Source organism: Phaseolus vulgaris, chromosome 4 (assembly GCF_051622355.1).
Source record: "Phaseolus vulgaris cultivar YP4 chromosome 4, ASM5162235v1, whole genome shotgun sequence".
NCBI lineage: Eukaryota > Viridiplantae > Streptophyta > Magnoliopsida > Fabales > Fabaceae > Phaseolus > Phaseolus vulgaris.
The window spans coordinates 39,633,498-39,698,267 of NC_143501.1; the positions used below are offsets into that span (position 1 = coordinate 39,633,498).

Genomic DNA, 64,770 nt, shown 5'->3' on the forward strand with positions numbered 1-64,770 from the left:
GAGAAGGACCATATTTGTGAAGCTTTCCAAAAGGGGAAACAAGTGAAAAACTCTTTTAAAATAAAAAATGTTTCTTCTTTAAAACCTCTTGAGCTACTTCACATGGATCTTTTTGGACCTTCAAGAACCATGAGCCTTGGTGGAAACTATTATGCTCTTGTTATTGTGGATGATTTTTCTAGGTTCATTTGGACTCTCTTCTTGGAATCAAAAAGTGATGCCTTCTCTGCATTCAAGAAGCGTGCTAAAAGATTGCAAAATACAAAGAACAACAACATAGGCTCAATAAGAAGTGATCATGGAGGTGAATTCCAAAATGAAAAGTTCAGCAAGTTTTGTGAAAAGATGGGAATTCTGCACAATTTTTCAGCTCCAAGAACTCCACAACAGAATGGTGTAGTGGAAAGGAATAACAGATCTCTTGAAGAATTAGCTAGAACAATGCTAAGTGAATCTTCTCTTCCCAAGTATTTTTGGGTTGATGTTGTTAGCACTTCATGCTATGTGATGAATAGAGTGCTAATAAGGCAAATTCTGAAGAAGACTCCCTATGAGCTCTTCAATGGAAGGAAACCAAACATCAATCATCTCATAGTTTTTGGTTGCAGCTGCCTTGTTCTAAACAATGGAAAGGAAAACCTAGGGAAATTTGATGAAAAAGTTGATCATGGTATCTTCATAGGCTATTCTCTAAATAGTCATGCATACAGAATCTACAACAAGAGGCTAATGACTATAAAAGAGTTTGTTCATGTTGTCTTTGATGAAGTGGATCGCAAAAGCATTCAAATCTCGAAGAACAGTGCTGAAGAGGATGAGCAGAACATCTGTTTGGAGAAGCTGAACATATGTGCAGAAAAACAACCGGTTGATTGCTCGAAACAACCGATTGAAATTCTGTAGCAGAGTGAGTTGCCCAAAGAATGGAGGATTCCTAGAGATCTGTCAGTGGAGAACATCATTGGGCAGATAAAGGAGGGTGTTTCTACATGTAGCTCTATCTCAAACTTCTGTAGGCACACTGCTTTTGTCTCTCAAATTGAACCAAAGTCAATTGATGAAGCTCTCAAGGATGAAAAATGGGTTGAAGCTATGCATGGAGAGCTGAATCAGTTTGCAAGGAATGAGGTATGGTTTCTTGTCCCTAAAACAGCTGAGATGAACATCATTGGTTCGAAGTGGATCTTCAGAAACAAACTGGATGAGGATGGAGTGATCACAAGAAACAAAGCAAGGCTAGTTGCCAAAGGCTAGAATCAAGAGGAGGGAATTGATTATGTTGAAACCTTTGCTCCTGTTGCAAGATTGGAGGTTGTGAGGTTGCTGCTAGCTTTTGCATGTATGAGTGGTTTTAAACTCTTTCAAATGGATGTCAAGAGTGCTTTTTTGAATGGCTACATCAATGAGGAAGTGTATGTGGATCAACCACAGGGCTTTGAAGATCATCAATATCCCATTTATGTCTTCAAGCTGAAAAAGGCTTTGTATGGGGTTCAAGCCAGCTCCAAGGCAGTGGTATGAAAGGCTTAGCAACTTCCTTTTGTTACATGGCTATGAAAGGGGAATGATTGACAAGACTCTCATTATCAAAAAGTCAAATTCTGAAATTATCCTTGTGCAAATCTATGTTGATGACATCATCTTTGGTGCTACACAAGATAGTTTGTGTGAAGAATTTGTGGCTGCTATGAAAGGTGAGTTTGAAATGTCTGTGATGGGAGGACTGTCTTTCTTTCTTGGATTGCAAAGTATTGTAAAGAGATTCTCAAGAAATTTGAAATGGAGAGTTGCAAGGAAGCAAACACACCTATGCCCTCAAGCTGCTATATGGATGCATATGCTGCTGGAAAAGGGGTAGATCAAACAAAATACAGAGGTTTGATTGGCTCTTTGCTATATCTAACAGCAAGTAGACCAGACATTTTGTTTGCGGTATGTCTTTGTGCAAGATATCAAGCAAATCCAAAAGAATCCCACTTCAAAGCTGCAAAGAGAATTATGAAATATCTCGAAGGAACATGAACTGTTGGGTTATGTTATCCGTCTCACTCTCCCATTCATTTAATTGGCTATTCAGATTCTGATTTTGCAGGATGCAAGCTAGATAGGAAAAGCACAAGTGGCACTTGCCACCTTCTTGGTTCAAGCCTCATCTCATGGCATAACAAGAAGCAAGCTTGTGTGGCTCTCTCACCTACTGAGGCTGAGTACATAGTTGTTGGAAGCTGTTGTGCAAAAATCCTATGGCTCAAACAACAACTTGCAGACTTTGGATTGCATATCAACAAGGTCCTTTTGATGTGTGACAATACAAATGCTATCAATCTTACCAAAAATCAGATTCAGCACTCAAGAACTAAGCATATTGAGATACGCCATCATTTCATCAGGGATCTTGTTAGCAATGGGGACTGTGAAGTGAAGTTTATTGAGACAAAGTTGTAGCTAGCTGATATCTTCCCAAAACCACTACAAAAAGAGAGGTTCTTCTTTTGGCGAAATGAGTTAGGTATCCTTGACCTTCAAAATCTTTCCTAAATCTGTTTTATACCTGTTATAGTCTATTTGTAAAGACAAATAGGGGGAGAATTGATTGGTTCTTGTGTATCTTTGTTTGGAATTTTTTACAACTGCTGAAATCCTAATATCATAATTGTTTCTGCTTCTGTTGATAGAAACAACCGATTGTTTCATGTAAACAACTGATTGTTTGTCTGGAATATTGTTTTCAACATGTGAAAATCTAACATGCTGTTGTAGGAAACATTGGATTGTATATATGTTGTTTTTACAGGAACTGCTTCATATTCAATCAAATCCAACACAAGCAACCAAGGATTTCTCTTCATCAAATAGGGGGAGATTGTTGAATCAAGTGTGTTCAAGCTTTGAAGAATCCAAATCCTTTGAGTTTAATGGAAGGTTGGATGTACTTGTTGTAGCTGAGTTGTTTTAGAATAGGATCTAGGGTAGATTATCTGTATAAATCCACTATTGATTGAATCCAAAGCTTAAGTATTCTCAAACCTTTTTAATTGAAATTGTTTTTCAAACTAAGTGAAAAACAACCTGTTGTTTTGTCGAAACAACCGATTGTTTTATACTTAGGTGTTTTGAGAAAGGTTGAAAACTGTTTTTAGTGGTTGACTTGCTGTCAAACTAAAACAACCGATTGATTCGAGCATTCAACCGATTGTTTGTTTTGGGACCATAACAGAAAACTGTTTTGTGCTTTGACTGAGCTTTAAATGATCTTATAACTGAATGCGCTCCAATTTTAAATGCTTTGACCAGTCTTTGAAAGTAATAAAGAGTTTGTTTAGATTATGTACCAAACAAGAAACTGAGATTTAATCATAGAAAAACATATTTGAGTTTTTCACTGTTTTTGCTTTTCAAAGAGTTGAAGATTGCTTTGAGATTGCTTTGATCAAGAGATTGTGGAATAGGATTTTCATTTGTATTGATTTCAGATCATTCTATAACAAGTGTAATCCTTTTGTACTTTGTGTAAACTCTGTGTGTGAAGCTGAGAAGTGTTGTGTGCTCTTGAGGTTGTCAAGATCAACATTCTTGGTGGTGTTTGTGCTGAGCCAAAGGAAGTGTGTGTCTAGAGGGGATCAAGGTCACTTCTTTGGTGGTGTTGTAAGTAATTTAAGTTTGGTTACTTAGTGGATTCCCCAGTGGTTTCTGGGAAGACTGGATGTAGCTCTTGGTTTAAGAGTGAACCAGTATAAACCTGTGTGTGCAATCTCTCTATCCCTTAAACTCTTTAATTTCAGTTTATATTTGTTAACTGGTATAAACAACTAATTGTTTCTGCGAAACAATCGATTGTTTTTCTGGTGATGTGCTAAATTGCTTTGTGTTTTGGCAAACTGAATTCTGAATCAATTTTTTCTCGAAGGAATTTCATTCTAGACTAAAGAGTTTGCGAAAACCCTCTTTAAACCATTCACCCCCCCCCCTCTAGTTTAAAGCCATACATTCTAACACAACAGGTTGAAGGGAAGGAATGAACAACTGGCTTGAAAACAAAGTCAAATCACTGGAAGAAGAATTGGAAAATTCAAAAACAGATTTTGAAAACCTTGAAATTTTTTACAAAAACTCTTCTTGCAAGTGTGACTCTCTTATTTGCGAAAATTGTGAAAACTTTGAAAAGAAAGTTCATTATCTAGTAAGAACTGTGGATAAGCTTTCAAATGGTAAAACTAACTTTGAAAATGTTTTGGCATACCAAAATTGTGTTTTCGGAAAAGCTGGATTGGGTTTTAATCCACAGAACAAGCAAGACAAGTTTTCAAAATCATTTTCAAAACTGCCAGAAAAACAACCGATTGTTTTATCGAAACAACTGGTTGTTACATGCTTTTATTGAAAAGAGACCATTCTGTCAGATTCTATAAAATTAGGAAATATTTTGTTTCTAAAGGCATTATGAGATGGATTCCTACAGATTCTGGAATTCCCAATGATGAATGTAAATCAAAAGGACCCACATTTAAAAGGGGACCAAATCTTTGTACTTGAAATTTTACTTTGTAGGGAAATTTGATGGAAAGCATGCAACAGTTGTATTTGGACAGTGGTTGCTCAAAACACATGACAGGAGATAGATCAAAGTTTGTGAGCATCACCTTCAAACAAGAAGGCCACGTAACATATGGAGATAACAACAAAGGAAGAATTCTTGGAAAAGGCTCTATAGGAGAAAAGAGTATCCTTCTCATTCATGATGTCTTGTATATAGAGGGACTAAAACCCAACTTGCTTAGCATTAGCCACCTGTGTGACAAAGGCTATCAAGTAATCTTCAAGACAAACTCTTGTGAAATCTACCCTCCCAACTCAAAAGAGGTAATGTTGATTGGTAAGAGAATCAACAATGTCTATCTCTTGGATATTTCTTCTCCTTGTTCTATTGTTTGTCTTCTTTCTAAGCATGATGAATCTTGGTTATGGCATAGAAGAATTGCTCACATTCACATGAATCACTTAAACAAATTAATCTCAAAAAATCTTGTGATTGAGTTGCCCAAGCTTAAGTTTGAGAAGGACCACATATGTGAAGCATGTCAAAAGGGGAAACAAGTTAAAAACTCCTTCAAAATAAAAAATGTTGTTTCATCTTTAAAACCCCTTGAGCTGCTCCATATGGATTTGTTTGGACCTTCAACAACCATGAGTCTTGATTGCAACTATTGTGCTCTTGCTATTTTGGATGATTTCTCTAGGTACACATGGACTCTCTTCTTGGAATCAAAGAGTGATTCCTTCTCTGCCTTCAAAAAGCTTGCTAGAAGGTTACAAAACACAAAAGACAACAACATTGGTTCCATAAGAAGTGATCATGAAGGGGAATTTCAAAATGAGAAATTCAGCAAATTCTGTGAGAAGATGGGGATCTTACACAACTTCTTTGTACCAAGAACTCCTCAACAAAATGGTGTAGTGGAAAGAAAGAACAGATCTTGATGTGATTCCAATAGCACAATATGAATGATTCTTGACATTCTTAGGAATCAACTTGAGTTGGATATGAGATAGGCACTTTTTGATAGAATTGGATCAAGGTTCTATGTTCAAGAACTCACCAAGACTAGTACCAAAACCCAAACTCACATGGAAGATCCATGTATTGTCAATTGAATCAAAACAACAACTAGAAATGAAGGAGAAGCAAAAGATGAACAGCAAAAAGTAAATGATCGAAGCAAAAAGAAATAGAAGCTAGAAAACCGAACTGAAAAAGCAAAGGAAACAAACTAAGACATGAACATAAAAAGAGAAGGAAGGAAGGAGAAGAGAAAGCTCATGAAGATGGAGGATTGGTTGGATGAACACGCCACTTAGAGGATGGAGACTCCAAGATGAGTGTGTTATGCCGCCACTTGAGGTAACCAAGAACTCTTAAGATAAGACTAAGTGAGGAAGGCACAAAGCTCTCCAATTCTCTCTCAAATTGAGTAGAGTTTCTCTAATTCAAAATTCAAATATGAATTTTACAAGAGCCCACACCTCTATTTATAGTGTGAGGTTGCTGAAAAATAGGTGGGAAATTTCAAATAAAACTCATTTGAAATTCCCACCAAAAACAAGTCACATGGGAGGTGTGACCTTTTTCTACTATGACACCTCCTAAAAACTACACCTACACCACTCTCCTAAGTCACATGGAGAATGTGACTTTATTACATATTCACACTCCTTTATTTAATAACCACACCTCCTACAACTATACAAGAGTAATTCAAAGTTTGGCCTTGCCCCTCATGGGATGGACTTGGGCTTTTTGGGCTTTGGCCTTCTTGGGCTTTGGGCTTTGGGCTTGGGCCTCTCTTTATTTTATGTCTTCTTTTAATTTTGAGAAGACTAGAAGGAAGAACTTCAAATGTGAAGGCGAATGTCCTCTTCCTTCATTAATAAAAGCCTCCTTTATTTGATTCTCATCAGATCTCTTGAAGAGTTAGCCAGAACCATGCTAAGTGAATCCTTCTTACCCAAATACTTTTGGGTTGATGCTGTTAACACCTCTTCCTATGTGATGAATAAAGTGATAATAAGGCCAATCTTGAAGAAAACTCCCTATGAACTCTTCAATGGAAGGAAGCCAAACATTTGTCACCTAAGAGTGTTTGGATGCAGTTGTTTTGTTCTGAATAATGGGAAAGAAAATATAGGAAAATTTGATGAAAAAGCTTATCGTGGAATCTTTATTGGTTATTCCTTAAATAGTCATGCCTATAGGATCTACAACTAGAGGCTCATGACTGTAGAAGAATTTGTTCATGTAGTGTTTGATGAAGTTGATCATAAAAGCATTCAAGTCTCAAAGAACAGCAGAGAAGAGGATGAGCAGAATATCAACTTGGAGAAGTTGGATTGTTGTGCAGAAAAATAACTGGTTGGTTCCTCGAAACAACCAATTGAAATTTTGCAACAGAGTGAGTTGCCTAAAGAATAGAGAATACCAAGAGATCTGTCAGTGGAGAACATCATTGGGCAGATAAATAAGGGTGTTTCTACACGTAGTTCTATCTCAAACTTCTGCAGGCACACTGCTTTTGTCTCTCAAGTTGAACCTAAGTCTATTGAAGAAGCTCTTAAAGATGAAAAATGGGTGGAAGCTATGCATGAAGAGTTGAATCAGTTTGCTAGGAATGATGTGTGGTTTTTGGTTCCCAAGATAGATGAAATGAACATCATTGGATCTAAGTGGGTTTTCAGAAACAAGTTTGATGAGGCTGGAGTAATTACAAGAAACAAGGCAAGGTTAGTTGCCAAAGTCTACAATCAAGAAATCTTTGCCTCTGTTGCAAGATTGGAAGCTGTGAGGTTGCTGTTGGCTTTTGCTTGTATGAGTGAATTCAAACTCTTTTAAATGGATGTGAAGAGTGTTTTTCTCAATGGCTTTATCAATGAAGAAATGTATGATGAGCAACCACCGGGTTTAGAGGATCATCAACATCCTAATCATGTTTTTAAGTTGAAAAAGGCATTGTATGGGCTGAAGCAAGCTCCAAGGCAGTGGTATGAGATGCATAGCAATTTCCTTTTGTCACATGGTTATGAAAGAGGAATGATTGACAAAACTCTTTTCATCAAGAAGTCAAATTCTGAAATTATCCTAGTGCAAATCTATGTTGATGACATCATCTTTGGTGCTACCCAAGATAGTTTGTGTGAAGAATTTATGGCAGCTATGCAAGGTGAGTTTGAAATGTCTATGATGGGGGAGCTTTCTTTGTTTCTTTGATTGCAGGTCAAGCAAACAAATGATGGAATTTTTCTATGTCAATAAAAATATTGCAAAGAAATTCTCAAGAAATTTGAAATGGAAAATTGCAAGGAAGCTAGCACACCTATGCCTTCAAGCTGTTATATGGATGCAGATGCTGCTGGAAAAGGGATAGATTAAACCAAAGATAGAGGTTTAGTTGGTTCCTTACTCTATCTCACAGTAAGTAGACCGGATATCATGTTTGTCGTATGTCTTTGTGCAAGATATCAAACAAATCCAAAGGAATCTCTCTTCAAAGCTACAAAAAGGATTCTTAAATATCTCAAAGGAACAACTAATGTTGGTGTATGGTATCCTTCTCACTCTCCTATACACTTAATTGGATATTAAAATTTTGATTTTGCAGGGTGTAAGCTGGACAAAAAAAAGCACAAGTGGTACTTGTCATCTTCTTGGATCAAGCCTCATCTCTTGGCATAGTAAGAAGCAAGCTTGTGTAGCTCTTTCTACTGCAGAGGCTGAATACATTGTTGTTGGAAGCTGTTGTGCACAAATACTTTGGCTTAAACAACAACTTGCAGATTTTGGATTGAAGATCCACAAGGTTCCTTTGCTTTGTGACAACACAAGTGCTATAAATCTCAACCAAAAATCATATTCAACACTCAAGAACTAAGCACATTGAGATTCGTCATCACTTCATACGGGATCATGTGAACAATGAAGATTGTGAAGTGAAATTTATTGAAACAAAATTGCAACTGCTGATATATTCACAAAACCTCTACCAAAAGAAAGGTTTTTCTTCTTAAGAAACGAATTAGGCATTCTTGACTCTCAAAATCTCTCTTAAATTGTTTTTAATTCTTAAAGTCTATTTGGGAAGACAAATAGGGGGAGAATTGGTTGGTTTTTGTGTTCTCTGCTTTCTATAATATGTTTCAAACTGTTAAATCTCTCCAATTTCTGAAATTGAAACTGTTTTCTGCTTCTGCTCACATAAACAACCGATTGAATCGAGGAAACAACTGGTTGTTTGTCTGATACATTGTTTAGTAAATGTGCTATTATAATTTGCTGCTATAGATGTTGTGTGTTGCATAAGTTTTGTTTTGCAGAAATTGCTTCAGATTCAAACAAAGTCCAACACAAGAAACCAGGGATTTGTCTTCATCAAATAGGGGGAGATTGTTGATCAAAAGTGATCAAAGGCTTTGAAGAATCCAAATCCAAGTGTTTGATGAAAGGCTAAAGTTGTTGTTGTGTTTAGGACAAGATTTGGGTAGTTTAAATGTGTAATCAACTCTTTGTTGAATCTAAAGCTCATGTGTTTTAAAACCTTTTTAAGTTTAAAATGTTTTTCAAACTAAGTGAAAAACAACCTGTTGTTTTGTTGAAACAACCGATTGTTTTACTCTTAGGTGTTTTTGAAAAGGTTGAAAACTATTTTGGTTGGTTGACTTGCTGTCACACCAAAATAATCGATTGTTACGTGGTTTCAATAGATTGTTTCTTTGAAAATCCTAACAAAATTTTGTTTTGTTAGTTGAGTGTGCTTTAAAAGGTTTCCAATCGAATATGCTCCTCTATTAAATGCTTTGACCAATCTTTGAAAGATATAAATAATTTGTTTATGTTTTATAAAAAAAGAAAAGAAAAACATATTTGATTTTTTCAGTTGTGAAAGATTGCTTTCCAGTTTTGAACATTCACATCAAGCTTTGGGTTTTCTCAAGAGATAATGGAATATGATTACATTTGTATTGATTTCAGATTGTTTTGTAAACAAGTGTAATTCATTCTGAATATTCTGTAAATACTGGTGTTGTTGCCAAGTATGTGTGCTCTTGAGGTGGTCATGATCAACATTCTTGGTGTGTGTTGTGCCAAAGAGAGTGTGTTTCTTGAAGGGTTCAAGGTCACTTCTTTGGTGGTTTGTGTGTAATCTGTTTTGATTGCTTAGTGGATTGCCTAGTGGCTTCTGGGGACTAGATGTAGCTCTTGGTTTAAGAATTAACCAGTATAAACTGTTTGTGTATCTCTTTCTTCCCTTAAACTCATTTAAATTCAGTTGTTATTACTTTGTTGATATAACAACCGATTGTTTCGATGAAACAACTCATTGTTTTTCTGGTGCTTTGCTGTTTTTGTGCTTAATATATTGCCTAACTGAATTTATGATTGAGTTTCATACAAAGGATTTTGTTCTAGCTGAAAAAGTTTTCAAAAACCCCTCTTAAACAATTCACACCCCCCCCCCCCCCCTCCCCCTTTCCTTTAAGGCCATATATTCTAACATAGAGTTGCATTGGGTTCAAGGGTCCAATTGTAACTCTAACTACACTCTTTCTTTTCCTATTTACACCCTACTCTAATTGGCCCAATACATGGCCCAAGATCATATTATGAGAATCAATCACTTCAGTAGAGGTTTTCTTCCTATATTTGTTAGGTTGTTTATAAACCACTTGCACTACGAATCATGTGTTTGGTTTTATCAAAACTTGAAAAACTTTCTACAATGGTATATGATAATTTATTGAGTTACGAAAAGATCAGATCAAATCATTCTCTTACAAATATTGATGTCTATTTTAATATTTGAATTTAAAGTTCAATAAATTCATTTTTAAATTTTTTGTACCAACTACTCCTTTATCATATTAAATTATTTCATTGTATCATATTTTTTTTTAATAATTATTATTATTATTACTTATTTATGGGTTTGTGCTTGGTTTTATTAAAAACTAAAAAGCTTCTTATAGTAATAAATGATATTGAATTTAAAAAATAATAAATTTACGATGAGTTTATTTTTAAATATTTTGCATAAATTACTCTTTTACAATATTTAATTCTATCATAAGATTTTTGTAATTATTACTCACTTACGAATTGTGTGTTTGCCTAGAAACTGACAAATTTCTTAGAGTATTAGATGATATTGAATTTAAACAACAATAATTTTAAAAAAAAAGAGTATTTAATTGTATCATATTTTTAATTATTATTATTATTATTATTAATATGATTACTTATTTACGAATCATGTGTTTTGGTCTTATGAAAACCTACAAAATTTCTACAATGGTAGATGATAATTTATTGTGTTACTAAAAGGTCAAATAGGTTGACTCTCTTTCAATTATCGAGGTCTATTTCAATATTTGAATTTAGAATACAATAAATTTGTTTTTAAACCTTTTTCACCAATTACTTCTTTATATTGTTGAATTATTTTATTCTATCATGTTTTTTTAATTATTATTATTGTTACTTATTTACGAATTGTGTGCTTGGTTTTATTAGAAACTAAGAAGTTTCTTAGAATAGTAAATGATAGTTTGTTGAGTTACCAAAATGTAATATATATTCACTCTCTTTCAACTATTGAGGTATGTTTCAATATTTGAATTTAAAAAATAATAAATTAATTTTTAAATATTTTTGTATTAATTATACTTTTACAATATTTAGTTGTTTTATTGTATTGTGTTTTTTTAATTATTTTTATGATAATTACCTATATACGAATTATGTGTTTGGTTTTATTAAAAACTGGAAATTTTCATACAATATTAAATGATAATTTATTAAGTTACCATAAGGTAAAGTTTGTTTACTGTTTTTCAATAGTTAAGATTTGTTCCAATATTTGAATTTGAAAAATTATATATTTGTTTTTGAAGTATTTTGCAAAAATGACATTTTTAGAGTATAAAATTGTTTATTAATAAAATTTATTTATTTATTTATTATTATTACTCGTTTGTGAATTATGCGTTTGATTTTATTGAAAACTTAAAAGTTTTGTTCGTTGTTAAATGATGATTTCCTGAGTTACCAAAATGTTAATTTTTTTCATTCCCTTTCAAGTATTAAGATCTATTCCATTATTTGAATTTTTAAAAAAAATATTATTTAAATATGTCGAGTCAGATAACGCTTTACAATATTTCATGGTTTTAATATATCATGTCTTTTAATTGTTATTACTCATTTACTAATTGTGTGCTTGATTTTATTAGAAATCGAATTTTTTTTAAAATGTTGTTTTAATTTTTATATGTTGAACGTTTTGATATTGGGTTTAGGGTTTAGTATGTGATTCTAGAGCACATATAACACTGGTTGGGAGCCACAACCGATGTTATATGTGTCTTCTGGAGCACATATTTTTTAATATTTTTTTTCAGATTTTTGTATATATTACATCGGTGTTTACACCGATGTTATATATAATTGACATTTTATATCGTTCAGATCTAAATCGGTGATGAACCGGTATTATATGTCTCCTAGAACCGGTGTTATATGTATTTTCTACACTAGAGTGTAGATGTAACTCTAGGCATGATAATCACTATAGGGAATCCAAACCATGAAAGCTTAAGTACATAAACTTCACTAGTTATGTGAACTTTTATGATACAATGGTTGTTGAAGTTGCAACACGGGTTATGTTAGTTTCAGCCTACTTCTATAACATAAAAGAATATGCCACATTAAGAAAATACATTTCAAAAAGATGTCGTAATTCTTTTTTTATAATCAAGCTGAATATTTCTTATTGGCAATGTTCAAACATTGAAATCGAGCTAAAATTTGAACTAACACACAAATCGACCTAAAAAGGACCTTCAAACATAGAAATTCAGTTGCAAATGAAGCAATTGGAAGACATAAATAGGACAAATGTTCTCTAGATTGAACTTGCATGATTTAGAAAAAGGAAAAGTAAAAATGAGAACCACGTGGTTAACATTTATCACATGTAATTTATTATATTTGTTTTATTAGATCAGGTTGATAAGCGTGGGCTAAGCCGACACTAATGTATAATTAAACTAAATTTTTTTAATATTTGTGTATATATTATGTTAGTTATTATTGCAATTTTAATTCTTCAAATATATCTAAATCTACCAAGAGTTTAATTGGACTCAATTATGACTCATCTTAAACCCTAAGCCTGTCACATGAGACCTAACACGTCTAGTTTCATCACATTGCTCACATTGTTCACATTGCCTTCACACTTGTCACGTTACTTGGTTTGGGCGTCCAATTCAAATTTAAATCTTCCACCATTTCTTTTGTAATTTGGTCGGACCCTATATTTATAAATAGGAATGCTTGACTCTTGAAAATTCAAATCAACTATATTAGAGTTATGTTTCCCATATTGCAAGCATAGCTCTTCTCGTCTACTCTCTTTAGGGTGGATACCTCTTTTTATCTCTCTCATTTTCTTCTAGTGATTAGGTCTAGCCTATTACTCTCCACACTCCTCATGGCACTCCAAGGAGTCAAGAGTTCTTCACAGCTCCTTCTTGACCTCCATTCTTGTCAATCCCACCAACAAGTCAAGGACCAAGCTCATCCATGGAAGTTTCAAGCTATCAAATATAGGAATAATGATTTTATTTTCTTCTTTTGTAAATAGTTGTATTTATACATTTATTAAGGGAATCAATAAAGTTTATATTTGGTTTGATATTAATTTTAGGGTGTTACATCTTTTTATATTAATTATATTTCCATACATATTTCCATAAAAGATTATTATTATTTGTCACTTTGTGTGAATTTCTTCTCAAACTAGAAGACTATTTTAACATAATTTGTACCGGTAGGCACCGGACGAACGTGGCCGACCGACCGAACGCATAATAAATGTGAGGGCATTTATGTGACAAGCTAAGGTGGTTAAGATACACCTTCGAAGAATAAGGAATACGCGTTTAAAGAAGATATGTTCCCCGGGTATTCCGGAGCACGACTGGTAAGACCTATCCATAACCACCCTCAGCCCAAGGGATAGAAAGCCCATTAGGCAATCCTATAAATACGGTGCTCAAGCTAGAGAAAGGTACGTTTTCACTCACTTACTAAACCACACTTAGAATCTCATACTTACTTGAGCGTCGGAGTGCCTTCGCAGGTACCCTCCCCCGCCCGAAAGAGAAGAAGATCGACACGTCAGCAATTTCACTACGTCAACCGACCGTGCTTGGGCCCCATCTCTCCACTCAGGTACAATTGGCGCCCACCGTGGGGTCGAGGCAAGATTTCAATTTTTAAAGCTATAATGGTTGCAACAAGGAACAACAACGACGCTATGGCAGAACAGATGACTATGATTCAAACCCTCCAAACTCAGATGGAGGAACTGCGGCAAAAGGGGATGGAAGACCGTTGTCAACACGAAGAGGATAGACGCCGTCAAGAGGAAGAAATCGCCTTATTGAGAGAGCAGAATGCACAACTCCAGCGACAGGTCGATAATCCCGAACGAGAAGGCCAATCCCATATGGCCGACCGAACCGCCTCTCGCATACCTACACCGGCCGACACCAATCCTGCTTCCAGAACTGAAATAGTCGAAAGAAAGTTAAGTAAAAGGGGTCATCCTTTTACAGACGAAATCATCACCACACCACTTCCTGACAAGTGGAGAGGCCTCGCCATTAAACTCTATGACGGCTCGACCGACACAGACGAGCATTTAAATGTTTACAAGACGCAAATGACTTTGTATACCACGGATAACAATGTGTGGTGTAAAGTATTCCCCACGTCGCTCCAGGAAGAACCTCTTACTTGGTTTACACAGCTGCCTCCGAATTCCATTGACGACTTCGACGTCTTAGCCGCAAAATTCTCTACTCAATATGCCACCAGCCGACCGCATCACATGTCCTCCATGTCTCTGCTAGCGGTACAACAAGAGAAAGGTGAATCTCTCAGAAGCTTTTTAGATAGATTCAACAAGGCATGTATGCATATCCGAGGACTCAAACAGGAAGTCGCGTTACACCATTTGGTTTCGGTCATCCGGCCGAGCCGTTTTACCGAAAGTCTCATCAAAAAGCAGCCTCAAGACATGGAAGATCTTCGAAGTCGAGCAATCAAATTTATGCAAATTGAGGAACACATTGACTATCACCAACGGTTCAAAGCCGTCGGATCCGGAGTCCTCAAAGATCAAACCCCGAGCAAAGAAAGAGAAGTCGAGACCGAACGGACCGTCCGAACCACCCCAAGATCCGACCGGAACAGAGGCGGCCGAATCCCCAGGTTTAACAGTTACACCCCTTTAACTGTGCCGAGGGGACGAGCCCTAGATGAAGCACTACAAACGGATTTAATTCCGACACTAAAACAATATCAAACACCACCGAATGCAGATACTGCTAAGCATTGTCAGTACCATCGAAATTTCGGTCACACGACCGAAGGATGTCAAGCGTTGAAGGACAAAATCGAAGAGCTCATCCAGGCTGGCCATTTGCGGCAGTTCGTCAAGAAGATAAGGAATTCAAGATCCCCACCACGAAGTACCGACCGTTCATCCCGTGGTGACGACCGGTCATACCGTAATAACTACAAAAGTCGAGCTAACCATAGCCAGGCTTCGCGGAAACGCAGTGAAAGCCCCGTTCGGCGTACACGCGCCCGCAGCACAAGTCCCGACCGAAACGCCTGCCCTCGTCAACGAGTCCGCGAAGTCATCAATATGATTGCTGGACCCGTTACCTTGGGCAAACCAAACCACGAGGCAAATTATATAGTTGGAGGCTTTGCCGGTGGCGGGTGCTCAAATTCCGCCCGAAAGAAACATCTCCGGGACATTCAGTCCGCTCATGCTACTACGAGAAGGCGCCCACACATACCTCCGATCACTTTCACTGACGACGACTTCACAGCCATAGATCCAGCCCAGGACGACCCTATGGTAATCCCTGTGGAAATTGACAAGTTCGCAATCACCAAGACTTTGGTAGACCAGGGCAGCTCGGTCGATATATGATACTGGGAAATCTTCAAGAAAATGCGCATCCCAGAAGCAGACATTCAACCCTATAACGAACAAATTGTAGGGTTCTCAGGTGAACGAGTCGACACTAAGGGGTATATAGACTTGTATACAACCTTTGGTGAGGAAGACGGTCTCCATAAAACAATAAACGTACCATATCTCCTGGTTAATGCCCAGACTTCCTACAACATCCTGCTTGGCCGACCATCCATCAATAGATTAAAAGCCATTGTTTCCACCCCACACTTAGCCATGAAATTCCCTTCAGCAAATGACGACATTGCAACAATCCATGTCGATCGCTAGAGAATGTTATGTTGCGAGTTTGAAAAATGAGCCAACTCGGCAACTCTACACGACCAATCCGGACGACCGACTCCCGCAAAAACGAGGACGATCCCCAACTCGGCATTCCGGACGACGCATGTCCCGTCGTCAGATGATAGCCCTTGTTGATCTCGACCCTCGTATGGACGACCCCCGCATGGAAGCAGAAGAAGACTTACATCCATTCCCACTTCGCGATGATCGTCACGCTACACATATTGGCACCTCACTAAAGCCGGACGACCAAATGGCCATCGGCACAACGCTTGCTAAAAACGCCGACTTGTTCGCATGGACAGCCACTGACATGCCTGACGTAGACCCGAAGGTCATTACCCACCAATTATCGTTATATAAAGAAGCTAGACCAATAGCTCAGAAGAAAAGAAATTTAGGGGACGAACGACGCCAAGCCGCACGTGCCGAAGCTGATAAGTTATTACAAGCCGGATTCATTCGAAAAGCCCATTACACTACATGGCTAGTCAATGTAGTTATGGTAAAGAAAGCAAATGGAAAATGGCGAATGTGCGTTGACTACACGGACCTCAATAAGGCATGCCCAAAAGACTCTTATCCTTTGCCTACCATCGATCGTCTCGTTGACGGGGCAGCCGGACATCACATCCTCAGCTTCCTTGATGCCTATTCAGGTTATAATCAAATCCAAATGCACCCGGCCGACCGAAAGAAGACGACCTTTATGACTGACTCCGATAATTTCTATTATGAAGTTATGCCTTTCGGACTCAAGAACGCCAGGGCCACTTATCAAAGACTAATGGACCACGTGTTCCACGACATGATCGGTCGGAATGTTGAAGTTTATGTCGATGACATTGTTGTCAAGTCCGACTCATGTAAGCAACACGTTGCTGACCTAAAAGAAGTTTTCCAAGCTCTCCGCCAGCACCAGATGCGACTCAATCCTGACAAGTGTGCGTTTGGCATCGAGGGAGGAAAGTTCTTAGGTTTCATGCTTACCCATAGAGGCATAGAAGCTAACCATGAGAAATGTAAAGCTATTTCCGAAATGAGAAGCCCCAATTCCATTAAAGAAATTCAAAGACTCATCGGTCGGCTCACCGCCTTATCCAGATTTGTTCCTAAACTTGCAGAACGAACGAGACTCATCGTCCAATTATTGAAAAAAGCATCTCGCTTTGAGTGGTCGACCGAATGTGAGGAAATCTTCCTCCAATTAAAAACATTTCTATCCTCCCCACCGGTCATCCAGAATCCGGACGCCCGAGAGCCGATTATAGTCTACCTCGCCGTTTCAAACGAAGCCGTTAGTTCAGTCTTAGTACAAGAAATCAATTGTGAGGAACGTCCAGTTTATTTCGTTAGTCGCGCCCTCCATGGCGCCGAGATCCGATACCAAATGATCGAAAAGGTGGCTATGGCTCTCATCATTACCGCCCGACGAATGCGTATGTATTTTCAAAATCATCGTATTATTGTTCGGACAAATTACCCTATTGTAAAGATTCTCATTAAACCCGATCTAGCCGGACGAATGATCGGATGGACGATCGAACTATCCAAATTCCATATTCAGTACCAACCACGAGGAGCCATCAAGTCGCAAGCTCTTGCTGATTTTGCAGCCGAACTCACTCCTTCCTCGGCCGGGACTAGACACTCATCATGGATTTTATACATAGACGGCTCCTCCAACGAGAGGTCGTGCGGCGCTGGAGTCGTTCTGGAAGGACCCGGCGAGATTGTTATCGAGCAAGCCCTAAAATTCGACTTCAAAACTTCAAACAATCAGGCCGAATATGAAGCCATTTTAGCCGGTCTACGCCTCGCTCAAGAATTGGAAATCACTAAGTTAATTTGTAAAAGTGATTCCAGGCTAGTCATCGGTCAGATTAATGACGAATATGAAGTCCGAGAACACTTTCTGCAGCAATACTATCACTTAGTCAAACAGTTGATCAGCACATCCTCATAATTTCTACAAAACACACAGGAATTAAACACTATTAATGAAGTTATTCAATCAAACCAAATTTACAATGACATACCAATAAAATCCGCCCAGGGATCGGACGACGCATATAACGAAATTATCTCCCTCGTAGGTAACTTGTGAGGGAGTTGGTCAAACACCACCATAACGGCCTTATCCAAAGCCGACAGGGCCGTACGGAAACTCGTGTTAAGCACAGTCGGATTCTGGGTCCAATGGAACGGAAACTTGGTAACATCAGCATTATAAAAATACTCTCGGCCTTCCGGCTCCACAAATATCTTGAAATATCGTTCCTTGAAGTTCTTGTAGGATGTGGTAAAGGCCGCAAAACGCACACTCCCCGGACGGCTCGTCAATGACACCCAAATTACCGGGTTGGCCGAGTGTGTGTTATAATAAAATAAAAACACTTCCGCTCTGGGCATCAAATCAAAAGGTTGACACACCATTCGGAAGGCCTGCATGCACGCCCATGAGTTCGGATGAAGTTGGGTTGGAGCTAGGTTGAGAAACCGTAGCACGTCCATCGTGAACTCATCGAACGGCAAAGTCACTTTTAAATCAGCGAATAACGTACTATAAACATAAAAGAAATCTACCGGAGCATTCTCCCTTCCATGACAGACACGGTCGGTATACCCACATATTTCAGCAATAAGAATATCCGAAGGTAAACCCGACCGCACGACAGGGGCCCTTGCTATCACTTTATCCAGGTCGTCCGGTTTCCTAAGAACAGTGGGTATATTCCTAACACTAACATCTACCCACTCATAGCTCGGACCCATTGACCCACTCGTACTTTCGTCACTTCCGGACGATGACTCCCCACTCTCACTCGACTCTCTACTACCTACTCTATTTGAAGAAAGTTGAGACATAACTAACCTTTCGTTCACAAATTAACACCCCGGTCGGCAACTACGGATCGTACAGCGCAACAACTCGCAATGTGGACTCGGCAATCGGAGCAACTCGGATGCCGAACTCAAGGAAACGTGGTCTCTCTGCAACTGGAGGCGCTATTTATAGCATTTCCCTCTCACCCTCATCCGTTAGATTCCCGCTCATCCTATGACCCATATCAGTCGGAAGTCGAAGCGTCACTTAATCTACACCGCCAGATCCATCTCCGCCGCCTTCGACAAAAAGCGAACGTCCGGTCACTCCGTTACATTTAATGCCTGACACCTCGAAAGGCACAACAATCATTACGACTCTTCGGCTTTTATTCACCTTGAGCCTGGGGGGCAAGTGTACCGGTAGGCACCGGACGAACGTGGCCGACCGACCGAACGCATAATAAATGTGAGGGCATTTATGTGACAAGCTAAGGTGGTTAAGATACACCTCCGAAGAATAAGGAATACACGTTTAAAGAAGATATGTTCCCCGGGTATTCCGGAGCACGACTGGTAAGACCTATCCTTAACCACCCTGAGCCCAAGGGATAGAAAGCCCATTAGGCAATCCTATAAATACGGTGCTCAAGCTAGAGAAAGGTACGTTTTCATTCACTTACTAAACCACACTTAGAATCTCATACTTACTTGAGCGTCGGAGTGCCTTCGCAGGTACCCTCTCCGCCCGAAAGAGAAGAAGATTGACACGTCAACAATTTCACTACGTCAACCGACCGTGTCTGGACCCCATCTCTCCACTCAGGTACATAATTCAACAATAAGATGTTGTAATACTAAACTAAAATCATATTCCATAAATATTATCTACGGATATCATTTTAGAGAACTTCTCATTAAAATGTATCATATATATATATATATATATATATATATATAAATATATATATATATTGCCTAATTACATTATCTTAATTCAAATAAAACTATGTTAAACAAAGTAAATAAATGAAGCAAATAATAATTACGGAGAAGTTCAAAATAATCTGAGTAAAATTGATTATATTAATGATTTATAATCAATTAAAACATAATCGATTAGGTGCACAACTTCACAAAAACTTATTTTAATATAATCGATCATTTGTAAGCCAAGTGAAAAGTGGTCACGTTGGGATAGGTACAAGTGATTATATGACTATATGTTCACAAAAAATAAAAGACCGTTTTAAATAAGTTTTTTATCAACAAAATATTAAAACATGAATTATACTTTCTAATGTGATTGCATAAATAACAAACAACGTAATTGAGAATTCTAGATAGAGACATTTTTAAAATTAGTATAATTGAAAGTGATATAGGAACAAGAAAAGTTATAAAGTATGTAATTAGAGTTACCTTATTGTTTCTTTCATACATAACTTCAAGCAGTTTTATCAAATAGTTTCCTTTATATATAAAATTAAAATAGTCAAATTCAAAGATTAGAGAACAAAAAGTTGAGATATATATTACCTTACATTAACATTTATATTTAGTGGCATAAAATGTAAGAAATCGTAAAACAGAAACAAAAGAAAAAAGAAAAGTCACAGTCGCATCTCTCTCCCTTTCTCTTTCTCTCCCTTCTCTCTTCATTTTATCTCTCATAACTCATCTATTCAAAAATCTGATCACGTCATGCTATAACTGAGCAAATATGATACATTTCCACCCCATCAGATTTTCAAATAGAGTAACTTCATTTTTACCCTAAAGATCCCTTATTCTCTTTTTTTCTTTATGATTTAGTTATCAATCTTGATGGGGACAGTTGAGAAAAGTGTTTGATGAGCATATATATTCACACTCAATAGCTTTAATCATGGATAATTAGACTATAACAATAAATAAATATATTGTTTTAACTGAGCAAATATGATACATTTCCACCCCATCAGATTTTCAAATAGAGTAACTTCATTTTTACCCTAAAGATCCCTTATTCTCTTTTTTTCTTTATGATTTAGTTATCAATCTTGATGGGGACAGTTGAGAAAAGTGTTTGATGAGCATATATATTCACACTCAATAGCTTTAATCATGGATTATTAGACTATAACAATAAATAAATATATTGTTTTAACTAATATTCATATAATTGGGTTTATTTGGACCTTAACTATTTTTTTGTTAATTTTGTGTTTTTAGAGTAAATGGTCAGAAGGAAGTGTCTACCTTTGTGGATTGACTAAATATGCAAAAGTCAAGTTACTTCTTGAATCAAAACAGAAAAGAAATTCTTAGTAGAAAGAGAAATTAAAATCTACAATATCTCAGCAACAAAATTGGAAACAAATCGTCTCTAAAATACAATAATTCTTCTGGAAAGTTGGAAACTATTAACAAAATCTAAACTACAATATTTTCCCAAGATCGTTGTGGTAGAAAAGCCTATAAAAGGAAACAAGCATCAAAGAGACGGGGGAACTTCATAGGATTTTCTTAATTTCTTTTCTTCTTTGTAATTCTTTTGTTTTGCCTCTACATGGAAGGTTAAACCTTTTTGGTTGATTCCTTTGTAATTTTCCATTGAGTTATGAGGTTTTGGTCAATAAAATTTTCGTTTTTTTTAATTATTTATAGCAACTTTTTTTAATATTCTAATCCACTAGAAAACTGGTTTTTGTGAGAGGTTGTACTTGAACGCGTGGTTTGGTTTCTTAGTTAGTTCGTATTGTTCTAATTAATTTTTTGGGCGCATGATGCAAGAGAGAGGAGATAAGCATTCCCATGGAGTATACGCATGGAACAAGTTGAGTACTAATTAAACCAGTAGACACATGCTTTACTGGTGAGTTTCAGTTAAATACGATTAGTGCATGTTCAATCTGGTTTAGCTCTATGGGAGGATTGAAAGAGGATTAATCTTTAAAGAACCTGTGAAGAATTCAATGGTGGAAGAACTTGGGGATCAACCTGTTTTTTATTTGCTGCTTTAATCTCTTTTATATTTTCTGCACAACTATCTCAACCCCATTTTTTTTTATTATTGTTGTTACTAACTTTTATTGCTTGCAGGTCAATTCTAACCACTAATTTACTAATTTAACTATTGGATTCTTTACGATACGACTTGGGGTCATTTGATCACAATTATACTATCATCTCTCTAGTGTTAATTAAAGTCTACGCTAGAATAATATTAATTTGACAGCAAAACGAAAACTATCAGTGTTCATCTCAACTTATTTTACCATATACTAAAATTTGGTAATATTTGGATAACTTGCTATAGGTTCCTAAATTTTGGAGTGAAATTTCCATCAGTGGCATTTTCAGGTAAGGGAAGCTAACTTTAACTTAATATTACCCTAGGCTAGAAGATTTGAATGTGGAAGGGATGTGATCCCATGTTTCAATTTCTCTTGTAGGAATCTTAGTTGATAAAATTGTTTGATTTTATATTGTGTGAACATAAATATTATATTTTGATAGTTTGAAAGTTAAATATTGTTTTTTATGTTGGAAAAAATCTTGAATGGTATGAGTGTTAAATGTTATGTGATTGAATGATATGTATTATATATGAATGATAAAAATTGTATAAAATTGATGTCATACATTTGGGATAATGTATGAGTTGTTGTTTGATGGCATTAAGCATGAAAAACCTATTTTTAACAGAGATCCTCTAGCTTCACTGATGATCTAAGTCATATAGACTAAGATGTCAGGTGGTGCGAAGCTGAGAGGGAGTTCATACACACCGGGTCTCACTGTAGACACTTGGTATTGGATGTTTGAACTTCTCCTTATCCTTTCTCTTGGATTCGCTGGTAATCTTTGAACCAAAAAATTTTGATTGGTTCTTTTTGCATGAGTTAGATATGTTATGGAATTTAGCTTACCCTTACTTTCCTTTTCTTGTTGTGTTTGAATTGCGATGACTATACTACGTACATGAGCGCTTTAAGGTGTCAGAGGGTGTGGAGGGCTTTAAGATGTTGTTTTGAACCTTATATTGTTAATATTTATATTTCTATAAGTCATAATCTTGTAATAGAAATATTTTGAAAAACTCTAAATTTGTATAGAAATATGTAAAACATATATTGTAATAGTTAAATATATTTTTGGGTAGATGTATTTTTGGGTGTTACATAAAATATATAGTTTTCTACTGTGTCAATCATAGAGTTTGGTGGTCCATTACAAGTATATCCATTTTTTGTATTACTTTATGTATAATGTAAGAGGAACTTTTAGTGAATATAATGATATATTGTATAGGCAACTTATAGACGGACATGTCATATAGCCTAAATTACTTTTTTTATAAAGATTGGAACTTCTATCAAATGCTTCAATTTATTCATTAAATTATTGAAAACAAAATTAAATAGAATGTTACATATTTATTCTAATTTTATGTTTCTTTATCATTTATAACACCAAATATTACAAAAATTTAACTTACATTTCTAACCAATGTTACAAAATTGTTTTTGTATTATTATTTTTCAAAATTTGGTCATAATATATGTTAATTATAATTATAATTATTTTTGGAATATTAACAAGTTATTATTCAATTTAAAAAAAAATTAATTAACATAATTGTACAAAAAAGGTCTAGTACTATATTTTATAAGAAATGTAACAGGATATTATTATAAATGTACCATCTAGTATGTTCTTAGAATTCTTTATGAATAGATATAGTCTATCATTTTTGTTAACTTATGAGTTTTGGGTCTAGTCTCCCAATTTTTACTTTTCATGTGATGTTGTTACTTGAGGTGTCAGCCTAGTTGAGATGTTGCATAGTAATACCTAACATGAAAGTCTTTATAAAAAAAAAAATCTATTTTTATAATTTTAACTAATGTATTTTCATTCACTTACATTATCTTAGTATCTCTTTCTTCATAAAATAATATTTGTTAACATAATTTTTATCTTAATTCATAATCACTTTCAATAATATATATATATATATATATATATTTTGTAATATAATTAATTTAATTTTGTATCTACGAAGTCGCCATCCACATATACCGAATTTAAATTAACTTATAAATTATAGTTAGAACAATTCTTTTTTTAAATATTCCAGTTTGTGTTTACTTTGTGTAGTTTTCAGCAGCGTTCCTAATGTCCCTTTATCTTTATAGATCAACTCATATTCATGACAATTAATGAGTTTATTCTTGTAATGAATTTGCAAAGGATTAAAAACTCTAATCTCTCATATTAATATTTTTTTTTCTTAATTAACTCAAGTTAATTTAGTATAATAAAAACACTTTAAAATAAAATAAATATTTTTAAACAAAGAAAAAACAAATTAAAAAAAAATTATACAAAAAATGTAGTTTTGCCTTTTACAAAATACATTAAATATGCATATTTCAATTCTTATTGTATGCACTCGATGCAAATAAATAGATGTCCTAACCAAATTATTGTACCTGAATATGTGAAACTTTTTAGTGGTAATTCAGAGAAATTCTCATTTTCTCCAATTTTAAGATTAAAATATTGTGAAAACATATTTTTTTTATTAGAGTGGAAACAACACATTTCTTTGAATTTTATGGCTTAAATTGTTTTATTTGTGCTCTTCTCTTGCTTCTTATTTTATTTTTCACTGTGATTTGCTAATTCTAAGGACAAACTCCAAAGTCCGTAAAAAATAAAAGTAAAAAGACATAATAATTAATAATAGTAATAATAAAAATATAAAAGTAAAAAGACATAATAATTAATAACAATAATAATAAAAAAATAAAAATTACGATTGACTACTACCAGCATCTTTACGACGACGTTTGGTTGAATGAGAGGTCTTGTGTGCATTCAACGATGGCAAGGTATCGAAAGCTTTGTCGCATCCAGGATAATCACATACAAAACTTTTAGGAGGTAACTCAGCCGTAGGACTTTTGATTGAATGAAATGTCTTGTGTCTTTTTAAACCTCCTTTGGTTGGCAGTTCTTCACCACATATGTCACATGTGTAATCCCTCCAGTCCTCTTTCTCCTCCTTTCCGAAACAATTGAACATCTTTAAATTTGAATGTTAATGAGATGCAAGTGTGGACAAATCACATTCAACAAATCACACCTTTATATACTATTTACTAGCTCAAAACTTTTATTTTTAAAATTTTTCATTTTAAACATATTAAACTTTGAAAGTATAACGTAAAGAAGTAAAATAAATATCATATCTCAAATTGATTTTGAAAATTATGCAAATTAATGGTAAATTAAATTTTAAATCATTTTATTTATAATTCTCATTATGCTGGATTTAATATTCCATTAACACATGATAATTTGTTTAATTTTTTTTATAAAGTGGTTTTCTTCAATATTTAAGGTTTAATTATCTTAATCCACCATTAGAAGTTATTTTACTTAATTAACAATATCATAATTATGTCTACACAACTTTTGTTAAAAAATATGTGATTTTAAAAAAAACTAAAAATGTTTCTGTCATGAAATATGGTTATTTTTGTTGTTTTCGTATTTAAAAATTTTCTTGTCCTTGTAAGTAAGTTTATTTTCAGGTTTAGTTTTGGTTTTTGCAATTATTTTTATTTCCTTTAAAAATGTTTTTTTTCTTATAATATATAAATTATATGTTTTTAATCATTAAATTTTTCATGAAATACTAATTCAAAGTGAAATTATTGTCTTAAAAGAAATAAAAATTTTATAACAACTGAAATAAAAAAATTACAAGGACAAAGAATAAGAAAATTAGAGAAATTACTTCAGAAATTATTAGTAAAAATTGAGTATATTTTAATGACTAAATATATTTAAATCTAAAAATTTAACATATCAAATTTTTTTATTATTTAAAAATAGTACAATATCGTTGAAAAATAACTATGAGAAATTAATTATGAAAGACAAAACGAAAATAGTTATTTAATTATAGAAATAACCAATTTTTTTTAAAAAGTTAATTAATTATAAAAAGTATTTATATAATCGTTTTTTTTTAAATAGTGTCTAAAAATATTTTTAGAAAATAATTGTACATTTCTAACTATTCACTCTCTTTTGAGTGTGGAGATTGTCCCAATATTTTAACATAAAAATAATGAATTTGTTTCAATTACTATTTTAAAATATATAATTATTTTAAAATATCATATTTTTTAATTATTATTATTATTATTATTATTATTATTTATTTACGAAATGTTGTTTGGTTTTATTAGAAATTGAAAATTTTCCTACACTATTAAATAATAATTATTGAGTTCTGAAAACATTAAATTTATTCACTCTCTTTTCATTATCAAGGTTTGTTTTACTATTTGAATTTAAAAAGTATTAATTTTATTTTTAAATATTACATCAATTACTCCTTTATAACATTTCATTATTTTATTGATTTTTTTTAATTATTATTATTATTATCATTATTGATATATGAATTGGATGCTTGATTTTATTAGAAATTAAAAAGTTTCTTACATTATTATACCATAGTTTTTTCAGTTATTAAAATGTCATATATCTGTTTATTACCTTTCAATTATTGAGTTGCATTACTCGTTTTAAAATATTATTGAGTATTTAATTATTTTATTGTATTGTGTTTTTTTTTTAATTATTAATATTGTTATTATTATTATTAATGACTAACGAATTATGTCATTTCTTTATTGGAAACTGATAATTAACTAAATTATAAAAAATATAATTTTTTTCACTCTTTTTCAATAATTGAGATATTTTTAATATTTGAATTTAAAAAAACAAAACATTTATTTTGAAATATTTTGTATCAATTACTTTTTTACTTATTATTATTATTATTATCATTATTATTATTATTATTATTATTATTATTATTATTATTATTATTATTATTATTATTATTATTATTATTATTATTATTATTATTATTATTATTATTATTATTATTATTATTATTATTATTATTATTATTATTATTATTATTATTATTATTATTATTATTATTATTATTATTATTATTATTATTATTATTATTATTATTATTATTATTACTTATTTACGAATTATGTGTTGGTTTTTATCAAAACTTCAATGATTTCCTGCAATGCTAGATGATAATTTATTGAGTTATGAAAAGATAAGATTGGTACATTCTCTTTCAATTATCGAGGTCTGTTTTAATATTTGAGTTTAAAACATAGTAAATTCATTTTTAAATTTTTTTCACCAACTACTCCTTTACCATATTGAATTATTTCATTGTATCATATATTTTTTAATTATTATTTTATTACTCATTTACGAAAAAAGTTTCTTAGAATAATAAATGATATTGAATTTAAACAAAAAGAATTTTATTTTTCAATATTTTGCATCAATTATTCATTTGTACTATATTAAGATTTTTTTAATTATTGTTATTATTACTCATTTACGAATTGTGTACTTGGTTTTACTAGAATCTGATAATTTTTTTAGAGTATTAAATGATATTGAATTTAAACAACAATAATTTTTTTAATTTTTTTTTCATCAGTTACTTTTTTACAGTATTTAATTGTATCATATTTTTTAATTATTATTATTAATTATGATTACTCTGTTATAGAATTTAATTGTATTATATCAAGATTTTTTTAATTATTGTTATTATTACTCATTTACGAATTGTGCACTTGGTTACACTAGAAACTGAAAAAATTTCTTGAAGTATTAAATGATATTGAATTTAAATAACAATAATTTTTTTAATTTTTTTTTTCCATCAGTTACTCTTTTGTTGTATTTACACAACAATAACGTTTTGGTTTTATGAAAACCTGAAAATTTTCCTACAATGGTAGATGGTATTTTACTGAGTTACGACTCAAATTGGTTCATTCTCTCTCAGTTATCGATGTCTGTATCAATATTTGAATTTAGAACATAATAAATTCATTTTTAAATATTTTGCACCAATTACTCCTTTATATTATCGAATTATTTTAGTGTATCATAATTTTTTTAGTTATTATTATTATTACTTATTTATGATTTGTGTACTTGATTTAATTAGAAACTGAAAAGTTTCTTAGAATAGTAAATGATAATTTGTTGAGTTACCAAAATATAATATTTATTCACTCTCTTTCAACTAGATATGTTCCAATATTTGAATTTAAAAAATAATAAATTTATTTTTAAATATTTTTTAAATAATTATCCTTTTACAATATTTAGTTGTTTTATTATATTGTGTTTTTTAATTATTTTTATGATTATTACCTATATACGAATTATGTGTTTGGTTTTATTAAAAATTGAAAAATTTCATACAATATTAAATGATAATTTATAAAGTTACCATAAGGTCAAGCCATAAGATTTGTTCTAATATTTGAATTTAAAAAACAATATATTTGTTTCGAAATATTTTCCAAAAATTACATTTTTGGAGTATAAATATTTTTACCATATAATATATTTATTTATTATTATTATTACTCATTTATGAATTATGCGTCTGATTTTATTGAAAACTTAAAAGGTTCGTGCAATGTTAAATGATGATTTACGAGTTACCAAAATGTCAAATTTTTTCACTCCCATCCGGGCATTAAGTTCTTTTCCGTTATTTGAATTTAAAAAACAATAATTATTTTTTAAATATGTCGAATCAATTACCGTTTTACACTATTTCATTGTTTTAATATATCATGTCTTTTAATTACAATTAGTATGTTATCATTTACTAATTGTGTGCTTGTGTGCTTGGTTTTATTAGAAAGTGTAAAATGTTCGAAAGTGATAATTTGTTTAGTTACAAATACTAAATTTGTTCAATCTCTTTTAATTTTGGAGATCTGTTTCAATATTTAAATTTAAAAAACAAAAACTTCATTTATAAATTGTTTTGCATCAATTATCCTTTTTCAGTGTTTAATTGTTTTATTGTATTATGTCTTTTTAATTATTATTATTACTTATTTATCAATTGTGTGCTCGGTTTTATTAGAAACTAAAACGTTTCCTACAATTAAATGATAATTTCGTGATTTATCAAAATTTCATATTTGTTCATCCTCTTTTTATTATTGAAGTATGTTCCAATATTTCAATTTTAAAAAATAATAAATCCGTTTTTAAATATTTTTACATCAATTACTCTTTTAAAGTATTTAATTGTTTTATTATATTGTACTTTTTAATTATTATTTTGCTTTGCACTGCTTTTTATGATTGAAAGTTTGGTGTTTTGGTCTCTCAGAAACATGTGGAGAAAATGTCTTTGGTTTTGTAAGCAAATTACTTAAGGATGTCAAGTTAGGTTGGACAACGTTAGGTTCAACTTTATTTCGAAAGAAGATAATGAGTTATTGATTGCCGATTTTTCTGAAAAAGAAATTAGGGATGCGATATGGAATTGTGATAGTTCTAAGAGTCCTGACCCTGATGGTTTTAATTTTGGGTTCTTAAAACATTGCTGGGAAATCATTAAGTCGGATGTGGTGTCAGCAGTGAAGGATTTCGCATCTAAGAGTCATTGGCCTAGATGTTCAAATGCATCATTCCTATGTATTGTTCCAAAAGTAGAAAACCCTCAACAACTTGGAAAATTTAGACCTATTTCGTTGGTCGGGTGCCTATATAAGATCATCTCTAAAGCGTTGTCTCTACGCTTGAAAAAGGTGATTAGTAAAGTCATTGATATTAGACAGTCGACTTTCCTGGAAGGTAGGGGTTTGTTAGACAATGTGTTAGTGGCGAATGAGATTTTGGAAGAATATAAAAGGAAAAGGAAGAGTTGTGATTTCTTTAAAGTTGACTATGAGAAGGCATATGACTCGGTAAGTTGAGATTTTCTCTATTATATGCTAGAGAGGTTGGGCTTTTGCGCTCAATGGATTCGTTGGATTAAGGAGCGTTTAGAATCTACTTCAGTCTCGGTGCTTGTGAACGGTAGTCCAACTAGGGAATTTACTCCTGGGAAGGGACTTCGTCAAGGTGATCCGTTAGCACCGTTTCTTTTTCTGATAGTTGCGGAAGGGTTGGCTGGGGTTTCTAGGATGGCAGAAGAGAAGAGTTTGATTGACAATTTTGGAGGTTGGAAGGGATAAAGTGAAGGTAAATATGTTACACGTTGGCGACACTTTATTCTTTTGTAAAGCTAATACAAAAAGTGTCTTCAATATGAAGGCGATCTTACTCTGCTTTGAGCTTGCTTCTAGGCTTAAGGTCAATTTTGTGAAGAGTACTATCGGTGGGTTGGGGTTGGATCAGAGCTTGCTTCAGAGTTTTGCGGCTATTCTAAATTGTAAAGTGATGGTAACTCCTTTTGTTTATTTAGGGTTGCCAATAGGAGGGTGTCACAAACGAGGTGCGTTTTGGAGCAGGGTGATAGAGAGAGTTCAGGGTAAATTGTCAATATGGAGAGGCAGGTGTCTATAGTTGGCTGGGAGGATTTGCTTGTTAAAATCAGTTCTCTCCTCAATCCCGTTATTTTTTATGTCACTGTTTAAGTTACCTTCTGTGGTGGCAGAGAAGTTAGTTCGAATACAAAGGAATTTCCTTTGGGGATGGGGTTCAGATGGTAGGAAGATCGCTTGGGCCTTTTGGAAAAAGGATGTGAGCCTCGTGACTATGGGGGTCTAGGTATTATTGACCTAAGGTTGTTTAATTTGGCTCTATTAGGTAAGTGGATCTGGAGGTTGGGTACGGATAAGGGTGGTCTGTGGAAAGAGATCCTCGTTTCTAAGTACGGTGGGTGGAGAAGCTTGAGAGAGGAAGGTAAAGTTGGTAGGGGCTCTCTTTGATGGAAATATTTGAAGGAGGTGTGGGCTTCAGAGGGTTGGGGAAGAAGTTTTGAAGATGGGTTTGAGTGGGATGTTGGTGAGGGGAGGGCTATCCTTTTTTGGGAGGACAGTTGGTTGAGTTGTGGAGCGTTGAAGAGTGTTTTCCTGATAATTTTCTCTCTTAGTGTGACAAAAGGTGCAAAGGTGACTGAATTAGGGAATTGGATTGATGGTGTTTGGGTGTGGCACTTTGAATGGCGTAGACCCTTTTTTGAATGGGAGAAACCTCTGGTGGAGCAGTTCTTTCAGTTACTGCAAGGGACGAAGTTGGAATCGGGGAAGGCAGATTGCTGGATTTGGAAGGCAGAGGGAGTTTCATACTTTTACAGTTAACTCAGCCTATTTTTCAGGTTAGACAGGATAGAGTTGGGGAGGTTTCTCCAGTTTATAGTAAGTTGTGGAGGTGCAAAGCTTTGCCTTCCGCTTTGATCACTGCTTGGAGGGTGATGGAGAATAAGATTGCTACTAGGATAAATTTGGAAAGGCGAGGGTGGTGGTAGAGAATCTGGTGTGTGGTTTGTGTGAGAAGGTGGAAGAGTCGTCCAGTCATCTGTTTTTCGTCTGCGAGTTTACCTGGCGGGTGTGTGTCTTTGTTTTGAGTGGCTTGGAGTGTCGTTTGTTATTCACAACGACCCTTTGGTAAACTTCCAACAATTCAGGTTGTGTTCGACTTCTGATGTGGTTAATGACGTTTCGGGGGCGATTTGGGTTGGTGTTGTGAGTGGAATTTGGAGACATAGGAACTCGGTGACCTTCGACAGAGGCGTGGTAGATGCGCTCGAGGTATTTGCACTGGTACAGGTAAATGTTTGGTCTTGGATTTTTTCAAAGTCCTGTTGTAATTCCTTTACGTACCCCAACTGGGTTTTGAACCCAGTGGATTGTATGAGGCTAGTTGTTTAATGCTTTCTTGAGTTTTGTTTGGTTGTTCCTTATTTAAGTTGGAAGGTGTTCCTTGGTTGGAGGTTGGTAAGACGCTAGCTCTTTATGTATAAGGGTTGGACCACCCCTGAAGTGGTTCCCATTTATTTATTTTTTATTGCTGATAAAAAAACAAGCAAAAATGGGGGGACTAGACCAAAACCGATATGTAAAAAAACTAAGAAAAGCGATACTTAGGTAATCTATACCTATTGATAAAGAATTTTAAGAAAAGACTAGATGGATAAACTAGTAAGTCGGCAAACTTGTCAGCATATGCATTCACTTCATGAAAAATGTGAGAAATCTTAAACCTGATTTTCCCATAGTAATCAAGGCAAGTGTTCCACCTATTACGAAGAATCCAAGGAACATAATTCCTAGTAGTAAATGTAGCACAAACTAAGGTAGAATCACATTCAAGCCTTAAACTAGTAAGACCCATTTTTTTAGTTTCTTTAATGGCATGTATAACTTCATAAAACTCAACAACCAAAGTCATTTGAATATCAAGGAAAGTTGAGAAACCACCAATAAACTCCCCCATACTCCCATGAAAAATATCACCACAAGCAACAAGATCAGGAAAACCCCTAGTAGCACCATCAATATTAATTTTAACACAACCTGGTGAAGGAAACTCCCATCTAACATGAAAATGATGAAGAACTTTGCCACTACGAGTATTAATATCTTAGATACATGCTATTAAGAGGACATGTTCCTGAAGATCAATTGGAATTTGATCCATAAATTGAGAAAACAGCTAGAAAAAATCAAAGCAAGAAGAAAGAAGAAAAGAAGAAGCAAGAACAAGTAAAAGGAGAATCTTCCAACACTCTCAACTCACACAATCAAACAAAGTTCCAAATGGCTAATAATAGACAAAATCCACCTAGAAGGACATTGGGAGACTATGCTATGCAACAAGGACCGAGGCATTTCTCCAGCATAGCCATACCTCCTGCCACCAAATCTTTAGAAATGAAGCCAACTTTTCTTAGCTTAATCAGTACTCATCAATTCACTAGAATGGATCACGAAGACCCTTATACTCATCTATCCACATTCTATGAGTTGGTTGGGACCATGGGCTTCGAGGAAAATGATATTGAATCTGTTTATTTGCATCTATTTCCTTTCTCACTTGCAGGAAAAGCAAAAGAATGGTTAAAGTCACATCCTAACCAGAGTCTAAGTAGCTGGAATGATGTAGAAGAGAAATTCCTACATAGATTTTTTCCACTCTCTCGATATATCAAGGCTAAGTCTGATATCTCCACATTCAGGCAAGGGCCAGATGAACCTTTTTGTGAAGCTTAGGAATGCTTTAAAGTGATGTTAAGAAGGTGTCCTAATCATGGCTTTGAGGATATTGCTCAGTTGAACATATTCCACAATGGTTTGACGCTTGATACTAAAATGATCTTGGATGCTGCAGCAGGAGGTAAAATGATGACTGTTGATGCAAAGCAAGCTACAAGAATCATTGATGCCTTAGCCTCAACAAATTACCAAGCTCAACACGAGATAGATATACAGTGCAAAAGAAAGGGGTGCTAGATCTTAGTACTTCAGATGCAATTTTAGCGCAAAATAAGATTTTGACTTAGCAAATTGAGGCATTAACCAAGCAAATGTCAAAACTGCCTCAACAATTACATGCAGTAAATTCTCCTTCAATTCAAAATCAAGCTTTGAAGTGTGATTTTTGTGGGGGAGATCATCTTAATGGCCAATGCTCTTACCAAAATCCATCATAGGAAGAAGTTCAGTATATGAATAATCAAGGAAGGCAAGGTGGCTTTTCATCTAACTATCCAAATAACATGTCTCATGGGTGGAGGAATAATCCTAATCAAGGTTTTGGGTGGAACCAAGAGGCTAGATCATCTAACAGACAAGTCCCTTATCAGCAGCAACCACATTATCCTTCCGTTCATGAGAGAACATCCAAATTGGAGGATACTTTTGAGAAGTTCATTCAAGCCTCTCTATCCAATCAGAAAAATACTGAAGCATCAATAAGAAATTTAGAGACACGGGTGGGACAGTTGGCTAAACAATTAGCTGATAATCAAGGAAGTCAATTTTCAACGAATACACAAACGAATCCCAAGGAGCATTGCAAGTCTATCACCACCAGAAGTGGGAAAGTTATAGGAAAAGGAATTCGAGATAATTTAGTTGTTGAGGAGGAGGTTTTAAAAGTGAGAGAGAATGAAAAAGAACAAATTGAGTATAAAGGAGTAGAAAGAAGGAATAAGGAAGATATTATAGATATTGGAGAGTGTTCCTGGAGGTTGATCGGAAAGTTCTTCGTGTTCGATTCAAATCTGTTGCTATGACTCGCGTAACAAGGACTCCTTCGTCTTCGATTCAAATCTTCACCCTACACCGCCGTGAGTACCTGAAGTAGAGAGAACAAAGGGCGCCCTCGCGACCGTTTGCACTCCGACGATCAAGTCAGCAAGCAGAAAACACCAAAGACCTCCGTATCGGAGCACCATGATTGGGATGCTCTGAAGGCGCGTAACTGAATTGTAACTAACTTCTCTCTGGTGCTCAAATCACTCGTGCGTACAGTGTGTAAGCGTGCAAATGATTAGAACGTACCTTACTAAGCTTTCAGAAAAGCTTATATACCTTGGGTTTTAGTGCTTGCTGCCACGTGGCCTTTCTGACTTAAGGGCAACTCCACGTGGAAGGCCTTACGACGCTGTAACCCAACTTAGGGAAATCTCAGCGTGTAAGTCTTCCCTCATCGAAGTGCATCCAGTGCAAGGGGTGACTCCCTGGGTGCCAACTCATGCGCCCCAGCCTCTAGTCACTCGCCTTGGGAGTGTATCTGCCTTCCTCTCGTACCATGCACATGGTTCACCCCTGGGCGTGGCCCTCTCCCGGGTCGTATCTGTCCCAGGGATTCTCCAGAGGTGGCGTGGGTACTTCACGAGTCAGGTTACTCCCTACTGGTACTGGGAATATGGCCTTGAAGCCACCTTTCTCTTCTCTTTATTACTGTTCTGAGGTAACGGGGCCCGAGGCCTCCTCGTCCGTACCGTGGCCTCTCGCGGTGGCACCCCCTCCACGATCTTCCCTACCCGTGGGTATCGGAGGGTGTCACCATCTGGGCCGAAGCACGCCCTTAGGACAACGAGCCGCGCCTCTATGGTGAGAGACGCCTAAACCTGGCAACGCCCACACTTGGCAACGCCCATACCTGGCGACGCCCAAAGCGGTGAACCCATTGACTTTCTACCTTGGGGCCCCTTGGTGGGTCCCATCATATGTTTGACTTTGGTCAACGCCCGAGGACGGGTCGGTACACAAGCCCCCAGTGTTGAGCTGATAATTGTTTTCAGCAAAAAGACTAAGGCCTCGCCCTACCATCCCATGTGGCACTCTAGTGACGTGACGCTCTCTGCACTGGTAACGTGACACTTTAAGTCATGCCTTAATCTCTTGACACGTGGCTCAATCGCACGGCCACCACTTAACGTTTCTGCGCTTCTCAAGTTTACGTTATATCTTTCAAAATCGCGCGCTTCAGTTACTGTTTCATCACCTTTCGCATTCCTCAACACTGTTCATCTTCTCGAAGCTTTCTCTACATTCTCTCTTCACACCCCAAAACTTTCGTCAACCCGATCATTCAAAGGTATGATTTTTCTCCTTCGATGGCTCTTTCTCTTGACTTTTTGTATTGATATAACTGCCTGGGTCTGTTTATTTTCCTCGCATTCGTGCTTTTTCTTCCTCATTTCTTTGTTCCCCCTCTTCTCAATCTCTCGCGTGGGTAGGGTTTTTCTAGGGTTTCTTCCCCTTTTTTTGCCTTAACCCTCATTTGCTGAACCTTTGCTCTTCTTCCTTCTTCAGTTTCCTTCATGGCGCGTACTAAAACGATTGCCAACCCTCCACCCCCAAGGGTCAACTACAGAGCCTTATACCCCTGGGCCCCTAATGAGTTGCTCACTGAGTGCTCAAGTCTAACCTCCCTGAAGGATTGGAGGGACCACGTAGGCGACCCAAGCGTCTACCAGTTCAGCGCCTTCGCTAGGAGGCACGACGCGTACATCTCTATGCAACCTTGCACCCCAGGCGAGCCTGTCTGTGTGGACGATAGGTCAAACAACGAGGTTCCCTTCTTCTTCTTTTACCAAATGGTATTCAAACACATTGGAATGTGTTTGCCCTTCTCTGGGTTCGAGAGGGAGGTCTTGACTGAGATCAACGTCGCCCCTGCCCAGCTACACCCAAATAGCTGGGTGTTTGTCAAGGCGTTCGGGATCTTATGAGGGTATTTCGGCCAACCCCCCTCCGTGGACATCTTCCTCCAGTTCTTCGAGGTTAAGAAGCAAGGGAAGAGTCTATGGGTGAGCTTCAGCGGTATTGCTGGAAGAGTCCTTCTCTCCCTGTTCTAGCAATCCTACAAGGGATGGAGGGGAAAATTCTTCAGGGTGGGCTGCACCGAGCACGACCACACCACGCTAGATGGCTTCCCCTTATACTGGGTGCAGGAAGTGAAGCTGACCAAGCCCAAAACTTTGGACGAACTGCCCTCGACCGATCGAGAGGTTTGCCAAATTTTGGCTAGCGCGGGGGTCCTCGACACTGCTGAACTAATAGCTCGTGAATACGATGCTGAGGCCCCCACCAGACATATTAGTACGAGACTCGCTCCCCATTTATCTGCTTTGATTTCTGCTTCTGCTTATTTTCACTCTTGCTTGCATGTGAATTATCTGTTTGCTTCATGCTTTAGCTTAGCTTGTGCCTAACCCTTGCTCTGTTTGCTTTCTTGGTGCAGATTCAAAAATGGACAGGAACAAAAGGCTGAGGCTCGCCCAAGCTTTGGCATCCCGGAACAAGACTGGGTCTAAAGGAGCTGAGGACTCCACACGCCCAACCTCCGAAACTACTCCCACTTCTCCAACCTCTCGTCCCCAAAACCTTTCCCATACAACACCTCCACCAACTCTTCCTTCTCCCACTCATACTCCAAGCTCCCCACCTCCCATCGTTGCCGTGCCCCTTGCTCTGGCGGAAACTGCCACAACACCAACCCCCCTGGACAAGGGCAAAGGGGTGGTGGTGGTTCCCTCAGAAGACGAAGAGGACTCCGCTGATGGACAAGTCTTCAAGAGGAGGAGGACTACCAAGGTCGTCACCTCCACTTCCTTTTCCAACCACGGTGCTGAGTCTCTAAGGGAGCACCCTCTAAGCGCCACTTCACCTCCCCAACAACTGGCTTTGGAGGGTGGGGTCGAGTCTGAGCCCACACCTACCCCTACATCGGCTCCATAACTTCCCCAACCAGTCCAAGAACTTCTAAAGGGCTATCTGCGCAGGATAACGCCAGGGGGTCCACTTCAAAACGCCAAGAAGGAGAGCATGGCCTACCACCTTGGGGCCTTCCTCGCTTGTGCCACCACTTGGCGTGATCAGCCAAGGCCGGTGAACCTTCTGCCCTTCAGGCTCTTGAAAAAGAGTGTGCCTCCCTAAAGGAAGAGAAACAGGCTCTGGCACGTCACTGGGCTCGCCAAGAGGAAGCCTATAAGGACTCCCTGAGAGAGGCTCAAAAAGCGAAGGACGCCGCCAGCAAAAGACTACACGAGGCTGGACAATCCTATGCCAAACTTCTGGGGTAGGTTGTGCCTCTTCGTGTAGAAGTTGCGGACCTCAAAGACGTTACTAAAGCCTCTGAAGCCAAAATGAAGAAACTTGAGGATCAGTGCGTCGATCGAGAGCGGAAACTGGGAGCGGTGGAGGCAACGCTTGAAGCCAAGACTAAAGACCTCAACGCACTTGAAGCTGAGTTCGCGAAACTGCGGGCGGAGATGGTCGAGACTCTAGCTGCCAAGGACCAAGAGCTGACCAAGGCTTTAGCAGCTAAAGATAAAGAGTTGGCGGCCAAAGACAAAGAGCTGGCCTCCCAAGCCGAGCAATCCAAAAGGGCGGGTGCGTTTGCCAATGGGTTTGTTGAGGCCTTTGCCCAAGCGTCTTGCACGAACCCGGGGATTGACGTCTCTGGATGCAACCCTATGAACGAAATTGTAGAAGGCAAAATTGTGCCTCTAGAAGCTCATGAGGATTAGCCTCTTTTTTGTAACTCTGTAACTCTTGTAGACACTTACTTCTGCGTACTTGAATATAATTGATTGTTTAACTTTATACTCCTGTGTATTCTTCTCTTCTCTTACTGCTTTTGATACTTGTGTTTATGCTTTATTCGCCATCGCCTCTTCCTACTTTGGTATACACCTTCCTTTTGCTCTTCGAATTCCTTCTGATTCTTTAACTCGTAATAACTTTAACTTGATCTTTACTTACCCTTCTTGGGCCCTGAGGCACTCACCACCGAAGGTGTTACTGGCCTCATGATCGTTTAAAGGTGAAGGAGGGCTCATCTCTTTTATGGCCTCGACATCTCTCGAGGGCGAGGAGGACTTATCTTGGCTGAAGCCTGCTTACCTGCACTGGTGTCCATGTTTGAGGAGAGACCTGTTGAACGCTAGGTCGTTTCGTCCTCAGCGTGTCTAAACACTTGGGACAAAGTTGCACTTTGGTGCCCACGCCCGAGGAGAGGCCTGCTAAAGCAGTACCGTATCGTCCTCGGGGTGTCTAAACACAAAGGCAACTAGTCCTTATCTCTACGCACTTGGTGCCCACGCCCTAGGAGAGGCCTGCCCGAAGGCAGCGCCGTTTCGTCCCCGGAGTGTCTAAAAACACCAAGGCGTTCAGTGTTCTTGGTGCCCACGCCCGAGGAGAGGCTGGCTGAAAGCAGTGCCATATCGTCCCTGGTTTGTCTAAACACCAAGATGACCAGGGACTTTGGTGTTTACGTCTAAGGGGAAGGTTTCCCTAAGGATGGCACTTCTCCTACTTGACGTGTTTCTGCACCAAGTCGCCTGGCTCTCCACTGCTCCAAACTTCCTCAGTGCCCGACACCCACACTCGAAGGAAACGCCCCACGCCACTTCCTCGCGAGGTGTCTAAATGTCGGAGACCGGGGCTAGCCGTTTTTACCTGGGAAGGGGGCGTCTCGAAGGAATCCGTTAACCCCTACCCAGGGACTAAACGCCCGGATTTTGACTTTACTATACGTACCTTTCAAACCTAACGCCTACGCCCGAAGAGTGCGCTCCCGCCACTCCCTTTGGGGTGTCTACACGTCCAAGTTGGTTCGTGCTCTTGGTGTCCACGCCCAGAGGAGATGTCCGCATTCCTCCTGCCGGGATGTTCGCACACCATGGTGGCGGGTTCGTTTCTTAATGAACCACGCCCTTTCCTTTCAGCGTTTCTTTACATTGCAAGAAAAGGAAAGATGAGACAAAGTATACTTGAACTTCTTTTTTACTTGGGTGACCTCATTAAAAAACCCCCGAGAGGGAAAAAGAGTGTCCCCTTTAAAAACTGTGTTCTACATAATGTTTTTAACTGAAATAAAACTTTAAATTGGCTGCGTTCCAGGTGCGTGGAATGAGGCCTCCTTCCAGAGTCTCAAGCTTGTACGAACCGTTCCCCTTAGCCTCGGTTACTTTAAAGGGTCCGGTCCACTTGGGAGACAACTTGTTCTCCAACTCATATGGATGAGCCTTTCGCATAACCAGGTCAACTACTTGGAACTGCCGCCACTTCACCTTAGAGCTCTACTGATGCTCCACCCTTCTCTTCACAGCTTCAGCCTTTATTCTCGCCTCTTCTCTGGCCTCGTCCAACAGGTCTAGGTTCACCCTTCTTTCCTCGTTGGAATCCTCTACCACAAAGCTTTGGAAACGGGGTGAGCTCTCATGAATCTCCACTAGGATCATGGCGCCCGACCCATACACTAGGCTGAACGGCGTCTCCATGGTGGAAGACTGAGGCGTGGTGTGGTAAGCCCACACGATCCTTGATACTTCTTCTGCCCACGCTCCCTTAGCTTTCTCAAGTCTTCGCTTCAACCCCCTCAACAAAATTTTGTTCGCGGACTCCACCTGTCCGTTCGTCTGGGGATGTTCGACAGATGCGAACACCTACTTGATGCCTAGCTCTGAGCACAACTTACCCATTTGCAGGCTGGCAAACTGGGTGCCATTATCTGAGACGAGATGCCTCGGTACACCGAAGTGGCACACAATATTCTTCCACACGAAGAGTTGTACCTTGTGTGCAGTGATCTGCGCCACTGGTTCTGCTTCTATCCAGTTCGTGAAGTACTCAATGGCGACTATCAAGTACTTCATCTGCCTTATCGCCAAAGGGAAGGGCCCTAAAATGTTGATTCCCCATGTGTGGAAAGACCACGGGCTATAAATCGACCTCAGCTCTTCTGGAGGTGCCTTGTGCCAGTTAGCGTGCATTTGACACTGCTTGCATCGCTGGGCATACCTCACGCAATCCTCCCTTACCGTCGGCCAGTAAAACCCTGCATGGATCACCTTGGATGCCAATGATCTCCCCCCTACGTGGCTTTCACAGATCCCTTCGTGGAGCTCTGACATTATCCTCGTGCACTTGTCACCGCTCACACATGTCAGAATCGAGTGCGTGAACCCGTGCCTAAATAGCGCTCCATCGATGAGAGTGTACCTTGTGGAGTTTCTCTTTATCCTCTTACCCTCTTCAGGCTCCGCTAGGAGAATCCCATCTGCAATGTATCGCCTATAAGGCGTCATCCATGTGTCCCCTTCCTCCAAGACGCACACCCGCGCACGACCCTTCTCTTCGGGCGAGGCCGCATAAACGCTGACGTTGGGGACCCTCGCCGTGTCCTGAATCAAAGATCGATGGCTCCTCGGCTCTCCTCTAGTCGTGCTGATATGGATGACATCCACCCTATTATCTGCCACAAACTTTCGCGGCGTCTTGAGGGTTTCCTGGATGACTGTCCTCTGCCTTCCCCCCTTGCATGAGCTGGCCAGCTTGGCGAGCAGGTCTGCACGTGCATTTTGCTATCTCGGGACATGCACCAACTCAAACGCAGCGAAAGCTCCCTTCAGCACTTGGATGTACCTCAGATACGCTGCCATCTGCGGGTTCTTTGCTTGATACTCCCCGGTCACCTGCCCCGTGACCAGCTGCGAGTCACTCTTCGCCAAAAGGCTTTGCGCGCCCATTTCCTTGGCTAAGAGCATTTCGGCGATCAAAGCTTCGTATTTTGCCTGGTTATTGCTTGCCTTGAAGGCGAATCGCAGAGCTTGCTCAATCAACACCCCGTTGGGCCCCTCCAATACTATCCCGGCGCCGCTTCCCTATTGATTGGAGGATCCATCCACTAAAACCATCCACTGTGAACCTAGCTCCACTTCTTGGGGGACGCCTCCCGGTGAGAGCTCTGCGATGAAATCTGCATAAACTTGTCCCTTGATGGATCCCCTGGGCTCATATACTATATCGAATTCTGACAACTCCACCAACCAGCGAACCATCCTCCCAGCGACATCCGGCTTCTGCAACACCTTCTGAATGGGGAGGTTCGTCATCACCACCACCGTAAAACTATGGAAATAGTGACGGAGCCTCCGTGCTGAAAAGACTACTGCCAGAGCAGCCTTCTCTAGCGATTGATACCTCGTATCCGGGCCCTGCAAGGCCTTGCTCACGAAGTATATAGGCCTCTGCTTGAGACGGTACTTAGCTATTGTGGCGAACAGTTCCTCCAAGTCAGCTGTGTGTCGCCCTCTCTCTTGGGAGGTCACCACCATGTCGTCAACATAGGCCTGCACGTTTCTACCCACCATAGGTGCGAGGATCCTATCCATCAGTCTCTGGTAGGTGGCGCCTGCATTCTTTAGCCTAAACGGCATGACCTTGTAGCAGTAGCTACACGTCTCGGTCATGAACGCCGTTTTGCTTTCATCACGCGGATGCATCTTGATCTGATTGTACCCCAAGAATGCATCCAAGAAGCTCAGCATCTTGCAACCAGAGGCGCTGTCCAACAACGCGTCGATGCTGGGCAGTGGATACGAATCTTTGGGGCACGCCTTGTTCAAGTTTGTGAAGTCGACGCACATTCTCCATTTTCCATTCGCCTTCTTCACTAAGACGACGTTGGCCAACCACTCAGGGTATTGGATCTCCCTGATGTGTCCAACACTCAACAGTTTCTTCGTTTCTTCCTGCACGACGAGGCGCCTCTCCTCGTTGAACTTCCTCCTCCTCTGTCGTACAAGACGAACCTTAGGGTCCATGGTGAGATGATGGCATAGAAAATCTGGGTCGATGCCTGGCATGTCCGAGGCGAACCATGTGAATGTGTCCAGGTGGCGCGATATTACCATCGCCACCTCATCCTGCTCTTCCTGGCTCAGTAATCGCCCCAACTTGAATACCTTGCCACCAATCTGCCTCTCGACCACATTGTCTACCGGCTGGGGTCACCTATACCGAACGCTCTCCGCACGAGACTCGCTTCTGTAGCCTTCTCTTCTAGGCGTCGCCTGGTCGGTTACTTCCTCTTCAGGCGAGGCCTCCTCAGCTACTCCCTCCATGGGCGAGGCCTCTCCGGGTACTTCCTCCATGGGCGAGGCCTCCCCATGCGATTCTTCCAAGGGTGCGGCTTCCCTAGGCGCCTCCTTCGCAGGTAGGGCCTCGACAGGCATCGCCTCCGCGGGCATCGCCTCCTCCAAAGGCTCCACCTCATGGGTGCATCTGCACTGGGCGGGCGTTCCCACACCATGAACACCCCCCTCTTCATTTTTAAGCTATTCTCATAGCACTTTCGGGCCACTTCTTGATCGGATTTGATCACGATCACTCTGCCACTGAGGTCGGGTAGCTTCAGCTTCATGTGGCGTGTCAAGGACACCCCCCTCAATCTATTCAAAGCTGGCCTCCCCAGTAGGATGCTATACACTGAGTTGGCGTTCACTACTAAATATCTGATGTTTTCGGTACGTGACGCCGTTCCATTCGTAAACGTCGTCCTTAGCTCCAGGTAGCCACGTACCTCCACTTGGTCCCCTGCGAACCCATACAAACATCCAGTGTATGGCCTCAACAGGTCAGAGGACAACTGCAGCTTGTTGAAGGTGGACCAGAACATGACATCTACAGAACTGCCCTGGTCCACGAGGACTCGGTGCACCCTTCTCCTAGTGGTGACGACCGAAATGACCACGGGGTCATTATCATGTGGGACAACATCGTGTAGGTCAGCCTTTGTGAACACAAGGTCTGACTCCCACGGGTCATCCAACCCTTCTTCAGCTACGGAATTAACTGACCTCACATACCTCTTGCGCTGAGAGGCAGTGGGTCCTCCTCCTGAGAAACCACCAGAGATGGTGTGCACCTCTCCGTGGATCGGCATCTCATGCGCCTGATCCTCCTCTGGCATCGCCAGGGCCACGACCGTAGAATACCCGGCCAGATAATCCTTCAGGAATCCGTTCTTCACCAGCTCATCTAACTGATGGCCCAGCGCCAAACAGTTGTTGATGTGATGCCCAAACGCCTGGTGGAACTCGCACCACGCGTCTTTGTGAGGTCCCAGCACTTTGTCAGTCTTCACTGGGGGCCTCAGCCTGTCTGCTATGTTAGGCACGACGATGAGATCTTTCAGCTCTACCACGAAACTTTGCCTTAACGGCCTATTCCCCTCCCTCGTCGGCCTATTCCCCTCTGCTCGACCCCTAGCCTGGGGCCTCCTCGCCTCATATGGGCGCTTCCTGTCCTGGCTCTTTCTTTCGTTGACCCTAGCGGGCTGTGCACGCGACGACGCTCTTGGGTGTGCGGGTGCAACACATGTGCGTTTCTCACATACCTCGCCCTCAGTGGCGATGTGTTCCACGACATGACGCCTAATCTTAGCAAAGGTTCGGGGGCGGCTTCGGATGATTGACTCCCAGAATGGTCCAGGGCACATCCCCTTCCTGAACACATATACAATCATCGGTTCCTCCGTGGTGCCATCCTTCACCACTTGCGCCCCGAAGCGGTTGATGTACTCTTTCAAGGTCTCGCCTTGATACTGCTTCACGTAAAAAAGGTCATACGAAACTGGTGGAGGAGCCCAATTCGCAATGTACTGCTCCCTGAACAACTGTGAGAGTTGTGCGAAGGAGGTGATGTGGAGATGCGAATCAAATAGATGTCATCAATAGAAGAAATGGACAAGGGCCGAAGCATTTAAATTTCTTCTTATTAATCTTTGCAAAAGATGAGGCCCAAGCCCAAAGCCCAAGCCCAAGAAAGCCCACTCCAATAAAAGAATAAGTAGGAGCATGGCTAGATCTTTGGGAAGAGATTGCCAAATGAAATCTCTCTTTGTAATATCTCTTGTATTAAATTGTAAATAAGATAGGATAGCCTTAGGGAAGTGCCTAAAAAGGAAAATAAAAGAAACTATGAATGTAAAGGCACTTTTAGTCACTAGTTACTTAGAAATGGCTAGGAAGGTCACCTTTTGGCCTAATTAGGTACCTTTTGTTCATAGAAGGAACTTGAAGGAGCCTTTCCTTCCTTCCTTACCTAGAGGGCCGGTCATCTCCCATGCTATAAAAGGAGAGCCTTGCCTCATTGTAAAGGAGATTTGAAAATTGGAAGTAATGAAACTCTAGTGAAGTTTAGAGAAAGTTGTGAGTGTTGACTCTTCTTCTCTCTTTAGTCTCATCTTGTGAGCTCTTGGGACTCTCAAGTGGCGGCACCACCACTCATCTTGGAAGCAACCACCCTCCAAGTGGCGTGAATATCATCCCTTGATCAACAACCACATAAGTCTTTCTTTCCATCTCCTTTTTCTTCCGTTTTGTGTTCTTTGTTGGTTTCCCTATTCCTTGTTCGCTGCAATCTATCCTTGGTGTTTTTTTGATCTTTTTCTGCATGTTATTCCCCTTATAATCAGTGCAGATCTGTTGTACTCTTGTTGTTCTTGGTTCGTTTTCATTTTGGTATCATTTTACATGCGAAATCTTGTTGTTTTCAAGTTCTTCTACATGGGTTTTGTTCTTTTGCTCATTTCATTCGGTAGATCCTTGTATGATGTGTTAACTTGCTGTTCTTGGCACTGTTCTTGTGATTCCTGAACTATTCTTGAGTAGTTCTTGGGGTTTACTTGCTGTTTTAAAGTTACCCATTCATTCTATATCCATATCATGGTATTGGAATCATATCATGTGGTATCAGAGCATGTAGGAAAAGATTTTTTAGGAATGATTTTATTTGGAAAAATAGGCGATAAGAAAAAATCATCCTTAACATTCTTTATCCAATATGGTGTATAAGTAGGAATCTTGGGTAATGAAAAAGACAAAGAAGAAGGATACCTTGTAGGAGTAGCACGAATAAAAATTGAATTAGTTGAGAAGGTATTATGACTCGGTTTATCATGTACTTCATTTGCTTTTTCATTTTCTCTTTTAGTTTTTATTTTTATTTGGTCCTCTTTGGGATTGGTCCTATATGCAGGGCGATTTGGTGAACAAACCCCGGGCATGAAGTCTATTTGGTGTTTAATCTCTCTTAGAAGTGGTAAGCTTTTAGGAGGATCTTGAAACACATCTTCATATTCCTTTACCAAATTGTCCAAGCAAGTAGAATGAACCTTTTCCGTTTCACACTCAAGAGTCCTAAGCATACGCTTCTTATTTCTAGACATGAGGTCCAAAGGGATATAGTTGCTCACAATCCTATTTTCTTAGCTATTCCTAGACCTCTTAAGTTAGAATCACTTGAGGATAATCCACATTGTTTGGATAATTTGGTAAAGGAGTTTCAAGATGTGTTTCAAGATCCTCCTAAAGGCCTTCCACCTTTAAGAGGGATTGAGCACCAAATTGATTTAATTCCGGGCTCTTCTTTACCAAATCGTCCGACCTATAGGACCAACACAAGTGAAACTAGGGAAATTCGCCAACAAGTTGAAGAATTGATTGCTAAAGGGTGGGTTCAAGATAGTATGAGCCCTTGTGCTATGCCTATTATACTTGTCCCTAAGAAAGATGGAACATGGAGGATGTGTTCCGATTGTAGGGCTATAAACAACATTACAATTAAGTATAGGCATCCCATACCTAAGCTTGATGATTTGTTGGATGAATTGCATGGTTCCAAAATTTGTACAAAGATTGATCTTAAAAGCGGCTACAATCAAATCCGAATAAAACCGGGTGATGAATGGAAGACGGCTTTTAAGACCAAATTTGGGTTATATGAATGGTTAGTTATGCCAATTGGTTTAACTAATGCTCCAAGTACTTTCATGCGCCTCATGCATCATGTTTTAAGACCTTTCATTGGCAAGTTTGTTGTTGTTTATTTTGATGATATCCTCATTTATAGCTTTTCTTTGATTGACCATAGGATGCATGTTAGACAAGTCTTAGAAACCCTTAGGAAAGAACATTTGTATGCTAACCTTGGTAAATGTATGTTTGCACTTGATCACATAGAATTCCTAGGGTTTGTTGTGAGTGTAAAGGGGTTCATGTCGACCAATCTAAGGTCATAGCCATTCAAAATTGGCCAACCCCTACCAATGTGAATGATGTCCGAAGTTTTCATGGCCTTGTTTCTTTTTATAGAAGGTTTGTGCCCAACTTTGGTACCATAGCCGCACCTCTCAATGATATAGTGAAAAAGGATGTGGTTTTTAAATGGGGAGAAGCACAACAACATGCTTTTGATGTTTTAAAAGAAAAATTGACTAATGCTCCCATTTTAGCCCTTCCTAATTTTGCTAAAACATTTGAGATTGAATGTGATGCTTCAAGTATACGCATTGGGGCTGTTCTCCTTCAAGAGGGTCACCCCATAGCTTACTTTAGTGAAAAATTAAAAGGTAGTCATCTCAACTATTCCACTTATGATAAATAATTATATGCACTTGTTAGAGCTTTGTTTACTTGGCAACATTATCTTTTTCCTAAAGAGTTTGTGATTCATAGTGATCATGAATCTCTTAAATATTTGAAAAGCCAAAACAAACTCAATAAGAGGCATGCTAAGTGGGTGGAATTCCTTAAGCAATTTCCTTATGTGATCAAACATAAGTAAGGAAAAAATAATGTTGTGGCCGATGCACTTTCTAGACGCTATGCTTTGCTCAATCTTTTGGGTTCATAATTTCTTGGGTTTGATCACATTAAGGATCTTTATCATGATGACCTTGATTTTTCTCTTATCTATTAAGAGTGTATTAAAGGAGGACACAAAGATTTTTTTATACAAGATGGCTTTCTTTTCAAAGGAAAACGTCTTTGTGTTCCCCAAAGCTCCATTAGACTATCTCTTGTTAGAGAGGCTCATGAGGAAGGATTAATGGGCCATTTTGGGGTTGCAAAAACTTTGGATGTGTTACATGAGCATTTCTTTTGGCCTCATATGCATAAGCATGTTCATAGTTTGTGTGATAAATGCATAGCTTGTCGTAGAGCTAAATCTAGAGTGCATCCCCATGGTTTATGATCCTGCCAGTTGACTTAGAGATAGAGCGTTGCCTCGTCACGAACCTCCTCACCAGCTTGACTCCACGTGCCCTTCAAGTCCACACCACAGAAAGCCTCTTCTGAGAACCTGAAAACACAAGGTGGCGCCTCTGCGGCTGGTGGCGCTCCGACGCTCAAGTCAGTAACAAGAACACCCAAAGACTCAGAGAAAATATGCTCTGTAGGACCGTACTAAAGCACACAACCCTAGCAAATGAGCCGTAATGAAAAACGTACCTCTGCAGATTCTGTTAAGCTTACCTTTATAGCTAGGTTTCCTCTCTCTCCAGGTCGTTATGCTTTTGGACGCGTGGCTCGCATCCAGCCCTGCACGTGTCGCCATCTGGGTTAGGATAGCAGGTAACGCCCAACCCTACACGTGTCATCATCTGAGCTAGGATAACTCGAGCGTCATTTCTCTATTGCATCCAACCTTACACGTGTCATCATTTGGGTTGGAGTAAAAGGTAGCATCCAACCCTACACGTGTCGTCATCTGGGTTGGGGCAACTTGAACGTTATTTCTGTGTAGTAACCAGCCGCGCAGCTAAGTCATCTACTCATGGAGCAAGCTAACACGCAATGTGCCTTAGAACACCACCTGACCAGCCGAGTATCGGGTGCAGCATAATGCACCATCTCTGTGATATCGCCTGTTGCTAATGGCACCCTCCTTATCGCTGCGCCATGCATGTTCTTGGGCTGAGGAGACCTTGTCACCAACGAATGTCCACTCTGGGAATCCTGTCGTTGATAGGCAAGCTGTCCCCTTCAACCCACACGCTCTTCAAGCCCTATGCTGGCGCAACAATCATCTTACTGGGATTGTACACTTGAACTTACACTTCTGAGCCCTCAGCAGCTTCAACTGAGCTTACTGGGAGATCCGGCGATGTGCTCCTCGCGGCGGCGTCAGACCACCTGATCTCCCATCGTTCAACACGTCGACGTTATACAATCTCGGCGACAACCGATCATGTACGTTGTAACACGCCGCTTCCACAAACGGCGACTACACTAGCTTCTGAACCACTCGCCCTTCTTTAGCCACGTGCTCTGCTAAACCCGCCTCACGTAGTCACGTGTTAGACACGTCATCACACCCGATGACCTGGTCGGTACACAAGCCCCCCAGTCTTGAGCTGCGACTTGTTCAGCGAGAAGACTAAAGAGGTTTAAATCTGGCGGCCTAAGTGGCTTCGTGCGTTGGCGCTCATACTGTTCACTGACTTGACATTTCACCAACTTCTTCGATCACTCGACACGTGGACTCATCAACGACCATTATCCACTGTCGTTTGCGCTTCTCGCAACGTTCGAAACTCTTATACACTTCGCGCCATTTAATTGTTTCATTATCTTCTACCTCTCTTCAAACTCTTGTAACGCTCCAACGAACGCTTCGATTCCCCCAACCTCCATCTTTCTGAGTACTCTTCTAATCATCTAAAGGTAACTTTTTTATCACTTCTACTGATATTTGCTGCATTTTGATCGGTTTGCATCATCCATTACCTGTCTGGAGCATACGTTGTGGGATATTTTCTCTGCTTTGTTTTCTCTTTTCTTCGTTTAGGGTTTCTGCACTTTTCTCTGCGAGCCCCTCTTGTTCTTCCCTCTTCTCCTCTTCTGTCGAGTCTTTCTGTTTACGAACTCTTATACCTTTTCGTCTTCTTGCAGCTTCCTCGATGACTCGCTCAAAAATCACACCAAACCCTCCTCCACCTCCTCGCAACCCTCCGGCGAAAACCCGTAGGGCAAACCCTTCTTCTTCCCGCGACCCCCCAAGGGGTCCCAACGTCCCTTCCGACCGAGTCGCGAGACCCGCGTCCTCTCATCCTAGCCAACCACAAACCAGCGCGGTGGTGAAACCTCTTCCAGATTACAAACGGCTATACCCGTGGGCCTCCGCAACCTTGTTGGGTGACACTTCATCCGTCAACTCCGATCGCGACATCCTTCGGCTCAAGAAAGGTGATAAGGAGCACCTCTCTTTCAGCAAAGAGCACGATGACAAAGTATCCGTGCGTCCTTGTCCTCTCGGTGAGCCCATCTGCACCGACGATCAGGGGAGCGACGACGCCCCCTTCTGCTTCTTTTACACCACCATGTTCAAGAAGGTCAAACTTCGATTTCCCTAAACACGCTTTGAGAGGGAGCTCCTGACCGAGCTTGACATAGCCCCCGCCCAGCTCCATCCCAACAGCTGGGCGTTCGTACGGGCTTACCAGATCCTCTGCGTACACTTGGGACATCCGGCCTCGGTGGATGTGTTCCTCTACTTATTCGAGGCGAAGAACCTGGGCGATCGTCTATGGGTCAGCCTCAATGGGATCGCCGGGAGGTCCATTCTTTCCATCTTCCAGCAATCCTATAAGGATTGGAAGGGGAAGTTCGTGCGTGTATGCTGCAACGATCAAGACCCTTCCCTTCTCGACGGGTTCCCCTTGTATTGGGTGAACAGAGGGAAGAAAGAGTCGAGTTTCAGGAAGGCTAGGGAGCTAGAAAAGATGGGGGAGTTCGACAAGGACTTGTGCGGTTTGTGGAAGAAAGTCGCTTCTTCCAACGTGACCCTGTTGACTGCCTTCATCGTCTCCTTCGAGTTTTATGAAAGCCAATTGGACTTTCACATAGGTCTTTCCTTAAGCCTTCAAGTTCTCTTAGCTTGACTTTGCATTTTCTCGTTTCTACTCTGATGTTGTTGTTCTAATTTCGCATATGGTTTCAACCTCCTCCATGCATTATTACCTGTCGATTTTCTGTGCTGGTTGATAACTGTTGGCCCCCTTTGCAGATACGATGCTGGGACAAGATAGGATGGCTGAGCTACGCGCCATAGCCAGGTCCCATAAGCTTGCGGCGGGCTCTCAAACGATCCCGAACTCTGTAGCGGAGATCGCCGCCGCCCAGGGCCAATCCCCACCAGTTGGTCCACCCGCTGCTGCCGCTCTTCCAGCCCCCCAACGCAAGAAACTACCTCTCAAGAAGGCCAAAAGGAAAGCCCCCAGGGTAGTGTCTGACGAAGAGGCGAATGAAAGCATCGAGGACGGGCTAATCTACAAAAGGAAAAGGGTGGCGGTGATCGAGCCCCCAGCAATTGAGAGCGCCGCCCCAAACTTCATCGAGAACCCCCCCAGCGCCTCCACACCATTCGAGTCCACTGGGGATGTTCTCGTTTCAAACGCCTCAGTTGCTGAGGCCGCTCCTGAGCAACTTGCTGATACGCAAGCCTCCTCCCAAGCCGCCGAGAAACTTCCTGCCTCACCACCACGCCTCGAAGCTCCCCCCGCCGTCCAACCTTGTGAGGGTGGTGGTGAGCACCAACCTTCACCTCCACCAGCAACCTCAAGCCTCTCAGCCGCTCTTCAAGAAGCTTTGAAGTCCTTCACCGTGCGCCTAAGTGCCATGGTTGACGATTGTCTTCCCCAAATCGTCGGCGAAGGGCTCAAGGACTCCTTGGAGAAGTTTGAGCTTGATAATCGGATCAACCAGGAGGTGGCAAGTACCGCGAAAGCTGAAGTCGAGAAGACCAAATACGATATGATGATGCAAGGCTTGGAGTTTTCGCGAGTTGAAAACGCCCTCAAGGACGAGCTCCAAAGCGTGCGCAAAGACAATAAAGAGTTGCGCAAGAAGCTTCATGACAAACTCCAAGACGCCGTCGAGCTGGAGAGCAGGATCGTCCCTCTGAGGGAGAAAATTGCCGCGCTGGAGGAGGCAAAAAAGACTGACACCCAGAAGATGGCCAACCTGGAGAAGAGGTCAATCGAGAGGGAGACTCTTCTGGGAAAGGTGGAGCAAGATCGGGATAAGGCTTCCCAGGAATTAAGTGAAACCGATGCTGAGCTAGCCCGAGTCGCGAAGAGAACAGCGGGCTCAAGAAGAAGGCCGACGAGCTCGAGCTTGAAGTCACCCGGGTTCGTGAAGAGAACAGTGGGTTCAAGACGAAGATCGACGAGCTTCAGCTTGAGGCTGCCCAGGTTCTAACTTCCGGCTTTGGCGCTGCTTTGGAGCAGTTTGCTTGCAAATATCCCGACCATAATCTCTCCGAGTTCTCGGTATACAACGAGGTGGTGGACGGCAAGATCGTACCCCTAATTGATTTATCGCCTTGAAAACTCTTATGTTTTACCTTGGTATGTAATAATTTTCATTCTGTTCGAACTCTTCGATACTCATGCACACACACACACACACACACACACACACACATATATATATAATCTTCTAACTTATCTGTTGTGCAATCAACTGGTTTAACTGTATGGTTTTTTCTCAACTCAACGCACCTTGTACCAACCGGTACTTAACTTTCTGCAAACCACCTTAACTTAAACAAACGGTTAATTTGAAACAACAACGTTTAATACGAAATCACTTACTAGGCAAAAAGGGCTTAGGTCGATTTTAGTATCTGAAACCTCTCTCGCCCGATCTACCAAGGGCCAAAGGCATTTCTACATCGTCGTCCAGAACTTCGCTGGTGCGGCCCTTGCCATGCAATCCTCTTTCTGTTTCAATCTCACGCAATGGGCTTCTGGCGGCGTCGCCTTTCTCTTAATTGAGGACGTCCCCTGCGGGACCACCTCCTGATTTCATCTTTGCTGACCTGGGAGGAGAGCTGCCTTTCGGATCTCTCTCTGCCTTTCCCGAGTCTTTACCCTGAAATAACTTACATCATCGTTCCCTCATCTGGGGGTAGAGCTGCCTTTCGAATCCTTCTCTACCGCCTTGAGTTTCAGAACAATGATCTGGGTGGCGGGGTGCCCTCTGCGAACTTCTCCTAACACCCTTTAACTTCTAACTTAACTGGTCTTACTAGGTCAATATTGGTGTCTCACTCAAGGGGAAAGAGTTCTTCTCCAACCCTCCTTTCCCATACCTGAGATCGTTAACACCCCTGACTTTTAAGTTTCATCTTGCCTGAACTCACTCGACGGTGAGAAGGACTTTTCCTGATGCCTCAACTTGCCCAGGGGCTACATCTCCTCCTCCCCCGAATGCACTGAGGGCTTTCTACTAGCCTCAGTTTGCTCACGCAAAGAGGTCTTATGATCTGTTCTTGCCTGTGCTCGCTCATGGCGAGGAGGACTTCTTCTGATGCCTCAACTTGCCCAGGGGTTACATCTCCTCCTCCCCCGGATGCACTGAGGACTTTCAACTCGCCTCAGTTTGCTCACGCAAAGAGGTCTTTTAAATCTCTTTCTCGCCTGCACTCGCTCAAGGCGAGGAGGTCTTTTAATTCTCTTTCTCGCCTGCGCTCGCTCAAGGCGAGGAGGACCTTTAAATCTCTTTCTCGCCTACGCTTGCTCAAGGGGAGGAGGACTTTTAAATCTCTTTCTCGCCTACGCTCGCTCAAGGCGAGGAGGACTTTTAAATCTCTTTCTCGCCTACGATCGCTCAAGGCGAGGAGGTCTTTTAAATCTCTTTCTCGCCTGGTGGCGGTTAGAAAACTTAATACTTGTGCCTCCGATCGCCGGGAGGCGGTGAGGACTTAAAAAACTTTCATCTTTCGAAAACTTTGTACTGGATGCATGCGGTTTGGATTTACCATTTCAAAAACTACACAAGCGCAATAAAATCTCTCTCCCCAAACTTGGCAAACAGACAACATGCAAACTTAATAACTGGGAAACATCGATAAACTATGAAACCTTCTTTATTGGGTGGCCTCATTAAAACCCTCCTTAGGGAAAAAGAGTGCCCCCTTGAAAATTTGTTCAAACTGATACATCTTAAACTGTTGGGGTTAATTGCTACTTACAATGCCTTAACTGTAGTAAAACTTGAGATGGGTGGCGTTCCAAGTGCGAGGAATCGCCCCTCCCTCCAGCGTCTCCAGGCGGTAGGCGCCGTTCCCGAGTGTTTCGGTTATTCTGAACGGTCCTGTCCACTTGGGTGACAATTTATTTTCCATCTCGTACTGGTGGGCCTTCCTCATCACCAGGTCGCCATCTCTGAACTGCCTCGGCTTTATCTTGGAGTTGTATTTACGCTCGACCCTTCTCTTTACTGCCTCGGCCTTCACCCGCGCTTCCTCCCTGACCTCGTCCAGCAAATCCAAGTTCATCCTCCTTTCTTCGTTCGAGTCCTCCACCACGAAGTTCTGGAATCTCGGCGAGCTTTCCTGGATTTCAACTGGAATCATCGCGTCGCATCCATAGACTAAGCTGAACGGGGTTTCGTGGGTTCCCGATTGCTCAGTAGTATGATATGCCCACACTATGCGGGGAACTTCCTGAGCCCAAGACCCCTTGGCCTTTACCAGCTTCCTTTTCAATCCTCTTAGCAGAACCCGGTTAGCGGACTCCACCTGCCCATTCGTTTGCGGGTGTTCCACGGAAGCAAACACCTGTTGTGTCCCGATGTCCTCGCATTGCTTCTTCAACAGGTGGCTTGCGAACTGAGTCCCATTGTCTGATACTAGACGCTTGGGCACACCAAAACGACACACAATATTCTTCCACACGAAACTCTGGATTTTGTGTGCGGTGATCTGGGCTACTGGTTCTGCCTTGATCCATTTGGTGAAGTATTCGATCGCCACAACCAAATACTTCATTTGCCTGATTGATAATGGGAAGGGCCCCAGAATGTCGATTCCCCACGTGTGGAACGGCCAGGGGCTGTAGATTGACCTTAACTCTTCTGGGGGCGCCTTGTGCCAGTCGTCGTGCTGCTGGCATTGCTTGCAGCGTTGGGCATATCTCTTGCAATCTTCCCTCATTGTGGGCCAGTAATTACCTGCGCGGACAGTTCTTGTCGCCAGCGATCGACCTCCAATGTGGCTCCCACAAATCCCTTCATGGAGCTCAGCCATAATTCTCGTGCACTTCTCTCCGTGTACACATACAAGGAGAGGGTGTGTAAATCCGAACCTGTACAACTCGCCATCAATGAGGGTAAACTTGCTGGAGCTTTTCTTCATCTTTCTGGCTTCTGTTGAATCTATTGGGAGCACGCCATCTGCCAAGTAGCGCTGGTATGGCGTTATCCACGTATCAGGCTCGTGGATAGCGCAAACTTGCATCGTGCTCACTTCTTTCGCTGGGTGCGCCCTGACCCTCGGCGTCCTCAAGGTCTCCTGCATTAGGGATCTATGGCTCCTCGCTGTTCTTTCCGTCGACCTGCAAACATGAAGAACCTGGTGGTCTGCCACGAATGCTCGAGGAGTCTTCAAAGTTTCTTGAATGACGGTCCTCTGTCTGCCCCCCTTGCCCGAACTGGCAGGCTTGGCTAGCAAGTCAGCTCGGGCATTCTGCTCTCTTGGCACGTGTACCACTTCAAACAAAGCGAAAGATCTCCTTAGCTCTTGCACGTACTCCAGGTAGGCTGCCATCTGCGGGTCCTTGGCTTGGAACTCGCCAGTCACTTGTCCAGTGACCAACAACGAATCGCTCTTGGCCATCAGCACCATCGCCCCCATTTCCTTTGCCAACAAGATTTCGGCGATCAAAGCCTCATACTCTACTTGATTGTTGCTTGCTTTGAAAGAAAACCTCAGTGATTGCTCCACCGCCCACTTCACCATTCTTCCGGCTACATCCGGCTTCTTCAAAACCTTCTGGATGGGCAAGTCGGTCATTACCAACACCGTAAAGCTCTGAAAGTAATGGCGCAGCCTCCTCGCCGAAAATACAACCGCTAGCGCCGCCTTCTCCAAGGCCTGATACCTCACTTCCGGGCCTTGCAACACCTTGCTAACAAAATATATGGGCTTTTGGACCTGATCTTGATCCTGGACAAGCACTGCGCTTATCACCCTCTCAGTTATTGCAAAATACAACCTGAGTTGTGTTGCTGCTTGGGGTTTGTATAGAACTGGTGGGCTCGCCAAATATTCTTTGAGCCTTACGAAGGCCTCCTCACACTCCTTCGTCCAGACAAACCTGTTGTTCCTCTTTAAGCACTGGAAGTATGGGTGGCCCTTCTCTCCACTGGCCGATACGAATCGGGACAGGGCGACCATCCGCCCCATGAGCTGCTGCACCTCCTTCACAGTGGCGGGACTCCTCATTGCCAGAATGGCGGCACATTTCTCGGGGTTAGCCTCGATTCCCCTCTCCGACAGGAGAAATCCCAGGAATTTTCCTGCCTCAACACCAAAAACACACTTCTCAGGATTCAGTTTCAGCTTGTACCTGGCTATGGTGATGAACAACTCTTCCAAATCGGCGACGTGCTGGTTTTTTTCCAGAGACGTCACGACCATGTCGTCGACGTATGCCTGCACATTCCTTCCGAGCATAGGTGCGAGCACCTTGTCCATTAGCCTTTGATACGTGGCTCCCGCATTCTTCAGCCCGAAGGGCATCACCTTGTAGCAGTAGCATGACCTTTCCGTCATGAAGGCGGTCTTCTCTTCATCCATGGGGTGCATTTTGATTTGGTTGTACCCTGAGAAGGCATCCAGGAAACTGAGTAGCTTGCACCCTGACGCACTGTCCACCAGGGCGTCTATACTCGACAAAGGATAAGAATCCTTTGGACAGGCCTTGTTCAGGTTTGTGAAGTCAACACACATCCGCCATTTTCCGCTACTCTTCTTGACCAGAACGACGTTGGCGAGCCATTCTGGATATTGGATCTCCCTGATGTGGCCTGCTGCAAGGAGTTTTTGTGTTTCGTCCTTGATCGCCTGTCTTTTTTCCTCGTTGAACTTTCTCCTCCTTTGGCGGATGGGCCTGACCTGGGGATCCATTGCCAAGCGATGGCACAAGAAATCGGGGTCGATTCCCAGCATGTCTGAAGCAGACCACGCAAATGCATCCAGGTGTCTACTTATTACCTGGGCGATTTGGTCTTGCGTCTCGCTGTCTAAGGTTCTCCCCAGCTTAAACGTCTTGCCGTTGATCTCCTTCTCGAGCCATTCTTCCACTGGCTGAGGCTTCTTTTCTCTGGCGATCAACGCCCTCGTGATACCTGTTTCCCTAGCGGTCTCCGAGTAGCTTCTTTCTCCAACCAACCGAGCGGCGCTCTTGGACCTCGCCTCTATATCCTCCATAGGCACATTGCCCTTGGCAGCCACCTCCAACACCGTATCTGAAACTCGTCGGGTTTCCTGCGCAGGCTCCGCGCCTGGGGGAGGCGTTGTGGTTACGTGGCACACAAACCTCTTGTTCTTGAGGCTGTTTTCGTAACACTTCTTCGCCTCCTTTTGGTCAGAGCAAATGGTGATGATCAAACCCTCCATAGACGGCAGTTTGACCTTCATGTGCCTTGTCGAAGGCACAGCTCCCGTTCTGTTGAGCGTTGGTCTTCCCAACAGTATGTTGTATGCCGACGGAGCGTTTACAACAAGATACCTGATCTTCTCTGTTCGCGAGGCCAAACCGTTTGTGAAGGTCGTCCTCAACTCAATATACCCTCTTACCTCCACTTGATCGCCGGCGAAACCATACAAGCAGCCTCCATATGGCCTCAATTAAACGGGGGACAGTTGTAACTTTTCAAAAGTCGGCCAAAATATCACATCTGCCGAACTTCCTTGATCGACCAGCACCCGATGGACCGTCCTTCCCGCTGTGACAAGCGAGATCACAATAGGGTCGTTGTCGTGAGGTACAACGTCCCTAAGGTCTCGTTTGGTGAACGTGATGTCCACGTCGGGTGAGTGATCTTCAAAAACCTCCACTGACATCACCGACCTCGCGTACTTCTTTCGTTGAGATGCAGTGCACCCTCCACCTGAGAATCCACTAGCTATGGTGTGGATTTCGCCGTGGACGGGCACCTCGTGCTACTGTCCTTCATTGCTCGCGGGTTGGGAACCTGCTGATTGGCCCGCTTGCTTTTCCAGCAAGTAATCTTTGAGGAAACCGCTCTTGACCAACTCGGCGAGTTGGTAACCCAAAGCCAGACACGAGTTGATGGAGTGGCCAAAGCTCTTATGGAACTCACACCACGTGTCTGGTTTTGGACCCAAAACCTTTTCTGTCGTCTTCTCAGGCACTTTGAGCCTGGTAGCGATATTCGGGATGGCGATCAGATCAGCCAACCCCATCACGAACTCATACCTTGGTGGGCGATTAGCCTCTCTGGGCCGCCCTGGCCCCTTCCCCTTACTCTTCTTAGGGTCATAGGGATGACGCATCCTCTGGTCCCTCTTCCCCGTTGCTGCCTCCATTACTCTTTATGGCTGGACCCTCGTCTAGGCGCGCGGTTTAGCTGGGGCCACGTTTCCCCTTTTCTCGGAGACTTCGCTTTCAGCGGCGATGTGGGCCACGGCACGTCGCCGGATTTCAGCAAACGTGGCGGGGTGACTCCTGATAAGTGACTCACTAAAGGGCCCAGGTAACACACCGTTTTTGAAGGCGTGTACAAACATTTCTTCGTCTTTACCTAGCAAGCGGACTATCTAAGCCCCGAACCTGTTCAGGAAATCCTTCAAGGACTCCCCTTGGTACTGCCTTACGTCAAACAGGTCGTAAGACACCAATGGTGGTGCCTTGTTCACTATATACTGCTCAACAAACATCTTGGAAAACTGTTGAAACGTGGTAATGTGGCCAGTAGGTATACTGACGAACCAGACCAACGTTGTTCCATTGAGGGTGCTCATGAACACCTTACCAGAAATCGCGTCCGACCCCCCCGAGAGGATCATCTGGGTATGAAACGCCGTGAGATGGGCCTCAGGGTCCTCCACCCCAGTGAAAGATGCTTTCACCGCCACAGTGTTAGCTGGGACCACCGAATCCATGATCTCTTGAGAAAATGGCATGGGAAAGCTGCGCGGTGGGGATGGGGGTGCAGATCTGTCCCCGACCGCACGCTCCTCCCGCTCTTGAAGAGCCTTACGCAGCTCTTCGTTGACCCTGTTGAGCTCCTCGTTTCTAGCTTACGAGGCCACCAACGCCTCGTGCATTCTTTCTTGCTCAGAACGTGATGCAGCCACGTTCTCCTACAACGTCCTCATCATATCCATCACCTGCGTCATAGACACAGCATCCTCGTCTGTTGACGGTGCAACTGAACTAGACCGCGTTGTCCTCATCCTTTCTCAGCAAAACTCAAGGAAACTTCAAACAAACGGTGAAAACTCCAAGAACCGACTGCGAAAGCGAGCAGTCAAACAGAAAGCACCAAAACTCAGCAAACGCGAACTATGGTTGGGAATCACCTTTTATACGGCCCCACGGTGGGCGCCAGATGATCCTGCCAGTTGACTTAGAGCTAGAGCGTTGCCTCGTAACGAACCTCCTCACCAGCTTGACTCCACGTGCCCTTCAAGTCCACACCACAGAAAGCCTCTTTTGAGAACCTGAAAACACAAGGTGGCGCCTCTGCGGCCAGTGGCGCTCCGACGCTCAAGTCAGTAACAAGAACACCCAAAGACTCAGAGAAAATATGCTCTGTAGGACCGTACTAAAGCACACAACCCTAGCAAATGAGCCGTAATGAAAAACGTACCTCTGTAGATTCTGTTAAGTTTACCTTTATAGCTAGGTTTCTTCTCTCTCCAGGCCGTTATGCTTTTGGACGCGTGGCTCGCATCCAACCCTGCACGTGTCGCCATCTGGGCTGGGATAGTAGGTAACGCCCAGCCCTACACGTGTCATCATCTGAGCTAGGATAACTCGAGCGTCATTTCTCTATTGCATCCAACCCTACACGTGTCATCATCTGGGTTGGAGTAACAGGTAGCATCCAACCCTACACGTGTCGTCATCTGGGTTGGGGCAACTTGAATGTTATTTCTGTGTAGTAACTAGCCGCGCAGCTAAGTCATCTCGATGGAAACCAAGTAGAGGATGCTTAAGCCCATGAAGCCCAAGCCCAACAAGGGGCCCAAGCCCATCAAGGGGTTCAAGCCTAACAAGGGGCCCAAGCCCAACGAATTACTAGGAGCATGGCAAGAGCTTTGGGACAAGAGTATAATAAGATGGCTCTTCTTATTTCTTTTGTAGAATAGGGGTGTGGATGTAATAAAAAGGTGTAAGTAGTAAGGGAGTCTAGGGGGGAGTGTAGATAGGAGATTAGGAGGTGCCAAACTAGGAAGGAAAGTCACACTTCCTTCATTGTCTAGATTGGCGCCGAATTTCATTACATTTGTGAGTCATTTAGCTTGCATTTTCAGCACCTCATAGGCTATAAATAAGGTGCTTCTCTTTGTATTTTTCATATTGGAATTTTATAGTAGAGAGACTATACTCAAATTTGGAGAGAAATTGTGAGTCTTGAGTCTTCTTCTTCCTTTGCCTTATCTTGTGAGCTATGGTGAGCTTCAAGTGGTGGCACTCCATCACTTATCTTGGATCAAGGAACCAAGTGGCGTGAAGTGTTCTTCCAATTCTCAAAGTCCAGCAAACTCCTTCTATAAGTGTTCTTCCTTCATGTTCTTTCAATTCCATTCGGTAGATTAGCTTTGTTTGTTGTTTCTTTTCATTTCTACCGTTTGAATTTCTGTTTTCCAGCTTTGCTTCTAGTTTCTGTTCGGTGCAGTAGTTTATTATTTCAATTCTGTCCAGCTTTCAATTCTTGTTCTTCATTTCTTGTGTTTTGATTCCATTTGACAATATATGGACTTCCATATGAGTCTTGGTTGGTGCTAAGTCTTGGTGAGTTCTTGAATTAGAACATTGATCCAATTCTAAAGTAAGGTGCCATTTGTGACCAGCTCAAGTTGCTCCTAAGAATGTCAAAGAATCATGTATTCTTGTAGTTACATTCACATCAGCCGCGCAACTAAGTCATCTACTCATGGAGCAAGCTAACACGCAATGTGCCTTAGAACACCACCTGACCAGCCGAGTATCGGGTGCAGCATAATGCACCATCTCTGTGATATCGCCTGTTGCTAATGGCACCCTCCTTATCGCTGCGCCATGCATGTTCTTGGGCTGAGGAGACCTTGTCACCAACGAATGTCCACTCTGGGAATCCTGTCGCTGATAGGCAAGCTGTCCCCTTCAACCCACACGCCCTTCAAGCCCTAAGCTGGCGCAACAATCATCTTACTGGGATTGTACACTTGAACTTACACTTCTGAGCCCTCAACAGCTTCAACTGAGCTTACTGGGAGATCCGGTGATGTGCTCCTCGCGGCGGCGTCAGACCACCTGATCTCCCATCGTTCAACACGTCGATGTTATACAATCTCGACGACAACCGATCATGTACGTTGTAACACGCCGCTTCCACAAACGGCGACTACACTAGCTTCTGAACCACTCGCCCTTCTTTAGCCACATGCTCTGCTAAACCCGCCTCACGTAGTCACGTGCTAGACACGTCATCACACCCGATGACCTGGTCAGTACACAAGCCCCCCAGTCTCGAGCTGCGACTTGTTCAGCAAGAAGACTAAGAGGTTTAAATCTGGCGGCCTACGTGGCTTCGTGCGTTGGCGCTCATACTGTTCACTGACTTGACATTTCACCAACTTCTTCGATCACTCGACACGTGGACTCATCAACGGCCATTATCCACTGTCGTTTGCGCTTCTCGCAACGTTCGCAACTCTTAAACACTTCGCGCCATTTCACATTATCTTCTACCTCTCTTCAAACTCTTGTAACGCTCCAACGAACGCTCCGATTCCCCCAACCTCCATCTTTCTGAGTACTCTTCTAATCATCTAAAGGTAACTTTTTTATCACTTCTACTGATATTTGATGCATTTTGATCGGTTTGCATCATCCATTACCTGTCTGGAGCATACGTTGTGGGATGTTTTCTCTGCTTTGTTTTCTCTTTTCTTCGTTTAGGGTTTCTTCACTTTTCTCTGCGAGCCCCTCTTGTTCTTCCCTCTTCTCCTCTTCTGTCGAGTCTTTCTGTTTACGAACTCTTATACCTTTTCGTCTTCTTGCATCTTCCTCGATGACTCGCTCAAAAATCACACCAAACCCTCCTCTGCCTCCTCGCAACCCTCCGGCGAAAACCCGTAGGGCAAACCCTTCTTCTTCCCGCGACCCCCCAAGGGGTCCCAACGTTCCTTTCGACCGAGTCGCGAGACCCGCGTCCTCTCATTCTAGCCAACCACAACCAAACCCACCACAAACCAGCGCGGTGGTGAAACCTCTTCCAGATTACAAACGGCTATACCCGTGGGCCTTCGCAACCTTGCTGGGTGACACTTCATCCGTCAACTCCGATTGCGACATCCTTCGGCTCAAGAAAGGTGATAAGGAGCACCTCTCTTTCATCAAAGAGCACGATGACAAAGTATCCGTGCGTCCTTGTCCTCCCGGTGAGCCCATCTGCACCGACGATCAGGGGAGCGACGACGCCCCCTTCTGCTTCTTTTACACCACCATGTTCAAGAAGGTCAAGCTTCGATTTCCCTAAACACGCTTTGAGAGGGAGCTCCTGACCGAGCTTGACATAGCCCCCGCCCAGCTCCATCCCAACAGCTGGGCGTTCGTACGGGCTTACCAGATCCTCTGCGCACACTTGGGACATCCGGCCTCGGTGGATGTGTTCCTCTACTTATTCGAGGCGAAGAACCCGGGCGATCGTCTATGGGTCAGCCTCAATGGGATCGCCGGGAGGTCCATTCTTTCCATCTTCCAGCAATCCTATAAGGATTGGAAGGGGAAGTTCGTGCGTGTATGCTACAATGATCAAGACCTTCCCTTCTCGACGGGTTCCCCTCTTATTGGGTGAACAAAGGGAAGAAAGAGTCGAGCTTTAGGAAGGCTAGGGAGCCAGAAAAGATGGGGGAGCTCGACAAGGACTTGTGCGGTTTCTGGAAGAAAGTCGCTTCTTCCAACGTGACCCTGTCGACTGCCTCCATCGTCTCCTTCGAGTTTTATGAAAGCCAATTGGACTTTCACATAGGTCTGTCCTTAAGCCTTCAAGTTCTCTTAGCTGTACAGTTTATATACTCCTCTTCCTATCCCTTCAATGCCTTGGGCTGATATTTCTATGGATTTCATCTTATGATTACCCTAGACATCAAAGGGTAAGGATTCCATTTTTGTGGTAGGGGATCTGATGTGATTCCAATAGCAAAGAAGAGATGATTCTTTGACATTCTATGGAATCATCTTGAGTTGGTTATGAGATAGACACTTTATCATAGAATTGGATCAAGGTTCTATGAACAAGAACTCACCAAAACTAGTGCCAAAACACAAACTCATATGGAAGTTCCAATTATTGTCAAATTGAACCGATTAAAATGGAACAAAAGATAAGAAAATTGAAATAGAAGTGCTGGAAATTAAAAGGCACCGAACCAAAATCAAAATAGAAGAAGAACAGCAGCTGGAAAATGAAAAATGCCGAACCAAAAGACAAGGAACACAAGCTAAAACATGAACATAAAAAGAGAAGGAAGGAAGGAGAAGAGAAAGCTCATGAAGATGGAGGAATGGTTGGATGATCACGCCACTAGGAGGATGGAGACTCCAAGATAAGTGTGCAAGCCGCAACTTGAGGTAACCATGGAACCTTCAAGATAAGACTAGTGAAGAAGGCACAAAGCTCTCCAATGCTCTCTCAAAAATTGAGTATAGTTTCTCTAATTAAAATTCAAATCTGAAAAATACGAAGGCAGCACCTTAATTTATAGCCTAGAGGTGCTGAAAAATAGGTGGGAAAACTCAAATAAACTCATTTGAAATTCCCACCAAAAAACAAGTCACATGGGAGGTGTGACCTTTTTCTACTATGACACCTCCTAAAAACTACACCTACACCACTCTCCTAAGTCACATGGACAATGTGACTTTATTTTACATTTTCACACTCCTTTATTTAATAACCACACCTCCTAAAACTATACAAGAGTATTTCAAAGCTTGGCCTTGCCCCTCATGGGATGGACTTGGGCTCTTTGGGCTTTGGCCTTCTTGGGCTTGGGCTTGGGCTTTGGGCTTGGGCCTCATCTTTATTTTATGTCTTCTTTTAATTTTGAGAAGACTAGAAGGAAGAACTTCAAATGTGAGGGTGGATGTCCTCTTCCTCCATTAATAAAAGCCTCCTTTATTTGATTCTCATCAGGATCGTTTTTCCAAAATGGCACACTTTATTCCTTGCCACAAGGTGGATGATGCATGTCATATTGCAAATCTCTTCTTCAAGGAAGTGGTTCGTTTACACGGACTTCCTAGAACTATAGTGTCCGTTAGAGATTCCAAGTTCTTGAGTCACTTTTGGAAGACCTTGTGGGGTAAACTTAGTACTAAACTTTTATTTTCTACTACTTGTCACCCACAAACCGATGGTCAAACCGAAGTGGTAAATATTGTTGGGTTTAATATTGCCAAAGTTCAAGAGGGGGGGTGAATTGACCTTTTAAAACTTTCTCGCAGAAATAGTGTTTAACACAGTCTACAGAAAATAAATCGATTTATGTGAAAATGAACAGATTTATTTCGGCACTGTTTTTGTTTGAAAAGCGTTTATACAACAAGGTTAATCACAAGATTATGCAGATAGATTTTCCAGATGCACACACACTGATATTAGAACGAAAACCAGTGAAACACAAAACAGCAAACTTCAATTTCAGGCAAGTGATTAAGGTTCAATTGATAGCATGCCAATTAATTGAGTAACCTTTACAATCAACCTGTTCCAGTGGCTTTTAACAAACTATGAGTGTTCTTCTTGATATCAAACAGTTTTCAAAAATTAAGAACAGTATGAACTGAGCCCAGAAAGAACAGATTTATTATTGATTGAACAAATTTATTTCTTTGCTGTTTTAACAATCATGCAGAAACTTAATTGCAGAGATTGAGAGAGAATGAACACAGGGCAGTTATACTGGTTCACTCAACTGAGCTACATCCAGTCTTCACCTAAAACCAAGGTGAAATTCACTAAACCACAATACAAACAAACACAATTCCCACTGTTCTTGAAACCTACAAGAACTTAGGTACTCTTGCTGAAAAAACCTATTTCAGCTCACACACACTCTTCAAGAAAACCTATCAAGAAGAGTGTTCAACCAAACTATTACAAGAAATGAGAAGTGAAACGAATACACCTGATTGATGATACAAAGATCTGCCTTAAACCAGTAGGCAAGATTGCTAGAACAGTAACAGCACCTCACACCAAGCTTTTGGAACCAAACCAAGAACAAGCACTTTGTGATTTTTCGAAATCTTTGAAGAACAAATGCTAATCCTTTGTAAACTCTTAATTCTCTGCTGTCAAAACTTGTTTTTGCAAATGTATGAACGATGTTTAAACTCAGAAACAAGTTTTCATTTTATAGAAAACCAACTTATAACATAATTTTGAAAAACAGTTAAAGCAGTTATAAAATGAACAGATTGAAAATAAAATGAACAGATTTATTTTCAAAAGCAGTTAGAGAATTTGTTAAGTGGGGAGACTTAGTCAACCATTCTGGTGCTGAGATAAAACTGAAAAACGTTTAAGCTTGACATGGCACCAGAGACAAAAAGAATCTATTCATTTACAGATGAACAGATTTATTTTTCAAAACGAAAACAGAAAAGCTTAACTATTTAAACACAGTCGTTTTGAAAGGTAGAAGACTTAGTCAAAATACATGATGCACAAAATCTAATTTTCACAAGACTTAGCCAAGGCATCAGTGTAAAAATGAATCTGTTTATTTAGAAAAGAACAGATTTATTTTTATGCAGTAAACGTGTTTTTTGTAAAACATGTGAAAAACAGTTTAAGAAAACTTATGCTTGTTCTTATCACATGGCCAGTGGTTATGAGGTGAGTTACTCAGCAAAAAGCCCACTCTTAGACAACCTCTAAGCACTACCTAAGACACACTTAAAGCAAAGCAAAATACACATGAAATGTACATAGAAGTCTTCATCAAACACAATCTTGAAGGGGCAGCAACCATCTTCAACAAATATAACTTTGGGACAAATGTTGCGATGCTTTATTTCCGGGAATCCAAGGGTTTGGGAGGATTTACTACCACATGTT

At 40.9% G+C, this 64,770-nt stretch overlaps 1 protein-coding gene and 1 pseudogene across 1 annotated transcript; one reads left to right on the top strand and one right to left on the bottom strand.

The window, feature by feature from the left end:
• The first annotated feature begins 441 nt into the window (after positions 1-441).
• Positions 442-7,916, top strand: LOC150028055 (uncharacterized). Its single transcript, XM_090301030.1, has 6 exons — positions 442-670; positions 770-867; positions 1,432-1,515; positions 4,549-4,860; positions 7,190-7,338; positions 7,766-7,916. Exons 1-6 carry the CDS (start codon positions 442-444, stop codon positions 7,914-7,916), a joined length of 1,023 nt encoding a protein of 340 aa, XP_090157156.1.
• A 24,828-nt stretch (positions 7,917-32,744) lies between these two features.
• Positions 32,745-32,850, bottom strand: LOC137838959 (small nucleolar RNA R71; annotated as a pseudogene).
• Between the last annotated feature and the right edge of the window lie 31,920 nt (positions 32,851-64,770).

Bases quoted from the DNA above. Each gene is read 5' to 3' on its own strand.
- LOC150028055 (XM_090301030.1), top strand. From the start codon at position 442: ATGCTAAGTGAATCTTCTCTTCCCAAGTATTTTTGGGTTGATGTTGTT. The intron at 4,861-7,189 runs GTAATGTTGATT...TTGGTTCCCAAG, and splicing joins ACCCTCCCAACTCAAAAGAG to ATAGATGAAATGAACATCAT. The intron at 7,339-7,765 runs GTTGCTGTTGGC...CTTTGATTGCAG, and splicing joins GCAAGATTGGAAGCTGTGAG to GTCAAGCAAACAAATGATGG.